At 44.2% G+C, this 72,089-nt stretch overlaps 3 protein-coding genes across 5 annotated transcripts; 1 reads left to right on the forward strand and 2 right to left on the reverse strand.

The window, feature by feature from the left end:
• The first annotated feature begins 487 nt into the window (after positions 1–487).
• OVOL2 (ovo like zinc finger 2) lies at positions 488–10,245 on the forward strand. The gene is made up of 4 exons (XM_075596272.1): positions 488–920; positions 2,490–2,749; positions 6,484–6,670; positions 9,458–10,245. Exons 1-4 carry the CDS (start codon positions 821–823, stop codon positions 9,781–9,783), a joined length of 873 nt encoding a protein of 290 aa, XP_075452387.1. The 5' UTR covers positions 488–820; the 3' UTR covers positions 9,784–10,245.
• A 12,081-nt stretch (positions 10,246–22,326) lies between these two features.
• Positions 22,327–39,012, reverse strand: MGME1 (mitochondrial genome maintenance exonuclease 1). Of its 3 annotated transcripts, none has more exons than XM_075596273.1 (5): positions 38,880–39,012; positions 34,978–35,589; positions 33,106–33,328; positions 30,252–30,384; positions 22,327–22,609 (listed from the first exon to the last, which is right to left on the reverse strand). In XM_075596273.1, exons 2-5 carry the CDS (start codon positions 35,525–35,527, stop codon positions 22,463–22,465), a joined length of 1,053 nt encoding a protein of 350 aa, XP_075452388.1. In that variant the 5' UTR covers positions 35,528–35,589; positions 38,880–39,012; the 3' UTR covers positions 22,327–22,462. The 3 variants fall into 3 exon arrangements, with proteins under 3 accessions (XP_075452388.1, XP_075452389.1, XP_075452390.1); XM_075596274.1 differs by lacking the exon at positions 38,880–39,012 and adding an exon at positions 38,793–38,814; XM_075596275.1 differs by lacking the exon at positions 38,880–39,012 and adding an exon at positions 38,291–38,363.
• A 10,166-nt stretch (positions 39,013–49,178) lies between these two features.
• On the reverse strand, positions 49,179–55,219 carry LOC142491972 (uncharacterized). The gene is made up of 4 exons (XM_075594750.1): positions 55,143–55,219; positions 52,975–53,133; positions 52,820–52,873; positions 49,179–49,998 (listed from the first exon to the last, which is right to left on the reverse strand). Exons 2-4 carry the CDS (start codon positions 53,055–53,057, stop codon positions 49,512–49,514), a joined length of 624 nt encoding a protein of 207 aa, XP_075450865.1. The 5' UTR covers positions 53,058–53,133; positions 55,143–55,219; the 3' UTR covers positions 49,179–49,511.
• Positions 55,220–72,089: the final 16,870 nt, after the last annotated feature.

Raw genomic sequence — 72,089 nt, forward strand, 5'->3', positions numbered from 1 at the left:
AGGAGCAGCACAAATAACTGACTGACTGCAAAAGTGCCCAGCATCCTTCCCCCATACAGCATGTCTTTCAAGGTTTCAGTGACACTTAACAGTGCGTTATGAAGACTTCACATGCTTTTGGATTTCCTTGAGTGAACTTATTTGATCTATATGGGCACTGGCGTTTTAAAATCTGACATTGGACGAACTGAAAAGCCCAAAACATCCCCAGCGTCCCGCTTTGTGTGAGGGTTGGGTGGGCTCAGCCAGGTAGCTGCACTCTGGCGGGCCATGCATGGGCTAGCAGTGGCGGTGCTTTGTCTCCAGCTCTGAAGCGCTGCATTCTTCTGCAAACACTCAGCAGCCTGAGGAAGGGCTGGGACTGGGCTGAGCTGCTCTAACCGGTCAGACAGGTAAGGAGGGCTTGTTGACACCGTTATATTTGCAGCACGCATGCTCACTGCTCCAGTTCCTGGTGCATTTTTCTATTCCACCTTCTTGTAACTTTTTTTTTTTTTTTTTGGTGTGTAAGGTTACTTCTCTGATAATATCCTAGCGGAGGAGAAAGAAAAACACCTTGGACTTGCTAAGTTATTTCCTACATGTTCTCTTTTTTTTTTTTTTTTAATGCTGGATGTGTGGCTCACCGGAGGATCTGTGACTTGTGTGACAAGAAGAGAAAGAGGGGGAGAGCAAGAAACGGAAAACTAAAAAAGTTTGGAGGGAAGTGGTAGGGAAACCGCAAGGTGCCGGGAGACCGGGAGACCGGGAGACCGGGAGCTCAGCCCCCCCCCCCCCCCCCTCTCACCCTCCTGGCAGTGTGTGTGTGTGAGGGAGCATCATGCCCAGAGCTTTCCTGGTGAAGAGGAGGAACCCCCTGCCCGCAGCGCGCAGCTGGGATGCACTTCCAGACGCGGAGAGAGCGGACACCTACATCCCAGGTGAGCAGAGGGGGCCCTGCACCGGGGGGCGAGGGAGGGGAGCAGCACCGGGGGGTGAGGGAGGGGAGCAGCACGGGTGGGCGAGGGAGGGGAGCAGCACCGGCGGCGAGGGAGGGGGCACTGCACCGGGAGGGGGCACCGCACCGGAGGGCGAGGGAGGGGAGCAGCACCAGGGGAGTGGGCACTGCACCGGGGGGCGAGGGGGGGGGGAGCAGCACGGCCAGCGGGACATTAGTTACACCGCTCTCTCTCTCTCTCTCTCAGGCTTCATTTTCTGATTTATCGAACATACAAGAGGTTTATACAAATACTGCTGATCTAGCTATTGTATTTATATATAATGTTATTCATCAAGAGTAATAAATAAAATGTGTGTGTCTGTGTGTATATATATATATATATATATATATATATATATATATATATATATATATAAATATATACACACACACTTTAACATTTACACTAACAGATTATGATCACTATATATTATATATATATATATATATATATATATATATATATATATATAGTGATCTCGTGTATGATCACGATATATATATATATATTAATGTGTGTGTGTATTAATATATTGATCATAATCTGTTACAGTGTAAATGTTAAAGTATATATATACTTAAAAATAAAAAATATATATTACACCCACACACTTTGTTTCCAGGAGTTTACAGGTACACGTTGGTGCAGGTGCCTTGCTGTTCGTGTCCTTTGTGTGTTTACTTTTCAGTGTGTCCTTCCAAGAGTGTCACACCCCATGTAAGAAATAGAGAGAGAGCCCACAATGCGTGCGGCTGATTTTCTAGAAACCCCCCTAGGGCAGGGCAACAACTTCTGCATTACTTTTATTACCACACCTAACTGTAACTGCTCCCACAAGCCAACTGCTCATAATCCAGGCGGGGATCCCAGCAGATCTGTGCGGGGCGGGGGGGGGGGGGGGGGGTGTGTGTGTGTGTGTGTGTGTGTGTGTGTGTGTGTGTGTGTGTGTGTGTGTGTGTGTGTGTGTGTGTGTGTGTGTGTGTGTGTGTGTGTGTGTGTGTGTGTGTGTGTGTGTGTGTGTGTGTGTGTGTGTGTGTGTGTGTGTGTGTGTGTGTGTGTGTGTGTGTGTGTTATATCTGTGTTACATGTACACAACTAGGGTTTATTTTCTCTCAATCTAACGGAAAGCTCCACGCCATCACTCCCCAGCCAGCGTCAAACCAAGCCCCAATTGTTTGCTTTGTGCCATTGACTTGTTAATGAGAGCCTTGCACTAAAGCTACACCCTCAGTTCAAATACTGCAAGTGAAAAAAAAAACCTCTCCTCACCTGCCTCCTCCCCCCAATCCACCTCTCTCCCTCCCTTCTCCCCCAATCTACCTCCACCCCTTTCCCTCCCTTGTGATTGTTGCTCTTGGGGGGGGGGGGGGGGAAGGGCTCAGCACTACATATTTACCCATTAAAGGAAGAGAAAAAAAAGAATACCGCTTTGCCTAACTGTTCCCCGCAGGTGATGCTATGTCTTTGTGTCCCTTATCTGCTCACCTCCTCCCCTCTGTTTGCCTCCAGTCAGCATAGACTGTATCTTGAAGTATGTAAATGAAGATAGCTGCAGCAACAGCAGCAGCGGCGGTGATCCTGCAGGGGAGAGTCCTGAGAGGAGCAGCAGTGCTGCCAGCAGCTGCAATGGCAGCGACACTACCCCCGGCAGCAGTCACCCAGGTGTGGATGTGCTACCACCTACAGCAGAAGGCAACAGCCAGGAGAATGCAGATGGGCAAGTTGGGGCACTCCAAGAAAAGCGACCACCTGTCAGATCCAAAATTAAGGTATTCCTCCATCGCTTTATTTTATTTTTGTTCTCAAATGACATTGTGCAAGTCTGTAAATTGTCACTCATTTTGAATGGAAAGTCCTTACTTAAAGTAATCAAAGGTTTAACAGGCACACAATTAATTCTTCCTTAGGCAATTAAGAGCAATTGATGGGATTCCCTGAATCTCACATATCTAGGTATTTGAATCGTATCACTTAACACCTAAATATTTTCAGTTTGGGTGCGGAGACTCGAATCTCAGTCTTTATATTAACCTATAATTCGAGACAATACCTTGTGCATTTATACTCTGTAGTTTGAATATCTGCGATAACAGTGCGAGAGAATCAGAATTGTTTGGGTTAGCTAAACCCCTCTTGCTGCCTTTTCATACTGGAGAAAAAAATTCCTTTTATACGTAAATCAGTACTTCTCTAAATGTAATAAGTGTATTTGTATGTTTACTAAATGTGCATTGATCTACAGTTCTGCCTCTAATACTACATGAATATGCTCTGTAATTGTTGCTTTGATTAGAAAATTACTAATAAGACGCTTATGTTTACAAGAACACAGCTGCAAATATACCTAAATTTGAATTAAACTTAAACAGGGAATACACCAATAAAAATGTCTTAATTCATTTATATGATTTGTTTGTCCACATTGTCAATTAATCCAGTATTTACTATGTATGCAGTGACACTCAATTGTTATTGTTCTTAAAAATGGATACATTTAATAGTTCTATAGAGAACAATTAAAACATGCTGGCTAGTCAATCTACAATCAATCTTCCCAAATATGTTTTTTAAATTGAGACTTTTAAGGTTGAAAATAGGTAATACATAAGAGTATGCATATTGTAGGAATGCATAAGGGAAAGCACACAGCTATATCCTTTGGCAAGGTTGCCTTTGTACAGTATTGAATAAAAGTTATACCTAGGTGCCTCTGCTTATTCATTCCTCTGATATTGTATTGGGACTCAGACCTGGAACACTGAGTCAGATCTGGATTTGAGCACCAGGATTATTCAGAGTAAATGCACATAAAAAATAATGAAAGAAAATGTCAGTGATAAAAAGCGGTAAGGACCAAATGAAACTAATATATAATATATATATACACACACACACACACACACACACACACACACACACACACACACATATACACACACACACACACACACACCTGATGAAGGTCCTCTCGGGGACCGAAATGTCGGGCTCCTGTGTGTTATGGGTCAATAAACACCCTTTATTTTGCATATATTTTGTCTGGTGCTGATAATTAGACCATTCTGGTCCTTTCTTTAAATAAATATATACATACATATTCCCATTTTGTTTGTCAGTGCATTTCACTTCTGTTACATTTTATCTACATACCAGTAAAGACTATCTTCACTATGGTATGCGCCTCTGCTTGTTTTATTATCCAGATTAACTACCTTTTAAGCATTGCAGTCCCACTATAACCCTACTATGAAGTAATGTATCCTACATGACTAATAACATTGATAGATTTCATGTTGCTCCTTATCCTATGCAGAAGTAGAATGCCAGTTATGACAATCTCCTACGAGTGATTAGTCAATAGCACAAGTCTCAACCACCTGGGAGCGCATTGAAATCCATTCAAGTATATCTATTTTTATCCGGGCAGGAAATGTGCTCTTTGACCTGCTTTATCACTTCTTCCAATATACTTCTCGGGAATTACTGCACACCCGGTAACATTACATGGGCTACAGATCTCGTGAACAGACAGATTCCCCCCCCCCCCCCCTTCTGTTTAATTACAAATGAAAGATTAGGTCAATTAACCAGAGAGGAGACATGGTAACATGGTTGCAGCAATGGCCAGAGTAATTGATGGTGCATGCCATGCCCCAAAGCATCAATATCTGGTGAGAACAGAGGGACAGAGAAGAAACTGTCAACACAATTCAATTAATGCAAAACAAGGGGCTAATTCAAATCTGTTAGAAATAGGACAACGTTATTATGAATTGATCGGAATGTACACATTTCTTTTTTATTTTACATACTGTAACTAAATGTTTTAATTTCTTTCGGTGTAAGTCAAGTTGCTTGCTAAAGACATTTCTTTGCAGTAGATAACAATTAACCAGCTGTTAAAGCAGCATCACTGATTATAAAGGAGACTGACAACTATTTTTTATTGTTTATTGTGAGATTAAGGATTTCCATCTTTTTGCTACTGATGAATTATGCTGATGTAATTTGAAATTAAAACAATAGGGTGTCATAATCAATCCTCCGTTGATTGCAATAATTCATTCCAAATTTTTATTTTTAAAACGCAGCTACTACAGGCAATACTTTAATATTGACCCTCAATTTTACAGTACAAGTAGGGTATTTAAACACTTTGAAACAGCCCTCCTGGCAAATATTTAGGTTATAATATAACATTGTATTATATTTTGATTCACTCCACATTTTTTTAAAGCATATACCTATACATACTAAATTGTATAATATTAATATATATATATCAAATAAAAATATTACTTGTGAGCACATTCACATGTCTTACAGGTCTGCAACCCTGCTTTTCACCATTATCATCTAGCATACATTGCTTCCACTGCAGCAAGGATACACACACACACACACACACACACACACACACACACACACACACACACACACACACACACACACACACACACACACACACACACACACACACCTTCAACTCTTCAAATAGCGGCTTTCCTTAATCCACTGGTGCAAATGTTCTAGGCTAATACAAATATAGAGAGACAAAGGGTGATGAATACAATCCCAAAAGTTTCACCTAGAGGTGCAGAATTTTCACCTAGAGGTGCAGAATGAGCTCTAAAAACCTGACTTATAATTGGTTGGTGCCTCTTGCATATATATTGCATTGTAACAAATCACTCACAATTGATTTTTCCCATTTTAATGTAAGGGTGACAATATCTTAATTTTCCATAGTATACTTGTAAAAGTATATGTGGTTTTTAAATCTGAAATTATTAAAACTGGACACAAGTAGAATTTCTTTCAGAATTTACACAAATTAAAAAGTGCAGTCACAGCAGTAACATGGAAAAGACAAGCTACATGTTGTTTTTATTTGTATCAACCCATTCACTTAAACACAGTAGACAGACTTCAGTGCGTGTAAAATGAACAATCACATTTCTAGACCACAAAACAATATGTAATGGTAAAATATATACATGATATCGCTTTTTGTTTGATTTTTCCCCCCCATCATGATCACACACTTCATCTTGAAATGCTCTTGTACTTTTGGAGACATGTGGAGAAATATTGATGTAAATTAATAGTACACTTTCTAAGAACCCCCCTTATTATTTAGCAATATGTATTAATATATTGTATTTGCAGTGGTAGTTATCATTGTGCTGTGTGCATTGTTTCAGCTTTTAAGCCCAAATCGGAAAAGCTATTGAACATATTTTTTTTATTATGTATCACATGATAATAAGGATGTTACATAGATGAGTACTTTCACGTTATTGCAGCTTCTATGTATATAGTTCAGTGGGAAATGGTCCAGCACAGTCTTATATCTAAGACCTAAAAAGAAATGGTTAAAACCACTTTAGTTGTGTACATTGATGATCCCGAGGCTCCTTGTGATAACCGTGCCTGTTCTGTATAACAATACAAAGAGTGTATTCGTCCTCACGGTGAGTCACGTTATTCATTTTATTCTTAGTTCACAACTGGAACCTGCAATGAGGAGATTTACAGCTGTGACATCTGTGGCAAAGGCTTCCGCTTACAGCGCATGCTCAATCGTCACCTCAAGTGCCATAACCAGGTGAAAAGGCACCTGTGCACCTTCTGCGGGAAAGGATTTAATGACACCTTTGATCTGAAGAGACATGTGAGGACTCACACAGGTAACAATGTTAATGCAGTGTAATTGTTTCTCTATCGCCCTCTACAGGTTGCACAGCAAAGTTGGTAGAGATTGTGTTATGTAGCTCAGTGGTTTTCAACATCTTACTCCCAGATCCACAAAAGAAAGGGTAACACACACACACACACACACACACACACACACACACACACACACACACACACACACACACACACACACACACACACACACACACACACACACACACACACACACACACACACACACACACACACACACACACACACACACACACACACACACACACACACACACACACAAAATAAATATATTAGACTTCACTAAGCCTGTTCCCCAACTAATTGCAATATTAAGCTCTTGGCTAAAGACGAGGCCCACAACACCGAAAAACAATATCTGGCAGCAAACCATTTAACCCGTTCTGTTCCTCTGACAGTGATGGAGATAATGTAGCTGTTTTTTTTATCATTTAAGATTTTATTGACCTTTTTTCAAGAATAAGGGGAGGGACTACATAAAAGAAACAGGGGGAGGGGGGGACATTGGTACATATAATCTGGAAGTATCACATTTGGGGAGGGATTAGGAAAGAGGGGGGGGGAACAGCATTTGTACATTTATAATATTGTTAGCATCAGTTTAGATACAGCATAAATCACAAGGTTCATAGTATTTTAATCCAGGTATGGGGATATACCTGCAAATGCAGCCGTTTTTAAATGAAAGATCTGTATTTAAGTTTAACAGTAACCTTGGCTGCTTTAAAATGAGCAGTCAATAGAGCGTTAACGGTGCCTTGGAAAGTACAAATGCCTTTGCCCTTTGTTATCTGCTATTTTTTGCAGTTGACGGTGTGTATTATATGCTTAAAGACTGCAAGACCTAAGTAAACTAGAGACTAAACTGATAGGCTTATTACTTTCCAAACACAACGCTACAAAGGGCAGAACTGATTTTTTGCATTCCAAAAGTTATTATTAGGTTTTGAACCCCTTGGTTGCCAAAGGGTTTAAATGCAAAATAACATTTTCGTTCATGCCTGGATACTGGGACCACTATTGTGTGCAAAAATATTCTGGGTGCTCGGGATGAAATGGTGATTAATATAAACGAACACATTGTGATTAGGGGCAGTTCCTAACAACCGATTTCTGCCAGAAAACCCCCAACTCTAAAATGAAATATAAAATACAAAATGTTTTTTTGTACGCACTCAGACCAGATAGGGGAAAGAATGCTACAGTAATTAATTTACAAAGGATCGTTTACAAAAGTGACAATTGAGTTAAAGAAATGTTTTTTTTTTAAATGTTTATTTTTGGGCAATTATAATGCAAATGTGTTGCATGTTACTAATTGTTATTGTTCAAGATTTTACCCTCAAAATCACATTTAACACAGCTGCAGTAATGGTTTTATCTGTGCTTGCAAGTGACGTCTTCATTTATTGGAATGCTTGGTTTTATTGGAATAGTATATTAATAAATAACACCGCAGATGTGAAATTCACAAGCTTAGAAACTGTTTTAGCACCTAGATCAGAGACTCCCAGAGCTGTATCTGCAATGTTATTGGTGGCCAAATGATAATGGTCAAAAGGAGACTTCATTCTGGTTGAGAAATCCATAACCATGTGTCTCCAAGACTTACCAATGCCTTATTAATGTAGATTTTTTTTTATGATATAACCTTCCTTGCTGTGCTGACCTTCACTAAATTGCATTATTTTCAGATTATGACACCACTTATTTGTTAAGAATAAATATAATACATAGGTGTTGTTTTACTCTCTTCATTAAAGAGGGATTCCTGTTTTGGGGATGTAAATATAACTAATTAGCTCTCCAACTGCCTTACATGGAGCAAATATGAGCTAATATTGTAAACCTGCCTTGCTGAAAATTTTGGGACCATTTAGAAGTTTTACTCAAGTTTGGCACCATATATTAAAGTTGGCAGAAAGGGTAAAGATGGCACATCAATGAATAGATTTTATTGGTGAGAGTTGCTTGTGCTGGGCTAATGATGTCAGAATTATACTTTATCAATTGAAGTTTGTCTGTCAAACTCTTAAACTTCGCTCATCCAATCATTGGAACCTGAGGAAAAGGAGAATCGATTAACAAGGCAGGAACATAAAAAAAATGTTGCTTTTTTTTTTTTTTAAATCTCAACATTTAATTTATGGAGAGAGATTGGTAAAATAATTGGTGACATGCCATATTGGTGAAAGGCCTCTCAAAGTCGTCCGACTTGGTGTCTCCAAACTGCAAAGACTGCCATGAATTTCTGGATTTATCCATGTTGGATGGACCTTCCAATGCTCTTCCGGGTCCTCTGGCATTGGAAAATAAACAAGTAAAGCCAGCCATCACTTGAAAGCTTTTTAGGCTTTTCATGATCACCAATGAAGCCATAGAAATCTGGTATCTACATGCTCCATCATTTACACGATTCAAAAATAAGTAACACAAATAAGGGCAATTAATTAAACTGCCCCAACCGGCACTATCTTAGGTGTCGGCTCCTTGTGACCTTGGGCATGTTACGTTATGTCCCTGTGCCTCAGGCACCAAAAACATAGATTGTAAGCTCCACGGGGCAGGGACTGTGTCTGCAAAATGTCTCTGAAAAGCGCTACGTAAACCTGGCGGTGCTATACAAGAACAAATAATTATTAATAAATAACCCTATATTTGTCTGAAATCATAACAATGTGAAATCCTCTCCGTTGACAGGAAGGTATAAAATGGGATTTTGACTCCCTGGTTCTGTTTGTTTGCAGGAATCCGCCCGTACAAGTGTGAGATCTGCAACAAAGCATTCACTCAGCGCTGTTCCCTGGAATCTCACCTCAAAAAAATCCATGGGGTGCAGCAAGGCTACGCCTACAAACAACGGAGGGACAAGCTCTTTGTCTGCGAGGATTGTGGCTACACGGGCCCCTCCCAAGAGGATTTGTACCTGCACGTGTACGACGGCCACCCTGGGAGTGCTTTCCTCAAGAAGACCACCAAAAAACTGGCGGCTATTTTGCAAACCAAAATCACCTCTGTTCTTCAGATGAGTCCCAAACCAGACGAGGAGGAGGAGGAGGAGGAGGTGGAGTGAGGGAGCAGGGCAACCCTGCCCCCTGTGGAGAAGTTTACATAGTATATGAACTTGCTTTTTTTTTTTTATTATTACTTTTAAAGGCAGAGGGCTTTTTAAATTAATACAATGAACTTAATGTAGTTAGATATTACTTTTTTTTGGTATACATAAAACTACTGATTTTGCTGAAAGACTGAAAGCACAATTATTATTTTTTAGGATAGAGTGAGCTAATTCATGTATATTGAAGTAGACTGTTCCCAAGGAATGTACAGCTGTTTGGATGGATGTATATAATATATGGTATAAATCAGCCAAATGTTAATATCGATGTGACTTGCTAACAATTATTGTAAAAAGAGAAAAACATTTTGCATTGGTATAAAGATTTTTTTTTTTTTTTTTTAAACAGAGACACACTTTACATTTTTATATATAGAATGGGTGCTGGTGCCTAATATTAAACTAATGTTTACATTTTCTGAGTCCTTTCTTACTACGTTTCTGAGCGAGGATAAGTCATTCCTGAATAAATGTTGCATAGCAGTTAAGTGTTCTATTAACACAAAGGGTTCTGTGTCCATCAGACAATGATAATTCTGTTACTGCTATTACTCAAAAAGCTGCATCCTGATTGGTCAGTTACTGACGGGCCATGGCCCTCAGAATGTTCATTTAAGTCAATTCTATGAAACAATGCAGGTTACAAGACTCCGCTTAATTACATGAATTAAACCAGGATTTAAATAGCAACAATGACCTGTTTGTTGGTCTTTACAAGTCAGGTAAGGACCTGTTCCACCTTGAAAGATAAACTGCCCCTACTTATAGAGACCTTTAAAACAGGTCACTGTTGCATAACTAGCGAGTTTATTACTTAACAATCCTTCCTGTATCAGCTGCTTGAAATGGAACTTTGTCAAATACTCAAACAATCTGACTGTCAAAACTTTCTGTCACTGTGACCACTTCAGTACCTGTGTACCTGACATCAGAGAGAAAGTCACTAGCAAAAAAGTTCACTGACTGTTATAAGAGCCTAGTTGGCCTTTGTGACTTCCAGTGAACAGAATAAAGGCACTTTTAGTTTTAAGATTGTACGTGCTTCAGATTTTAACTGTTTGATGCTTGTTGTTGATATCCCTATTGCAGCAGTATTTAACACATTTTGTCAATTTTTACTGCTTCTAACATACTTTAAGCTTTAGGGTCAAGTTAAAGTTGCATTTCATTTCCACTGCAGAAGGTACTGCCTTCAGTTCTTCTTGGGAAGATTTCTGGCCTCATAAAGATGTTATGTGACTTATGCGGTCTTAACTATAGCTAAATAAACAATGTATTTATTTCTATATTTAAAGGAGCTTTGTGGACTTTTATACCCAAGAAAGAGAGAACACTGGCGGAGTAAAGGCACTGCCTGCCGGATAAGTCCCTATAGCATGCACTCAATGTCTGTGTGGGGGGAAGTACCTGCATACAATTAGAGACAACGGAAGAGAGTAGTGATACTGGTCCGTTATGTATTGTATAGTTGTAATGTTAAAACACTATTTATTATACTGCATTAGAATAATAGGACCAGATTAGATGAGTGAGAACAATAAAATCGTATTAAATAATAGCCGTAAATGCTAATAGATGATCAAGGCAGTGGGTGACCAGTACAAGTAAGTTAGGTCAGTAGGTACCACATTTTGCCTCTAGTGAGGTCACGCAAACCACACTTGGCTAAGGGTATGGTGACCCTATATGCCAAAGAATCTGGCTGAGGTGTAATGCCCTAAAGTATAGAGGCAGCGACCACTTGCAAACAATCAGTGACAGTGTAGTGCCAACTAAACAAAGAAAAACAATTTCACCTAAATCACAGCAAGCCCTGTGATTATTAAATCACATACATACATGATCGACTATATCAACATATAATGTAGGAGGTGGATGTCTGTAAAGAGACCCCGCTTATAACTGACCATTGTAGCAATTTAACTACACACAGGGGAGGGAAAGAAAGGTACAAATCCCTACACACCAATCTAGACTGACCCTGCGGGGATATGGCATATTAACCATAGCTACCTGTTAAATGAAATGCAAATACCCGCTTACCTTGTCCCTCAAAAACATACCCCTGCGTCACTGGGGGGGGGGGGGGAAAGGGTGGGGAGAGGACAGAAGGAGGGAGAGAAGACCCCCAAAACGTATCTGTGCTGGCCCTGCGGGGATGCATTCCAAGAAGGCTGCGTTATGATCAGTGTTTGCTGCGTGGCTGCACTGCGCAATGCTCAAGCACGCTGGCATTCACTCGGTAGGCAGTCGCGTGATGCGTGACGTCATGGTGCTCCCCTCTGACGCACGTTTCGCATAGGCTTCTTCCTGAGAGGGATAGGGGAGTTATTTAAAGTACCCAGGCTGTGCTGAAAAGATGTGTTATACAGCAGGCATCAGCTTATAGGGCTCCATGTTAAAATGGACAAGAAACAAAAAGGTGTCACACTGAGGGCTCATTTGCATGTCATTACCCAGAATACCTGGCTGCAGTGGAAGCAGTGCATGCTAAGAGATAATGGGCAAAGACAGGGTTGCAGACCTATTTGAGACATATGAATGTGCTCACAAGTGGTATATTTATATGATCTATTAAAGGAGCAATCCAAGCCATCCCACGTGTTTTTTTTTTTAAATCAATTAGTTCTGTAGTACTAGTACTTACTGAGTTTTTTTAAATTCAACTCTTAATGCCATTATTAATGAGGTATAATAAATATGTTGAGTATCCTCTGATTTCTATAGCAGGTTTTAGCACACTCCCCCAGCAGTGCAAAATATTTGTAACACTTTCCTGTTTGTGATAATTTGTTGCCAATATTCCCAGCAGTTTGAGCTGCAAGCTCTAACCATAGATAATGTTACCTTAGTAATATAAGTATACATTGTAGCTGCTGAGTTACACTGACTGAAGGATTGATTTGAAACTGAAAGGTGGCCATTAAGTGAAGCTGGGGATACAGGATCTTTGCTGATCGATCACATTGATCGGCAGCTTAGGTAATTAGTTTTCAATAAAAGTAACACAAAAAAAGTTGTTTTTTTACATTGCCACTTGGATTGCCTCTTTATGCCATGATATTTCTGCAAGTTCTTTTTTTTATGAGTGCGTCAATACAGCTAAATTATTATTTTTTTCATCTGATATTACATGCACACAAACTTTACTGTACTGTACTCTGAAAACTATTGGGCAAGAATTCATAAGTACTTGAATGAGTATGATTTTGTAAAGATGTACGATGGATAATGCTCATACGGAAGAATTCATATGTGAATATTTATATTTTGTAAACGCACCACAGAAATGTTTGTGTAGATGACTTACTTTGCAAGAAGTACCAGGCAAAAGCTCTTATTCATATGAAGTTTATATTTTCTATTTGAAAGGAGCTCAATCTTCCAAGATATGGGGAAGTTGCTTCATAGCATTTGTAGAGGGGTCTGAATAGGAAGAGAGAGAGTAGCATCTTTGGAAAGTCTATAAGCACATCACTTAAAAGCTGATTACATCTTTACATATTTGGATAGAATGAGAGGCAAAGCTATAACTCAAAGCAGTTCTTAAATATTTCAGACCCATCGGGGAAGCTTTTTTACTTGGAGAAAATCACACTTTTTTTTTTTTAATGAAGCTTTCACAATAGTAAATTTCTTCAGGTTACTGTTGAATGAACCTAAAATCTAAAATATGTATTTATCAATAAAGAAAAAGGACAGCTTGCACTGTTCCTATAAATGAAAATAGAGAGGAGATCCAAACTTGGAGAATAAAGTGGAGCACTGTGGTGCTCTGCTTTTTTCTCCAAGTTTGGATCTCCTCTCTGCACCATTTCCTGGCTGGTTGCACCCACCTGAAGACACTATTTCACCAAACTGTGAGAAAATTTGGCATTACATAGCCATTTATGGATGAAGATTGAACAGCACTAGGGAGATTTGCCTGCTAAAATAGGAACTGATTGAGTCATTGCTGTTTCATAGACAGTTTGTGGCTCTTATGGCTCCAGACTCAGGCCTTTCTGCTATAGCACACTAATGAGCTCTACAAGCAAGTCTCTATTTCCACTCCCTGGTGATATAATTAACTGTCTTCCAACTCAACAACATTAAGAATGACAATATATGTTGTTACATGATTAATATTATACACTGCTTCACTGATTACAGAGATTCACATCTCTACTGCTTTGTATAAATGCAAATATTTAACACTAGCTGATATACCCGGCGTTGCCCGGGAAGTAATTTTTTTTTGGGGGGGGGGGGGGCGGGCGACAGGGTTGGGCTGCTTGGTGGGTGACTGAGTTGACTGAGTGTGTGGGGGACTGAGTAGGTGTGTGAGTGTGTGGGTGACTGAGTGGGTGTGTGAGTGTGTGGGTGACTGAGTGGGTGGGTGACACTTGACTGAGTGGGTGGGTGACACTTGACGGAGTTGGTGATACTTGACTGAGTGGGTGGGTGACATTTAACTGAGTGGGTGGGTGGGTGGGTCGGTGACTGGGTGACTTTTTTTGGGTGGGTGGGTGGGTCGTGACTGGGTGACTTTTTTTTGGTCGGTGACTGGGTCGGTGACTGGGTCGGTGACTGGGTGACTTTTTCTGGTTCGGTGACTGGGTTGGGTGGGTCGGTGAGTGGGTGGGTGACTGAGTGGGTTTTGGTCAGTTGGTGAGTGGGTCGGTGAGTGGGTCGGTGAGTGGGTCGGTGAGTGGGTGGGTGGGGTCGGTGAGTGGGTGGGTGGGGTCGGTGACTGACTGAATGGGTGGGTGGTTTTGGGTTACTGACTGTGTGGGTGAGTGGGTGACTGACTGGGTGGGTGACAGAATGGGTTGGTGTGTGGGTGACCTTGACTGACTGTGGGTGAGTAGGTTGACTGAGTGGGGGGGTTGACTGAGTGGGTGGGTTGACTGACTGAGTGGGTGACTGAGTGAGTGGGTGACTGAGTGAGTGGGTGAGTGAGTGGGTGACTGAGTGGGTGGGTGACTGCATGGGTGACTGAGTGACTGGGTGGGTGACTGAGTGACTGGGTGGGTGATTGAGTGACTGGGTGGGTGATTGAATGACTGGGTGGGTGAGTGAGTGACTGGGTGAGTGACTGGGTGGGTGAGTGACTGGGTGGGTGAGTGAGTGACTGGGTGGGTGAGTGACTGGGTGGGTGAGTGACTGGGTGAGTGAGTGACTGGGTGGGTGTGTGGGTGACTGGGTGGGTGTGTGGGTGGTTGACTTTGACTGGGTGACAGTGGGTGGGTGGGAGATGGTGGGTAACAGTGCGTGGGTGGGAGACGGTGGGTGACTTACCTTGACAGGGTGGTGGTTCCTGGCGGCAGACGGTTCCCCTCCTGGCACTGATATCCCCGTGGCATCTGGCTGGGGCAGGAGGTGGTTCAGGAAGTTGGCGGGGGGGGGGGGGGGCAAGAGTGGCAGGCTGGGGCAGGAGACCCGCGCCGTACTTCCCCTCCGTCCGGGAGTGTTATGGTGCGGCTGGGGATGTTGCAGAGCGTCCGGGTTTGGGTGAGGCAAGGCGGGGGGGGGAGTGGTATTTGTGCCTGAGGGGGGAGAGTGACGGCCACCAGCAGGGGGGGAAGGTGAGCTGCGGTCCGGCTGAGGGGGGAGAGTGAGGCCACCAGGAGGGTGTGTGTGTGTGTGTGTGTGTGTGGAAGGTGAGCTGCGGTCCGGCTGACGGGAGAGAGTGACGGGCACCGGGAGAGGGGTGTGTGTGTGTGTGTTGGTCAGAGGCGCAAGTGGTCACGGTGTGAGGAGAGTGTGCATGTGTGTCTCTTCTCCCTGCCTGGCTCCTCCCTGCCTGGCCCGCAGGCCAATGAGCTGTCTAGCAGACATACACACACAAACATTATTTGAGACTTATATATATAGATGAGATGCATAGGAAAGTATACAACACAAAAAGAAATAGCAAGTTTAAAAATAAAAAATGAAAATATAGACAAATGTTGTGACGCAATCCAGAATGAGCCTAAGGCAAAAACCTTTGTCATATATTTTATTTCCTCGATTCTAAGACGCACCATTAATTTAATAAAACATTTGGGGGGGGGGGGGCTGTGTCACGGGCATTGTAAAATCACAGAAACAGAACATATTACATAAACATAACATAAACAGTGTGTGTGGCTGGAGCAGGGAGCTGCCGAGTTTCTGGTCAATTTCAGCAGCCAATGCATTGATTGGCTGCTGCAACTGACGTCACGCTGCTGCAGCCTGAGATCACAGATTGAAAAGACTCCCGCGACTGCAGCAGCGTCGACACCGCACTTTGCAGCCAAATGTAGATTCAAGACTGAACACTACCATAGGCCGCCAGGGGTCGGTGACGAACGCACGTCACGAAGTGCGCAGCGTAAACGGGGCATTGGAAGCATCCCCGCTGCGGCTGCTCCAGCAGCACCCCCTTGCAGCCTCGTTTTGTTTTTAAAACATCGTTTCTATGACGCATCCCAATTTCACACGTCTGAAAATGATTAAAAAAAGTGCGTCTTCGAATCGAGGAAATACGGTAGTTTATAGGAATGTGCAGAATTTCTTAAAATATCTGTATGCAATTACGTTTTTGAATCATTGAGGCGACTGTTCTGTGTTCTCCCAAATATGCAAATGCAGCACAAGTGGTATTTTTTGTCTCAGACACGTCTGCTAACCTGGTCGTTTCCCATTATCTCTTAGTATTCAGTGCTTCCTCTGCAGCCAGGGATTCTGGGTAATGGCATGCAAAAGTGCACACAGGATTCCCCGAAAGGTTTGTACACATTCTTTAAAAAGGGCAGTCCATCCTAGGCCAAACGTGTTCTTATGGCTGTGACATTTTTAAATATTACCAAATGTGACACTGATTAGCACATTGTAAACATGGCGAGTTGAGATTTGGGATGGATTTTATTTTCTCTGGCTAATCCCTTTGTGAATTTGCACAGAAAGAGGCCCCTTTTCCGACTTATCTTATTGGTTATCTGATAAGGATATGGTGGGCTACAGATTTACAAATACTCCCAATTCAGAGGCCCCTGAGCATTGCAATTTGTAATAAACTTCTACAAGGGAAAAAAAAAAGTAAAATCTTTGCTTTTAGAATGGTCAGATTCGTTTTAGAAGCCAATTAGAAATAATGGTTTATAAAAGTTTTTTGACCAACAACGTGTTTTTCCACTTAATCGTGAAATTTTCTAGGGTGGGGAGGGGGGAAATGCACACCCCTGTACTAGCTCTGCAAAATTCTGTAGCTGATATGCAACATTATATTACTAAGTGTAACACTTTATTGTTGTAATAGCCAATAATACAATTTGGAACACAGCAACAGATCTGTTTGTAATACTTTGTTGCTAAATGGCAGAGCTCAAAAAGGTGCGTCACATTCTGTTTCAAAAGAGGAAGTGGATGTGACGTTCTAAATGGTTGCTGTAGCAACCAAAAGGATGATCAGGACAATATATACATATATATATATATATATTTTTTTTATTTTTAGAAAAGAGCATTAAAAGGCATTGAGTTTTAAAAAGACATGCAGACAGACCATATTATCTAATACAAAACTGATTTCTAAAAAAAATAAATTATATATATACAGGCAGTCCTAGTTTTACAACGAATGGCTTATCCAACCTTATGCAATGCATACCCATGTTCATTTTTACAATGCCAAAACGGCTTATCCAACACTCTTACGACGCTTTGCAAAGTTGTTTGTGTATATAATATATATATATTATACTATATATTATATATATATAATACAGTATATACACTATATAATTTATGTGAGTGCTGCATATCTTATTGTCTGCGTAAAATATTTTGTGTATTTTAGAATTAAAAATGCCTTCAGGAACGGAACCTTTTATTTAAACAGTGTTCCTATGGGAAAACGTGTTTCGCTTTACAACGTTTCGCTATCCAACGCCATTTTGAGTAACGCATTGTGTCGAATAACCGAGGACTGCCTGTATATATAGGATTTTTCATGTTATGCTGCTTTAAGATATGAACTGAGATAAAACATGCATAGATCAGACAGCAAAAGGAAAGCTTTTATGGAAAAAAGTAAGGGTATAAGTGGTGTGTTTGTGTTGAAGGATAAATATGTAGAAAATATTTGTTCACAATTTTTAATATTGCTTTTGCATCCATCACCTGTAAACATTGAGAACTATAACACCTACAGTAAATGTACTTTTTTTAAATTTTTATGGAGAAGCAAAAAGGAGAGTAAAGGCATGAGAAGAATAATCAGACATCTCACTTCCTTGCCATGCCTCTGCTCTTACTGCTTATTTAAATTGTAGAAAGAAGGCATCCTAAGAACTTGTTTCCTGCTAGTCATAAGAAGCAGGTGCTGGTTTCCAGCTTGTCCCATCCAACTACCATGTCCTTATCAGCTGGTCCTTAGAGCCATGTGCTTGTTATCAGCTGGTCCTTAGAGCCATGTGCGTGTTATCGGCTGGTCCTTAGAGCCATGTGCTTGTTATCGGCTGGTCCTTAGAGGCATGTGCTTGTTTTTTGCTATTCATGTTCCTCATCTCCCAACCAAAGTCATGCCAGTTCTTCTCCATCTCCAACCTCTAGTAAGCCCCCAAAATATGAACAGATCCTGCTGACACTTGTTTTTTCATTTTCCCCACTGGGCACATTTCCTTCTGAATCAACAATCAATGTGCCTTCTGCCTCACACACTGTATTCTAGGTTTTACGTGTTCTGTTCAGGTTACACAACTTTCAGCTGTTACTACCTCTACCTCTTATATTTGCCACTTCTAATTAGGTCTACATCTTGCCCCATAGACTCTCATGTACATCTTCTTGACACCGTTCCTAGTCACATCACTTTACTGTGCTGCAATGAAGTAAATACAAAGAATAGAGATATTGGGAATAGTCTACTTCTCCACCAGGGCAATTGTATTTAACCCATTTACGCAGTGACTTGGATGGTGGCAGTTAGTGCAGCATTGCGGTGCAGTAACTGTATTGGAAGTTGGTGATTCTCGCCCTTAGTTTCTTGTTACTACAGATGCAATTTGATTTGATAGGTAAGATGTCGGTAAGTGAAGACTGTAGAAAGGGGGTTGGCCCGGTATTAAAGGGGTTGCATATGGCCACCCCCTGACCTCACCAGGGAGGCAAGGGGTTAACTGGACTGCGGTCCAGGAAGGTGGTTTACAACTTGTCATGTCATGAAAATGTATGTTCCCCTGTTCCCATGTTTCATTATAATCCTGTATTTTAAAGATGTTTTAAAGTGCATTTCTGTATCTTCAGTTCTGGAGGTCGCAGAGAGTTGATATTTGGCCAATATGTGGAGTCACTGTAGGCATTAAAAACTGGCAAATTTCGACCCACTGAGCCCACCAGAATGGAACTTATTAATATGTGTAGATATTAAAGTGTATATGTATGGTATTTTGGATCTGTTCTGAAAATGCAGACGCCATCTGCTATGCTAATAGTGTGTAGTTATGGGGCATGAGTCCCAAATACAGTGCTCAATCTAAGTCAGAACTATAACATATAATAAAGTCCATGAACTTATGGGAAGTCAGCCTTTTTGCATAGTAAGATATTGGACCCAGTGCTTGATAAATACATCCACAATGGCGTTATCATTGGAACAAATAAGTAAGGGTTAACATACCGTTAGTTTGTAGGATTGCGCCATACATGACCCTTTTGCTGCTTGCACTGTTACCGGTCATCAAGTCTCAAAGAGACATGCAATACTCACATAGGACTGCTTCCCTGGGTGCGTGCATCCACGCTCAGTGTACAAATGGTAGTAGAGGAGATCCAAGGATTCCAGCGGTGCACAGCTCGTAGAAATGGGAGACCAGCAGGGTGTTGTTTAAAAATAAATTTTTATTAGGACAACATGGTATGGGGGACACGCTCTGATGCGTTTCGGACTAGCATAGTCCTTAATCATAGAGCTGACTCGCGTCTTCACTTCCCCCTGTTTTATGCATTATACTCCTCCCACTTGCGTCATCGCCGTGTGTTTTTTGGCGCCAAAATCGCAGCAAATAAACCCCATTGGTTGCTGTGCCCGTTGGAGGATGCATCAGCTGTGCGCACACCCCTCAGGCGGCCCGTGCCGCGCCGTTGCTAGGCAACCGCCATACACAATAGCATAGCTCTTCCCAGTAGCGCTGGTTGAGTGTAGGCCCCTCCCCCTTACGTCATCGCGCTATGTACTGCAGCGCGTGAGTCGCCGGTATGGAACCTCACTGGCTGTTGGTCTAGCCTATCAGATGTCTAATCGCGTGGGTTGGCGACGTTGCTAAGCAACCGCCACAAACCATAACATTGGTCTTCCCTGCATGACAATGTTTATGCTATTAGTGCTCATATATTGGCCACGCGAACGGATCGGGAGGGGGGGGGGGGAAGGAGGGGGGGGGGGGAAACAGGAGGTGGAGCCATAGAACAAGGGGGAAGGAGAAACAACATACAATAAATATGGTAAAACATGTCCAGTGACATCAATGACATACATAACAAAACAAGAACAATAAACATTAAGTATTGAAGATTAAATACATACCGGCGACTCACGCGCTGCAGTACATAGCGCGATGACGTAAGGGGGAGGGGCCTACACTCAACCAGCGCTACTGGGAAGAGCTATGCTATTGTGTATGGCGGTTGCCTAGCAACGGCGCGGCACGGGCCGCCTGAGGGGTGTGCGCACAGCTGATGCATCCTCCAACGGGCACAGCAACCAATGGGGTTTATTTGCGGCGATTTTGGCGCCAAAAAACACACGGCGATGACGCAAGTGGGAGGAGTATAATGCATAAAACAGGGGGAAGTGAAGACGCGAGTCAGCTCTATGATTAAGGACTATGCTATGCTAACAGGTCATGAAGGGCAGCCGGGTGATTGAGCCTAAGCACTGTGATCAAAAGGTAACTGCCCTGATTGTTTACACTAAGTACAAATCAACAGATCAAGAACTAATCAACAGACTCTGCCACTCTAATTGTTACCTGAGGGCGGAGAATCATCAAACTGGAGTGGTTTGTAAGTGTTATGTCTACACCTACAAACAATGAAGATCCTATCAGATACTTCATTTGGTAGACTGGTCGTTGCCCCTGATTTAATTATGGGGCTACAGAAATAAGACCCTCAGAGTCCCAGTACACATGGGCTAACTAGCTGGGGGGGCATGGGTTAATCTGTGTCTCCACGTTAGGGATTGGATACAGATAATTGTTCACCAATAGTCTGTATTCAATGTTAAGAATAGGGTTACACAGGTATATAAACTGTGTCAACCCTACAGTTTTGAGTTGTGCTTCCGATTCCACCTGGAATGTCACCGGATTGCTGGAGAATTGCTAGCTGATACTTCTCCATTCCCCAACCCTAAGTAAGTGTTACCTTCTTGTCTGTTAATTGTACTATATTGCTGTGTTCACCTTATTTAAGGAATAAATTATATTTTATTATATCTAAGCCTCGTTCAGTTCAACCCAGATATTTGGTGTTCATTATATCTTGTCATAAGCTACCGTGACAAAGACAACATAGGAGGATTGGGCCATAATAAAGAGGACACACAAAAGGAGGTATAAAATGAAGTGTATGAAAAAGAGGCTAAGATTAGGTGAAAACATTTATTAATTGTAAAACTGAAAAGGGGCAATGCATATTGGTGGGTGTCCAGGTAATTACATACATATTACATCAGTTTTACAGGTAGGTATCCTAGCAAAAAGACATTCATAATCCACTTTTGGAATATTTGTGTATTAGTTTGCCATTTTGCTGTAACCAATGGAAAATATCAACACTCATAGTCGGATACAAAAGTAGGGTTTTAGACAAAGGGAGGGGGATTTAAAAATATCAACCTTCAGTTGGAAGCCAAATTTGATACAAAATGTAAGACAATATATTACCAACTACCAGTTGTCGTTATGTTTAATTATTACGTGCATCAGATCTTATATTTACTGTGATAGGTTTGATGTGATTCCTTGCTAACTGTAGGTAAGGGCATAGACCAAAATATATTCTTTCATTTTGGTTCTGACTCAGACTGCCCCTTTCCGAAGTACAGTATTTACCTCAATATTCATATTCTTGCTTCTTTTAATAAAAAACCGCTCCCCTTGCAATGGTAGAATTACCTGACATTAATATTAAGCACACAGTGTCTGCTCACTTATTAGAACCCGGTTCTGAATGTGGGGTAAGGAAACGATGATGCAACATTTGCTCCTATAAATAAGAAGTAGCCAGACAAGCTCTTTTACCATCATATTTTCTTTTATAAGGGGGGGATGCTGCTCCTTATTGGAATTAACTTCTGTGTAAATATCTGACCAGAATGCCTCAATGATAACTACAACCATTTTGAGGTCTAGGACTTATACATTATATATTATTTATAGACCATGAAAAATCCCTTTGGGTCAATTAGTATTTTTTGCAATTATAATTGATGTCTCTTAGAAGATGCACAATTAACATCTACTACTGCATTCCTCATGCATATGTAAATTGGCACAATTGTGTTTGTGCACACAGTGCCCGCACTGCAGTAGAATCAGGCTCTGAATGTGGTGTGAGTGTTGGCGATGCTTTGCAAAACCCACACCAGCACAAAGGGACCATTGCAGCCTAGCACTCATTGCTATTGCTTTTCCTCCTTCTTCTCTATGTATTCCTCCAGGCGCAGCTGCCACTTCTTCCAGTAGTGCAAGCAGAGATCGGGGTCCATAAAGTGTGGGTGGGCAGGGGAGCCATCTTTGTAAGCCACCACGATCAGGCCGCAATCAACCTGAAAAATAAATGAGAGGTAATGTCAATTAAACAATATCAAAATAGGTTATTTTAGTATTCTTTCCACTGTATGATATTTACACATATTACATGCAAATACCTTTAGGCAGAGCCTCCACTAAAAAGTACCATTGCCAGCAAAATGGTTTCAGTAGATTGTGGGATTTCCTTGTCTGTAACCTTCAAAGTATGCTATAAAATGAACTTGTACATGGAAAACTGCACAAGCATTTCCTTACCATCATGTTCTTCTCATGTAGTCTTCTGTGGCAATACATACGCTGTGGGAAGATGCCAATTTCCCCACATAGTGGGGATTATTCAGAAGCTTTTCCAGCAAAGGGTATATCCCGACTCCAGACCCCTTGTCTTTAGTTAAAGTTTATTCTAAAGCATACGAGAAGAAATACAATCCATACTCTAAGCATTCCACTCCACGAGATCCAAAATTGAACAAATATAAATATTCCAATTGGGAGAGATATACTCTATGTGCTCTCATGGAAGACTACATGAAAATAAAATGACTAAGGAACTTTACGTTTCATGGGACGTCTTCCATGGCAGTACATACATTTTTTATTATTATTATTATGTTCGGTCCAATAGTTATCTGTAGGACAATTCTCCCAAAGACAGTTTCTGAAGATACTTTAATTCTACAGTGCTTCAAGATGATGTTTGATTAATCCAAATGTGCTCTGCAAATCTGTTTAATTTAAATCTGTGCTTCTACTGCCCATTAGGTCCCCAATTCTTATAGCCGAAGGGATCACCACTAGCAGCATCGTTTTCATTGACCTGCAGTAGTGCCGATCAAGGCACCATCGCATGAAAAAAATTATACGGACTTCAATGTGAATTTCCGTGTGCTAGTGCCCCAAATCAGCAATGATGCAGTTCAATGAATAATCCCCATTAATTAGATAGCTCACTTTTAAGAGCCTGCAGGACCAAAAGACAGTTCACATGGCCGGATCATATTGCTTTTACAAAAAAACACTTGATGGGCTAGTAATTGCTGTTTATGCTCACAGTAGTTAGAGCTGAGATTTGCAACTTTATGAAACTTGCATTGAGACCCTTGTCCAGACCCGATTGTAGAAACTCTAAAAACAATGCTTGCTCTAGCCTCATGTGGTTGCCTCTGTACCAGATTTTATAGTAGACCACCACATCTTTCCTGGTCTTGAGCAGGGTTGTTACTACTGGGGGAGAATATCCACATCTTAGACTCCTTAGTGATCAGTAGCCATGCTGCAAGTAAAAATCTGTTAGGGTCAAGATGAAGCAGCAGACTTTGCTTTAGTAGGTCCAGCCTGTTTGAAAGCTTTCAGGGTGGAGCACAAGCCATGTTCACCACATGCCTCTATAGCTGCTGACACTACCAACAACAATCTCATATACACTTTTGCTAGCAACTAGGGGGCTTTGCCAACCTGCCACACAAAACCAGCCATCTGCCTGATTCTGTTGCCTGGTTGGTGTCCACCAAGGCCTCTAAAAAAGAGCAATCTACTGCAAAGGAGTCGACGCTTTTCTCCCAATTTATAATCCAGGCATTCTTCTGCAGCTGTTAAAACCAAAGAAATGTCAATATGCAATGTCGTAATCTGCTGCTCTTACCAGTCATCATCACACGGCCGACACTACCACCTGTCTCAGTTTTGCTGCCACTGCCTCAATTCACTTTGAAAAAGTTATTGACTATGTGGGTAGGCCAAATGGCAGGGCTCAATACTAATAATGGTATGGGACCTCACGTAAGAACAGTTTCCAGCATTGGTACATATCCCTCACTCTCCCCCTCAAAACATCCTCCCACCTTTAATGTACAACATCTTGACACATTACATGCAGACTCAACACAGAGTTGGCCGAATAGGTTAGGAGATTATATTGAAGAACTCCTGGTGTTGACAGAATTGTTCATGAAGAGATACGCAAATTATACACACGCATCCTTATTAATAGCTCAAATATTACTAAATCAGAAAGACTAGCCATTTGCGTTTAGCTATTAATAAACAGATTATCATTCAGGTAGCCGATAAAGGGGAAGCAAATTGTTGTAGGATTATAGAGCAGAGATCATCAGACAATTGAATGACTCCACATATTACCACACCATTAACCTGTGACCCCACGATAGCATATAAGAAAGATATTCACTGTACTCCAGCTGGGTTTCACTAATGGGTGGTTGGATGAGAATACATACAAATTGAGGACACAGGAGCATCCAGTCAGGCCCATCATTTATATCCTACCCAAGATCCACAAAAGCCTTAACAACCTGCCTGGCAGATCAACCGTCTCTGCTAGAGGCTCTCTGCGTCAACCCATCTCACAATACATTGACGTATACCCATGTAATGATATAATGCAGGGTTGCAGGTATCTTAGGGACACCACTTCTTTCCTGAACTTGTTACACAATCTGGGTCCTTTCCCTACTGGAGGCCTATTGGTCACTATCGATGTCTACAGTCTTTATACATGCATACCTCATGATAGTGGCAGGGATGCAGTGCGTAGACTGATCGCCAACAACTCACATTACACGGGTCCCCCTGTAGATTACGTACTTTACACAATAATTATTTCAAATTCTAAACAGACTTCTTTCTACAGATATCAGGCACCGCAATGGGATCGAATATGGCACCAGCCTATGCCAATGCTTTCATGTACGCACATGAAAGTGTGCATATTTTGAACGTAGATTCTCATATTATATGCCCGTGCAAACTTTACTACATAGACAAGAATAAGAGGCAATTAAAAAAAAAGATAAAGATTACGATGCACAGATCGAGAATCGGGGCTGCCCTTCTGACAGGGAGGTTCGACCAACCCGTGGCCCAACATTTCCTTATGCAGGGCTACCAACTTTCCACCCTAAGGTGCATTGCCATTGATCGGGTCAACTGACCACCCAGGGGTTGCAATCAAGAACTTTTACTCCTCTAACGCAAATGTTATTGGATTCTCAAACTGAAAACAGCGATTCTCAAAGGCTTTAATACCAGATTATCTTTATCATGTTTTCTTAATTTCTCTTCTTAACTATGTACTTATACATTTCACCAATGATGATGGACACTCTCATATGCGATTAGGTGCTGCTAGGTCCTGAGACAGGACCGATGCACTGTGTTTTCACCTACAGGTGGCCTGCGTGCTGGGATCAAATACAGTGACCCTTACATTGGACTACAAATCTCAACCTAGGCCATGATGGCCTTTTCTTTACATGAGGATCCCAAGCACTTGGACAGAGTTTACTTTGCTGAAGCTGAACACCACTGGCCATGCACCTGACCATTGACACAATTGTGATGACTTCTCTAAGCATCATGGATGTGACACGGCTGGAGACCCTCATAACGAGACCCCACTTAGCCTGGGGCCATAGAAGGGGAAGCAGGGCTGGACCGCGCTGACGCTGAGGCTCGCCTGCTGAAATCTGCGCGATTTCATGCCCATGCAGGCGAGCCAGCGGGCGCGATCGGAGGTGGGGGGAGACTGAGGGAGGCGGGGCAGTGACGTCGCTGGGCCAATCGCCCGCGACACACCGACGTCAACGTCACGGCGCCGACATCACGGCGCCGTGACGTCGACGCTGCTCCGCACTGATTGGATGTTTTCAGCCGACAGTGCTCTGAAAAACAGCTTGGCTGTCAGCTGAAAAATCCAGCGCCTCAGCACGCCTGCGGACGCTCGCGTGAGCCCCCTCTCAAGGTATCCTCATTGAGGATGCAGGGGCTCAGCACGGAGCGTCCGCACGGCTCAGCGCGGCCCGTCCTTCTATGGACTCGGCCTTAGGCTGCGTCCCCGCTAGCGCTGAGCGGGCGGCATGTATGTATGTATACACACACACACGTCCCCGCTCACGCGATGCGCACATGCACACACACTCACCGGCGCTCAAGTAAACAAATTATTTAAACTTTCTAGCGCGCTCAGCTTCCCCTGCAGCGTCCCCCCACGAGCGCTTGCGAAAATTTAAGGACACCCGGCGCTCATGCTTGGAGAGCTCTCCAAGCATGAGCACGCTCAGCGCCAGCGGGGACAAAGCCTAAGGCCTGGGACATAGTGCCCCAAACAGTGCGGAGGCGCGCTGAGGCTCAGGGAAAGCGGTGCTTTCCCTGGCCTTACACAGTGTGCCGTCAGGGGGCAGGACGGGGGCGGGCCAGTGACGTCACGGAGCTGGTTGGCCCTCATTGGGCGAACCGCTCACGTGACCGGCCCGCTGCTCCGGCGAGCTCCAAAATGTCAAAACTGTGTCAGACACATGCTTCCACAAACCCCTGCTAAAGCCGCTCTCATTGCGGCTGCAGGGGCTCAGTTTCGAGCAGCAGCACGCCTCAGTGCATAAGCGCGGACCATGCCCGAGGCCTAAGGCTAAGGTCCCGTTGCACGCGTCCGCACAGCTGGCTTGCTTGCCGGCGGCGCGTGCAACTCGCTGTACCGCGATCTGTGGTCTACAGGAAGCTTTTGTCAGAGCGGGGGGGGGGGGGGGGGGCGTGGCCAAACGGGTCGGGGCTCCACTTGTAGCATTACCCTGCCAGGACGGTCCTAAACACCGGATCCGCTCCGGTCAAACATCCGCTGCCCCTCCGCTCATGGGCTGCACTTGGGGCTTTTTTTGTTCATTGTCTTTTGTTTAATTCCCTCCCTCCCCTCTCTCATCCCCCCCCCCACCCCACAATGTTGCTGGACACAGCCGCCCTTGAAAAAAACCCCAAACAAAAGCAGCTCCTGGGTGTGTGCGGCGGGGGGAACGGCTCCCGCTGCCGTTGGATGGATCGGGGGTTGCTATGGAATTAGATTAAAGGATGAATAGACACTTTGGCGTGTCAGAACTGCAGCTACTGATTGTGTTACAGGGCTGTGAGCTGCACAGTCAGGGACTGAGCCGAAGGGACAGGCGGCCGGGGCTGTGGGACTCAGAAGGCTGGCTTGCCATTGGTTGAAGGGAGCCAGTCTATGATTGGCCCCTTCGCGTACCATGTGACGCGTTGCCGCAAGAGAACACCATTCTCTCGTGTCTCCTGCTGGCTGCCGCGTCACAGTATGTCGCAAGTTGCAAGTGAGGAGGGACTGGGACCGGATCGTGAGTTCAAACCGCAATGGTAAGTTGAGCTCACGCCGCCTCCCGCGCCAACGGGCGCAGCGGGTCCCAGCCCTAAGGCTGAACAGCCTCTGCAAATATTACTTATGTGGATTATATACTTTCAGGGCTTTTGTATAAATAAGACTCAAGCCCACTATTGACCCTGGCAGTATGACTGTCTAGCTGTTGATGCGAACAGCTTTTTTCTGCGATCATCGCACCATTTGTGAAACTCCCTAATCAGCGCAACATTGGATTCGGCGAGGCTTCCCTGTCCATCTGCTATTGGTGACTTTTTGATCAATCATTAGCGGTCGGAGACATGGTAAAGGAATTTTACAGAGGCCTTGCGCAGTCCCCCGGCATTTAGTCTGAATGCTTTGGGGGAAGAGCGCGGGGCCTCTGTAAGTGCTACACTTCCCCCCTAGAAAATCTTGCACCTGTATGCGCACCCCTGGTCTAACGAATACAATGCAGGCAGAAATGTATAGGGTCTGCCATTAGAGGCAGAGAACACCTCCATTACGCTTTTCCCACAGTATGCTCTGGTATAGATTAGTATAAAACACGGACAATACCCTAGAACAGGGGTGCAAAAACTGCGGAGGAGGGAGGGATGGGCACCACGCTTACAGAGGTATCACGCTCTTCCCAAAGGCATTTAAATTAAATGCCGGGGGAGCGGCGAAGGCCTCTAAGTTCCCTTACCTTGGCACAGACAGCTTCTGGCGACGCTCCGTCAAATGACGCTGTGGGGTCTCGTGAAGCCACGTTTCCCTGGCAACGTGACATTAGAGCCATGGTAAGGAGGGGAGGGGGGCACGCAGGGGAAAAAGTTTGCACACCCCTTGTGATGGTGAAGGAATAACCAGGTTCAACAATAAAGGTCTGGTTACCTCTGATCCATGTATTGGGATTTGCGAGAACAGAAGTGGCAAATTTGAATGTACCAAAAGATGCTCACGGAGAAATAGCAGCGAGCCGGCTTCAGAAATTTCAGGTCGAGAAATTTTCTAAGTCCCACTTTTTGCGGCTAAGTTGTGAGAATTGAAGGTAGCGGTCGTGGCTGAGATTTCAAGCCGAAAATAGTTCCAGGATGTTTGGAGCTAAGTCGCGGTCAAGTTATTTAAACTCCGCCGGAGCAGATACAGTGGTGGCGCCAGGAACTTCATGCAGATTTGTGTTCCAGGACGTTTGGCACCAAGCCCTAGTCAACCAAACACTTTGTTTTATGTTCTATTTGAGCTAGGAAAGTCACGTTTTCAACCCCAGACACCCAGTGTGTGGTGTTCTTATGTATTTTGTGTTTCATTGTGCTTAGCCTATTTTAAGTGAATAAATGACAATTTATTTTACCAACTTGTTTTGCTCAGTGTTATGAAAGGTGTAAATGCCTGGTCTCCCGCAACACCCTTGCTCTACAACCGTCTTCTATCCCCAGCATGCTGCCTGACCTCAATCAATGCTCTGCCCTGTATTCTTGAGGAGCTTTGCTGCTTTCCTGCCGCCTTACACCTACACTATTCACTCCCCGTGGGCCCTGTACTTCCAGCACTGTGATTGGTGCCCTGTCTACCTGAAGCATTTCCCGGAAGTAACTTCATTGGATCTGCCCTGGTTGCGCCACACCAAAAGCCACAGCTGTTACTCTTCCAAACTCCCGAGCTCCCCTACCTTCTGGAGGAACAGATTAACTGAAGGGGGGTCTGGAGTCCAGATATATCTTCTTCTTCTTCCAGGAAAGCTTACGACTTATGCTGCCATGGAAAAATGCCCCAGGAAAAACAGTTTACACTAACAAATACATGATTTCCGTGGAAGTCTTTGAAGTCGCTTTACCCGAGCATTGTTTTTAGTAACACACACGCAAACACACACACACACACTGGAAGAGGGGCCAGCAATGCAGTGTAAAGCAATATATTGCTCTCCCCTCGGGCACTGAAGATGTTAACTTTATGCCATTACCATTCCCTGAAAAACAAGATGGCAAAGAGGGAATACAATGGCTATCATGGGTTGCTATAGAAATAATTGATGCCACATCAAAAAGAGAAAATACCAATAACTTTTTCAGGTTTTGAAGAACAACACTGCCACATAATATAAATGCAGCTTGAAGTTCTTTTTTGGAGAAAATAACTACATTCAGTGGTAAGGTTACATTTATCCTATTCACACCTTCGCTGTTGGAGGCTTCAGAAATTTCAACAAGATGCAACGTAACAACAGTTTTATATTTCAAAGCAATATTTTTATTTTCTTTGATAAATATGATGTTGATTTCTTTTTCCCCACCAATTTTGCATCTGGAAGAGTTTGATGGATAGCTCAATAGAATACAGCCGATGTACAATTTAATGTAAAATCATGTTTTTGGTCCAAAGTCAAATTTCTTAAACACAGGATAATAATCCACATTATGAAATGTTGTACACTGTAGTCACACTCTTGTCACTTTTTCCTAGCTACATGCGCCTAAATAAATATTCATGCATTTCTAATGAGTTCTTGTACTGACCTGAAAGTTATAATTATCGTCATGATTTATTGCTCCTACATACGCGGCAACCTGTAGTGGATTGTCAAATGTGTCCCGTAAATTTGGCTTTGGTTTCTCCGAGGTTTTCCAGTCTATCACGCACAGCTTCTCCCTGCATGGAAAGCAGACACAACACTTTGCCTGGGCATTGAGCATACGTATAAAACAGTAAGTATAAAACAACAAAGGAGTTTACATTTTTCCTCTCTCCTCACCCCAAAAGAACACAACCATTATCAAAATTAGATCGCACTTTTCTGTTTAACACACCTGTGATTATATCTGTATTCTCAGTGTACTTGTGAGATCAGCATATAAAAACCATTACACGTGACTAAGTACTTTTTAAATACCCATAAAATCTCTTATGTTCAAGGTATTTAAAGTCTCAGAAAGGTAAAAGGCAACTTTTCTATTTACCTTCCACCGCCCAACCCCTTATAATATCCACTAGAATTATCTGTATAAACCAAAAATGTAAAAAATAAATAAATGTTCAGTTAAACAATATTTGTTGTTTGTTGGTTATGAGACTAATGCAGGTTAGGTTATCAGTGCAGATTGTTCTCATCACTGGAACAACCTACCAGAAACTCTCAAACTCGCCTCCAGTCTAAGTAATTTCAAGATTTCAGCGGTCGCTCATTTTAATCTGATCTGTAATTGTTAAATATGCCCATAACCATATGTCATCTCTAACTGTCCATGAAATGTCTGTAAATTTAATAACTCGGTGACCAGGACATACATGAAAACGAGCGGTAGCGCACAACTTATCACTTCCTGGTAAAACATTGTATGAACAAAGACAAATAACGCCACAGTTTATTATTATGCTACTACTTTGAAATCATAATAAAATGGTTCAACAATAAAATATTTGTTGTTTGGTTACTCTTACACGGAGGCTTTTTTTTTTTAAATGCAGGTTAAGTTGTTAATGTTAAGCTTTATTATTTCTCTTAAAAAAAGTGTAATTACATAATTAGCTGATAAAATAAAAAGCAAAGATTTTTTAATTCATGTGGGTCACTTAAAATATCACCCACCACAGGGTTTTCATATGACCTAGCAAATCCACCCTATTTCCTGCTGTAAAATACCAATCCTGAGTGACAGATTTAACCTTTAGAGAGCTCGAATTCTGTACCTGGTATGTGCTCTGCACATGTCACAGGTCCTACTGATGTACCAGATATGTCATCAAATTCTAGAGTGGCAACATGTACCCTAAACATGCCCTGCTTTTATGACTAATTCTTCTTGTACGTGCAATCATTTACACTTTAATATTGTCACAATATAATTACTTTTTTACACTATGAGAGTCGTGTGCTTTGTTTTTCTTTTAAAAAAGGTGAATGCGTGTTTTCCCATTAATTAGCCTATTGTCACACACTGGGCCAGATGCACTAAGTTTGGTTAGCCTATTTAATGACATTAACGTTAGGCTAATTATAACACCTATGCACTAAAGCAGGGGTGGCCAACTCCAGTCCTCAAGGGCCACAAATAGGCCAGGTTTTCACGATATCCTTGCTTCAGCACAGGTGGCTCAGTCTGATTGGCGCACCTGTGCTGAAGCAGGGATATCCCCAATACCTGACCTGTTGGTGGCCCTTGAGGACTGAAGTTGGCCACCCATAGCACTAAAGCAAATAACCCAACGTTAACCCAGTGCTACTCCTGAAATAACGTATGGTTATTTTGTTTCCGTCCGTTAGTGTTAATGGTACGCAGAAGAGGTGTTCCCCATAACACAGTTCCTCTTGACATCGCATATCCACAAAAGGTCATTTATTTTAACGCAGGAATTTAACCTGATGTTATTTAAGTTATACCCAAAGGGGCTTTAGCTCCGGCCAGACCCTGAAATATGGGAGAGGGGTGGAGATGAGAGAGGGGGGAGGAGAAGAGGAGGGAGAGGCAGAGAGAATAGGGAGAGAGGGGGGAGGAAAAGAGGAGGGAGAAAGGGAGCAGGAGAATACTACAATCACGTGCTGTATATATCCCCTCAAACACACCTTAAAACAACCCATCCACAAAAATAAATAAAAATAAAGCACACCTGAGCAAGTAAAATAGGTCGGTCAAATATATTTAGCCTAGGGGATACCCGTTAAACTCAGGGGAAAAACAACGTATGTTACCTATTTAGGTAACCTGACATTATTTGCCCATATTTATCAGACCCACAATTTTTCTGACTTAACCCTTTGAGTGCCTTATGATGTACTTATAATCAGGGCTCGACAAATTGTAAAAAATGTTGCTCGCTGCCAATAAAAAAGCACCCCCCCCCCAAAAAAATATATGTAACGCCCCTCCCACTGTCGAGTGCTTACCAGCGGCGTGGTGCAGCGTCTCCCGGCATTCTCCTGCAACTTCCGTGTCTCCCCCTCCATCTCCCGTGAAAATGGCAGTGCGGTGTCAAATTACGCAGAGGTGCCATGACAACGGGACGCTACGTGTCACACAGCGTCCCGTTGTCCTGGCAACGTGGCGTTATTTGACGGCACGCAACCATTTTCACGGGAGTTGGAGGGGCAGACACAGGACTTGCAGGAGAATGCCGGGAGACGCTGCACCACCCCACCGCTGGTAAGCACTCAGCAGCAGACAAAATGCACTCGCCCCAGGCAAAGGAGTGAGTGCATTTGTCTAGCCCTGCTCATAATGTCATCATTCCATAGGGAGTATCCTTCATGTCCTAGTGGTCCTGCCCGTAACCATGTGATTGCTTAACCAAGCGATAACATAGCACACACATGGCTAAGCCCAGACAACACCTCTGTCCTCTTATCTGCTATGCAAGATCAGGCATATTACTCACCGGTATTGAGCCACACAGTCTACAAGGCCCAAGTAGTGAAGCGCTGAGTGATGAACCGCACTTTCAAGTGTCTTTACACCAACAATGTCTGCCAGGACATGTTGAATACTGGCCAGGTACCCGGACATCGCCTCGCTTTCCTGCTGTTTTTTGCCAAAGTCCTCCTCAAACAACAGCAGAGCTTCCAACGAGGCGTGGAACAGCTTTCCTTGTGAAAAGAGAGCTTGGAAACAATCACACAGATATTATTATACGTACAGTACTAGGATTCCTTTTCAATAGATTCTCAGATCATACCTAAAAACACACACGGACACGCACACACGGTGCTTAGTTGATACATATAGATCTATGTTACTGCTTTCTGTCTTGCATCAACGGTTTGGATTTTCAATGTAATCAGCTACATTATGAACAGATACAGATGCTATTTGCTCGCATGTAACCTTTACAACTCGAAGAGGACATGTTGCCTGATATGCTTGTTACACATCATGCATTTATTTTAATTCTCCTGGGTTTATTGCGTACCTTTCCATGGCCCTCACTTAAGGGTCACTTCCGGTTTATTTGTTGGTTGCTAAGCAACTCACCAGAGATTAATAGCGGAGTGCGCTTTTACGGTGCCATATAAATTGGTGTTGTTAATGTTATCACACTGCTGTCTTGATAAAGGTCCCATATTGGACCACAACATTGATAATGCTACAATAAAATAGAAAGTTGTTTTGAAGCTCAGTATAAAAAGGGGAGAGGGGGAGAGAAGGAGAGAAAAAAAAATGAGAGCGAGAGAGAAAGAGCGAGCGAGAGAGAGAAAGAAAACGTACACACACACACGTACTTGCTAATTACAGGTACATAGTGTGTTAATGATTCAGACTTTTTGACCAATGTTGCTAAAAGACCAGCAAATGAAAAAAAAAAAAAACAAAATTAGGTTTATAGTGTGCTGTTTTGTAACTGCTAATACATGTCTTTTTGCTTTATCTGAGTGTTGCTGCTTTTGTGCCTTTTCTTATGGGAAGACAGGGTATATATATATATATATATATATATATATATATATATATATATATATATATATATATATATATATATACAGTGCAAAAGTACAATACTAGAACTCAGATGTCATTATAGGAGATGCTGTCAAATACAGTCCCACTTTATTAAAAAAACAGAAGTGTCACAAATATTTTCATTACACTTTTACCCTTTATAAAATTCTCTTTTTTTCAATGTGTAATATCTTATAAAATCACACACAGTACCACTATTATCTTAAAACAATTCCACCCATTAAGGGTACTGTGTCACCCAGAGGTGAACCATGCTTTAGTTCCTGAGATACTTACCCGTTCAGTGTTACTTCTCAGACATTAAAACGAGCATCTAATGGGACCCCACAACGTCATCCCCTCAATGATGTTGTGGCTTCCTTCTGGCTCATGGGAACCACAAACTGTGGTGGCCATTTTGATTTCCCTTAAGGGGAGAACAACGACAATTAAAACGGGCAAGTATCTTAGGAACAGTGCAGTCCTTCGAAGCACGCTAAATATAGCATGGTACTACTCCCCATTCAGAGATTATATCTATATAGACACACACACTCCAAAAGGTGAAGTTTATTCCTCTATGTTTCGGCTCACAACAGAGCCTTTGTCAAGAGCCGAAACGTAGAGGAATAAACTTCACCTTTTGAGACTTTTGTGTGCCTGTCCTGTTTACCCTATACCTGTGTGCTGTTCTGCAGGCACCCGGACGGTATGCACCCTGGATAAGTCAGACAAATTACATGAGTGCCCTGTCTCTGGACTGTATGTATGTATGTATGTATGTATGTATCTATGTATGTATGTATGTCTCAACCTGCGGTATACTCTATGAAGCCTTCTTCTCCCAGCTCCATGATCATACGCTGCTTCCACCTCTCCAGGTAAAACGCCTGCTCCATGGGCATGGTCTGCTGAAGGATTCGAGTGACACTGGGCACTTTGTCTGTCAATTGGTTCCTTGCTGGCAAACTGATTTTCAGCGGGATGCTGGGGTCAGTCTTCTCTGCCGCTAAAATCACTTTGCACGGGTTCGTCAGAGGGACCCAGTTCTTGGGGACCTCTGGTTCAGACTCTTGCGCTTGCAGCTTTGATTTCACCACTTTGCCATACAGGAAGCTGTCTTCTTGAAATATCCTCTCTGGTGTCCGGTGGCTGACCTTGGAAGTTCTTACTGACCTCACCAAGCTTGCGTATTTCTCCTGGTTAACGTCTTCATAGCCGTTCACTTTTTTCTTCCCACTTAAGAAGCTGCAGGATGTAGACAGAAAGGCAGCAAAGTAAAGTTTCTCTGGGAAAATTCTACTTTTTACCCTCCTACAGTTTATGTTTAATAGCTGAAGCGGCTTCATTGCTGCCGCCTGCATTAATTAGGAAGCTATTCCACAGTCGTCCTTCAGTTGAATAAAATGGTCAGAGCTTCAAGCACCTGGTGGAAAAGATGAACATGAACACCGTTAGTAGGCTATTCATTAAACTGCGATATGTTTCTTCATGTTTATAAAGATGCAATACATATTTAATAAGATACTGTTTTTTGTGGATACCATTTACAGCTGCAGACCAAGCAATATCCTACATGTGTTTTTTTTTTTAATAAATCAGTTCTGTACTATGAGAAAATTCTTGTAGCATTTTTTTCCTCAAAACAACTCAATGACCTTATAATGTAACAAGCATTTTTTGTTTCTATAGTAACGATTTACAAAGTCACATCCCCTTCCTCTTCTGAAACAGACTCTGGCACATGCCTTTTTGAGCCCTGTCCTCCCTGTAGCAGTTCAAAGCTCAATTATATCTAGTGAATGCCTGGTCACATGATCTTCCCCACAGAACTTTGCATCTTTGGTCCTCTTCTGCTGCACTGACAGCTATTTAGTGAACCCCCAAGTCACATCTTTGCCAATCGATCGACAACTTAGCTAATTAAGTATCATTGTGTGGATTGTATTAATGCACATATTAAAGGGATTTTTTTTTTTTAAACGGCAGCTTGGACTGCTGCCACCATTTAAATTCCTGCACCAGGGGTGCTTTCATCAGAGCAAAACCGATCAAATCTGCTCACCAGCAATAATCATTCAGACGCAATTGAGCATGTATTTCTTAGGCTTGGTCCACACTGGCTACTGCAGCGAGGACAAGAACCACCCCTCAATGGGGCCAGGCCAGCTGCGAGAAGGGGGGCGCCACTCTGCGCGGTGCGTTTTTCAGGCTCGCATTAAAATTGTGATTAGACCTAGCGGCGGAGCGCTAGACCACGCCCCCTGGCGGTTCAGCCAATGAGGGCGAACCTGCCGGGTGACATCATGGTTGCGCCCCCATCACGTCCCCCTGTTTTTTCCCCTGCAGCTCACTGCAGACTGGGGAATTCGGCTGCACGCGCCGCCAGCCTCGCAGGCGCGCATGCAGCGCAGGCACTGGGGCAGTAGCCTCAGTGAAAATAAAAATGTCTAACAGCAGCGTTGCTGCTGGTGCGCGAGTGAGGGGAAGATGCTGTGTTGCTGAGCGTTATCCCCTTTTAACACTTGGACTATTTCTTAAAAATAAAGTTTCTTGCATATAGACACCTTATAAAGAAACTATAAAAATATGACTCAGGAATTATTCATTGAACTCTGTGGTCTTGATAAGGATTTTAAAAAAATGCACTGGAGTAGGGATTTTGTTGTTGTTCATAGTATGATAAATGACAACGAGATTTCACTATGACTCAAGAATATGTGGATAAAATCAAATCATTATTACCATAGTATTCTTTTCCACTTAAATGCAGAGTTCTTCTATTTATAATTGAGTATGCCATGTAAAATATTAGTACATCAATAAGACATAGGAGGTCATGTAGGCCTATTAATATTTTTTGAAGCAAACCTGGAGCAATTACGGCAAAAGAAATATTAATACAATAACCAACTGCTTCCAAATGGACATTTTTGAATCATGAATCCCATAGTGGCTACTATTGTAAAGTTGTAGTATTTACAGTCTAACCCTACGCAAATTTCACCCTTAAAACTTCCAGAGACTGAACATGTGGCTGTGCTCATTACTAGACTTTATTATTATTTTTTTAATTTACGTAAAAATAAATTTTACTAATAAAACAGAAAAATTTAATTTAAAAATACTTATGATAGAAAGCATCACTCCTCGTGCAATATGAATATATATTCCATAACCTTCCTTTGCTCACATTTAGCCGGTCCTGTGTAACCTATTAAAACCAGCTATACTTTCAGCGTAAAGAAAGTGCACATCCAAGTTTGTTTTGATGCATTGCTCCATTTTCTGTTTGCGTCCAACTCAGACACAGTGCAGGCGCGCGAGGGTGCGACTGAAAGCGTGACGTCACGCGCGCCTGTACTTGCTTCATGTCTGGGTGGAGGGGGCTGTGATGTCACAGAGCTGGTTTGCACTCATTGGGTGAACCGGTCAGGTGGCCCGGCTGTCGCGCGAAGCACCGGTAGCCCTTTTGCACGTGCGCACTCTACACATTGGCATCATAGTGTTTGTTTTTGTCGCTCATGCCGTGTCCTGCACTACGGACGCAGCCTTACATTAGACGCAAATGGTTAGCATGAAAAGTTTACGCCACCTCAGATCTGGCAGCTTTTATTATTATTATTTTCTTTTTTAAATCAAATACAAGATACAAAAGTGACGCAGTTTGCTACATATAGTACTAACAAAGGAGAAGGATCAGACGCCAGCAATTTGGGATGACCAGCAAAAGGGTCAGATAACGAAAAGCAGATACAACACTAAAAAGGGTGTGAAGACTGACAATACCCCGGTCGGGATAGGCAAGTATACTAAAAAAAACAAAGTGAACCGCATCAAAAGAACTACTTAATTCAAAAAGTCTTCAGTCATTTTAATGACAAAGTCATAGCTGCATTTTCATTAAAATGACTGACTTGAGTAGTTATTTTGGTGCGCTCGGCTTTTGTTTTGCAGTTTGCTACATCCCGTTATAATCTTTGCATCATGTAATCCCTCCCTAACACCCTATTGTCGCTTCCCAGAGCGCAGGGTGACGCAACACAGTGCAAAACGTTAAGCAGAGACGCGAGATTAAAATGACACGTTAGCGTCAATTTTGCACCACATCTACTTTGATACATCACCTCTGAAGAGCGCTGAATTGACTGTCTCCCATTGGTTGAAGCTCAAAACCTTCAGGTTAATTATAGCACCTTAAAGATCAATGACTGGTTTGACAAATGATCAGCAGGTTATGGGGGATTTTATTTTTACCTTACGTAGATGCAAATGATCTTATATATTATATTATTATATATTATATTATATAATGATATTATAAAAAACATTTGTCAGTGTGCCTCCATTGTAAGAGCTCACTCCTTAGAAAGTAATTCATTGCACAATGACAGCACTAATGTGTACTTTGCCCAATGTTGGAGGGTCTTATTTTCACTCCTAAGCATCTCATGACTGCTTTTGCATGCACAAACTCCCTCTTTTAATGCACTTTCGCCAAAATATGTATTGCCTCATCCCTTACATTAAAAAAATAAAGACAAACACATTGCAGCGTGTGTGTGTGTGTGTATATATACACACACACAAAACGATGCTGTTTTTTTCCCACTAGAAAACTTTTGACACCTGCGAGACAAACGGTAGGGCTTGTCACGTGACCAGAGGCGACCACCGCCGCTATATACAACGGTCACACTCCAATCAGCCACTCACCCCCTCAGCTGTCCGATGACTGGATCCTTCAACCAAAGCGCGCGGCGCGCATGCGCATTCAACCCGAACCCCCTTCCTTCCACTCCGTTTCTCGCAGCACCATGGGAATTGTAGTCCTTTTTTATCACGCGGTTTATCTGCGTATACAGTAGTAGTCCTTGGGTGACAACATCCACCCCACAATGCACAGCGAAGGGCCGGCTGCGCTGGCCGCTGAGCATGTTCATGTTTCTTGTTCAGAGCAGGGGACTGTTAGAGGCGGGTAACGGTTACATATACAGCAACGAACTCACGGCTCTTATGCAACATGTTGTCTGGGACCGATTTGGTCCCTGGGAAACTGAAGACACCTTCAGTTTTTTTTATGAAGATGGCGAAAATGCACAAAAAATGCTGGTGTCCTTGCCAGGAGTAACAACACCTCCCATAATATGCGTTGCGAGCCTCTCTAGCAGCAAAAGGGTTTCGTGTGGCCCATGTTCAATAGACTATGAAGCTGCTTACCTGTGCTGGACAAGGTTTTAGTCCATAGTGTCTGATTGAAGTTAAAACACATTTTTGCTCAGGAAAGTGACATCATAGCATATTGAATAAAGGCCTACGTGCCAAGGTAAAAGTGCTGCAATTTGGGGCTAAAAACAAACAAATAAAAAAACATTTTTTTTCAATCCAAAATCCTGTTTGCTTTAAATGTTTCTATTTTTAGTTCCGAAAGCAAGTTGTTGTTTTTTTAATCAAGAAAACAGATGTAACCCCCCCATCATGTCGTTAATAATTTTGTGATAAATCAGTAATTTGCTACTAGTGCCTTGGGAACACAATCTACAAGAAATTGGCATTAATCAAGTGTATATCTAAACAAAACAGGTTAGCAACACTGCTTTACAGGAGCGGGCGTATGCAAGACAGGTGAATTGCAGTAAGGGGCAAATACATAATTGTACGTCTTTTGGGCATTCCTTGTGCCAAACACTTGGCGGGATTTATAGGAAAGATTCCTGGGTTACAAAACTGGATGAGAAATGGGTTGAAGAAAAACACTGGAAAGAAAAATGTGCTAAACTTTGGATTTTTTTCTTGATTCGCAACACGGCATCTTTAATATATATCATCCTAAAAAAACTGTAATCCCCTCCAGAAGGCTATATGAGTTAACCCGTATAATGTTAATATCTTGCCCCCTGAGCTCTTTAAAAATAAATAAATATTGCACATTGGGCCTGTGACAGGGTGAAGTCAACCCCTATCAGTTATGCCTGGGAAACATATGTCTGAGTGCTTCATCCAGCACTCATAAGGGTTAACTCAGGTGGAAGCTAGCTAATCATGATGTAAGCTGACACCTGAGAGCCAGCAAGGTAGATAAGGATCTTGTTACCAGCAGTAGCTGGCTGTCTCAGATGAGAGCACATGGATAGATGTGCTGCTAGTCAGAAGGATACAGCACACTACTTACTGCAGCCAAAGTAAGATTTCTTTCATTTGTTTGCATGACTGCTTAAAAAGACTCTTACGGTTTGGGTATGGTTTAGCCAGCCAGCATGCTAGCTAGGACTGCTGTGTTAGTCAGTTTTCTACCAACGTGGAGCAGGCTTTATTTGCTTAAAGGGACAGTGTACCCGCATGTTATGTTGCTGTGGAGAAATAAAGCCACTGAACGTTTTCATTTATCCTGAAACTACACGTGTGGACTGTTCCCTGACCTCGGCTACAGGCCGTCCTGCCACAGGTGGTGTCAGAAGTGGGATGTTGGACGGGCCCTGTATCTGAAGGGCCACACACACACACACAGACGGGGGAAAAAAAAAATGGAGTCAATTTTTTCTCAGTTTCTTGAGCAACAGCTCCAGCTAGCAGATAAACAAGCTGAGCAACAGGCCCAGCAATCTGAGCGACAGGCCCAGCAAGATGAGCGACAGGCCCGGCGAGAGGAAAAGCTACTCCAATTGCTGGCCGAAGGCCCAGCCCCAGGCAGACCAGGGATTCCAAATAACCCACCGGTGATGCTGCATAAAATGAAGCCAAACGAAGACCCAGAGGCATTTCTCCTCACTTTTGAAAGGGTAGCCACGGCCCACGGCTGGACAGTTGATCGCTGGGCAACGACTCTGGCTCCACTCCTCATAGGGAAAGCTCAGGCAGCCTACCAGGCTCTTCCAGCAGACGAGGCCATGGACTATCAGCAACTAAAGGCTGCTATTCTGGATCGCCTAGGCCTCACTCCAGAGACCTACCGACGGCGGTTCCGGACAGTCAAATATACAAACAGAGACAGACCCCGGGTCGTAGCCCACCGCTTAGTAGACTTATGTACCAGGTGGATACAACCGGAAAAACATGACAAGGCAGAGATCCTTGAACAGTTTGTGCTCGAGCAGTTCATACAGATACTGCCCCCCTCCTCCCGATCCTGGGTAAAAAGACACGCTGCATTTTCCCTGAATTCAGCGGTCCGCTTGGTGGAAAACTTCCTGGGCGACGACACCCAACAGGATAGCTGGGAACGGCCGGTGCAAACACCAGTTGCTTCCGGTGATGCTAGAGGCAGGAGAGCAGACAATCGAGGGGTCTACAACCCGCCAGCTCGGGATATCCAGTCAACCCGATCGGAAGACCCTTTCCCATCTCGGAGGGTTCCTGGTACAAACTCCCGCAGAGACGCCCATCCTGGGTCCGAGGCCACTGGATCACTCAAGGGAGGCCGCCATCCACAGTATTCCCCGAGAACCTGGACTCCTGTCACCCACCCGGTGGAGAGGATAACCCCACCAACCAGAAGGGAGGACCCCATCCAACAGCGGAGAGGTCCAAACACCGAGCCCCGTCGAGAGCTTCCGCTGAAGACCGAGGTTGCGGATTCAGGAGATGATGAGATGGACTGTTCATATGGCAGAACCACTGCCACAGCTTGTCTCCGAGGGGACCAAAATCCGTGGTTAGTCCCAGCATCTCTGGAGGGGACAAAAGTAAACGCCATGCTGGACTCGGGCTCTGGAAAAACCCTGATCCTAGAGGGCCTAATTCCAAGCAATAGACTATCTTATGACTCTCCTTGGAATATCGAGTGTATCCATGGGGATACAAAGAGATACCTGACGGCGAATGTTCTACTGCGTATCCAGGATCAAGAGGCTAGCCTACTAGTGGGAGTTGCTCCCTGGCTACCTGCTCCTGTTCTACTTGGCCGAGACTGGCCCTACCTCGAAACATTGTTGGCCCCTACTCCTACGGTGCCTACTTCTCTGGTCCCGGAGAATCCCGGAGACTTGTTCCCTTTTTCCCCAGAGATTTTCCCCCATAGACACCATGCCCCAAAGACACGTAAACAGAGACGTGCAGAAAAAGAGGACTGGTTAAGAAAGGCTGGGACTCTTGGTAACATCAGTCAGCCCAAAGGACTGCAAGTCATGGCCGGGGATGACCAGGGTGGGGAACAGATAGATACGGGAATTTTGCCAGACCTGGATCTTCCTGACTTCCGTCAGAGGCAGAGGGAGGACCCAGCTCTGGCTAGACAATATGAGAAGGTGGTACAGGTCAACAACAAGATAATGGATGAACAGGGTGTAAAAGTGTTTCCACATTTTGAACTGTTGAATGACATTCTATATCGTGTGAATAAGGTTACACAAACAGGGGAGGTCATTCGACAGATGCTAGTCCCTAAATGGTTGATTAAAACGGTGTTCACCCTAGCCCATACTCTCCCATGGGGTGGTCATTTGGGCAGAGATAAAACCATGGACCGCATCTCGTCCCGGTTTTACTGGCCAGGCATACATGGTGACATCATGAAACTATGTGAGACATGTCCTGAATGCCAGTTAACTAGCCAAAAAGGACAGAAGCCGGCTCCCTTGGTTCCTCTGCCCTTGGTAGCCGTCCCATTCGAGAGAATTGGGGTAGATCTGGTTGGACCTTTAGAACCCTCTGCGAAGGGACATAAATTTATACTCGTTGTGGTAGATTATGCCACCAGATATCCTGAGGCCTTCCCTCTGAGATCAGCCACTGCTAAACAGGTTGCTCACAGGCTGTTAGAACTGTTCTCTAGGGTAGGACTTCCCCAAGTAATGTTAACTGACCAGGGAACAAATTTCATGGCAAAGTTAATGCAGGATGTCCTAAAGTTATTGGAGGTAAAATCCGTCCGGACCTCAGTCTACCATCCTCAGACTGATGGATTGGTAGAGAGGTTTAACCGTACTTTAAAAACCATGCTTAGGAAGTTTGTGGACACTGAAAAGCGAGCTTGGGATGAACTTCTCCCTTTCCTGTTGTTTGCGGTACGAGAAGTTCCCCAATCATCCACAGGCTTCTCCCCGTTTGAGCTCCTATATGGACGCCAACCTCGGGGTATTCTCGACCTACTGAAGGAATCCTGGGAGGAGGAGCCTTCCCCCTCCAAGAATACCCTTCAGTATGTCATAGACCTTAGAAACCGCCTAGACATGATAGGTCGGTTTGCTAAGGAAAACCTCAAATCTGCCCAAGAACGTCAATAGAGGCAGTACAACCAAAATGCTCGCTTGAGGGTCTTCCAACCTGGGGACCAAGTGATGCTACTACTACCGACATCAGAGAGTAAACTCCTTGCAAAGTGGCAGGGTCCTTTCCAAGTTCTCCGCCGCACCGGGGAGGTGAACTATGAGTTCTCTCAACCAGGGTCCAGGAAGGGTAAACAAATCTACCATGTGAACCTCCTGAAACCCTGGAAAACGATGAGATCGCTGTTCATCCACCCTCGGGAAGGAGAGACAGATTTGGGTCCGCAGCTTCCAAAGGGTAGTACGTACAATGACCATCAGGTTCCCATGGGAGGGCAGTTAACAACGGAACAAAGGTCAGACCTACTAGAATTATGTGACCAGTTCCCAGATGTTTTTTCGGAGCTGCCAGGGCAGACTAATTTAGTGTCCCATAGGATTGAGACAGAACCTGGCGTAAAAGTACGGTCCCGTCCCTATAGATTGCCAGAGGGCCGAAAAGACCTGGTAGAGAGGGAGATAATAGACATGTTGGAATTGGGCGTGATCGAGGAGTCCCACAGCGAATGGTGTAGCCCTATCGTGTTGGTCCCTAAACCAGATGGGAAGGTGAGGTTTTGCGTGGATCTGCGAAAGGTAAATGCTGTATCCAGATTTGATGCATATCCAATGCCTAGGGTGGATGAATTGCTTGACTCGCTTGGGAAAGCAGAGTATATCTCTACCCTAGATCTCACGAAAGGATATTGGCAGATACCTTTAGCGGAAGAATCCAAATGCAAAACTGCCTTCGCCACCCCTCTCGGGTTATACCAATTCGTCACTATGCCATTTCGGTTACATGGGGCTCCAGCCACATTCCAAAGTTTAATGGACAAGGTACTACGACCCCCTAGGGCATATGCCGCGGCCTACTTGGATGACATTGTCATCTATAGCAGACACTGGCAGTCTCATAAAAAAAGGTTAAGGGCAGTCCTAACGTCCTTAAGAGAAGCAGGGCTCACTGCAAATCCAAATAAATGTGCCCTGGGTAAATCCACCTCAAAGTACTTGGGCTATGCCGTTGGAGGAGGGATAGTAAGGCCACTAGCTAGCAAGGTGGCCGCCATAAAGGAAGTCCCCACCCCACAGACAAAGACACAGGTCCGCTCCCTTTTGGGGTTAGCAGGGTATTACCGGCGGTTTATCCCCAATTTTTCAGAAATATCTGCACCCCTAACAGATCTGACAAAAAAGAGTGCCCCGACCCAAGTTAAATGGTCTTGGGAGTGTCAAGACGCCTTTGACATGCTAAAAAAGTGCCTGTCAGAGGGCCCCGCTCTTCGGAGCCCAGATTTTAAAGAGCCCTTCATCATCCAGACGGATGCCTCAGAGGTAGGACTGGGAGCAGTGCTGTCTCAGCAATTTGATGGTGTTGAACACCCCATACTGTTCATCAGCCGGAAGCTGTTCCCAAGGGAAGTGAGGTATTCCGTTATTGAGAAGGAGTGCCTCGCTGTAAAATGGGCAATTGAGGCCTTGAGACATTATGTCGCCGGAGTTCACTTCACCCGGGTCACTGACCATGCGCCCTTGAAGTGGTTAAACACCATGAAGGACACAAATCCAAGGTTGACCAGGTGGTATATGGCCCTCCAACCCTTCTCTTTTGATATTCAGCATAGACCTGGAAAAGACAATGGAAATGCTGATTTTTTGTCAAGAGAAGGAGTGGAGGGTTGGGCTTCAGCCGTGTGGGACACTAGCCACACACAAACAGGGGAGGTATGTGACAGGGTGAAGTCAGCCCCTATCAGTTATGCCTGGGAAACATATGTCTGAGTGCTTCATCCAGCACTCATAAGGGTTAACTCAGGTGGAAGCTAGCTAATCATGATGTAAGCTGACACCTGAGAGCCAGCAAGGTAGATAAGGATCTTGTTACCAGCAGTAGCTGGCTGTCTCAGATGAGAGCACATGGATAGATGTGCTGCTAGCCAGAAGGATACAGCACACTACTTACTGCAGCCAAAGTAAGATTTCTTTCATTTGTTTGCATGACTGCTTAAAAAGACTCTTACGGTTTGGGTATGGTTTAGCCAGCCAGCCTGCTAGCTAGGACTGCTGTGTTAGTCAGTTTTCTCCCAACGTGGAGCAGGATTTATTTGCTTAAAGGGACAGTGTACCCGCATGTTATGTTGCTGTGGAGAAATAAAGCCACTGAACGTTTTCATTTATCCTGAAACTACACGTGTGGACTGTTCCCTGACCTCGGCTACAGGCCGTCCTGCCACAGGGCTGCTGCTTTCAGTGATTGAGGCTAGCTCGAGACCGCTATACAAGAACATGCTACAGGCAGTCCTCGGTTATCCGACACAATGCGTTACTCAAAATGGCGTTGAATAGCGAAACGTCTTAAAGCGAAACACGTTTTTCCATAGGCACACTGTTTAAATGAAAGGTTCCGTTCCTGAAGGCATTTTTAACACTAAAATACACCAAATATTTTATGCAGGTAATAAGATACGTAGCACACACATACATTATATAGTGTATATACTGTATTATATATATATATATATATATATATATATACATATATATATATATACATATATAGCTGTATGCTCATCTGCATGTCTTAGGCAGGTCTGCAACCCCGCCTTTCCCCATTATCACCCAGCATACAGCACTTCCACTGCAGCAAGGGATTCTGGGAAATGACATGCAAATGAGCACACAGTGTCACTTTTTGCCTAAATAACCATTTTTAACATGGTTCCCTATAGGCTTAAGCTTGCTGCATGGTCACAGCTTTGAGCACAGCCAGGGTTAAGGTGCATACCCAGAAAACCACCCACAGACAGCCGTTTAGACCTTGATGGGTCTCATCAGTGTGGGGTTGATTTTACTGGGAATGCAAGAGAGGCTATGGGATAGGCTAAACCATAATACTGAGTTAAGTTATGGTGAGTAAAAAAAGTGACAAAAACCCTCCACAGGAAAGCAAATATGCAAATATAGCTGTATGCTCATCTGCATGTCTTAGGCAAATATAGCTGTATGCTCATCTGCATGTCTACAACCCCGCCTTTCCCCATTATCACCCAGCATACAGCACTTCCACTGCAGCAAGGGATTCTGGGAAATGACATGCAAATGAGCACACAGTGTCACTTTTTGCCTCAATAACCATTTTTAACATGGTTCCCTATAGGCTTAAGCTTGCTGCATGGTCACAGCTTTGAGCACAGCCAGGGTTAAGGTGCATACCCAGAAAACCACCCGTTTCGACCTTGATGGGTCTCATCAGTGTGGGGTTGATTTTACTGGGAATGCAAGAGAGGCTATGGGATAGGCTAAACCATAATACTGAGTTAAGTTATGGTGAGTAAAAAAAGTGACAAAAACCCTCCACAGGAAAGCTGTCCTGTGGAGGGTTTTTGTCACTTTTTTTACTCACCATAACTTAACTCAGTATTATGTTTTATATATATATATATATATATATATATAACATAAAATATAATATATTATATAGTATAATATTATATAATATATATATTATATACACATAAACAACTTTGTAAGAGCGTTGGATAAGCCGTTTTGGCGTTGTAAAAATGAACATAGGTATGCATTGCATAGCATTGGATAAGCCATTCGTTGTAAAGCGAAGCGTTGTAAAACGAGGACTGCCTGTATTTTTATTATTACTACTGAGAACAAGCACAATATTTCTAAAAACAGACCTTGTGTGCACTCTGTGGGCTGTCCTAAAACATTGTCACCTGCCATGGCTCTGATTGGTCCATCTCAGGCAAGCCCTCACTCGATTGGCTGATTGGTCTTCCATGGTTTGTGATGGAGGCCAGGAAAATATGTAAACCAATGCCGATCAGATCTCCACAGATTATTCTTGGTTCATAGCTAGTCTTGGTGTCAGAGACTAGCGGTAGATTTGAACCTGTAAACGAGTGGCTATCATCCCATGGTGCTGGTATACTCTGAGGCGGACAAATCATGGAAGACCACCCATGTAAGATAGCTATGGTTAGAGCACAGCACTGAGTGAGCTATGATTTCCCCCTTAACCCTCTGTTTTGGTGAGTTAAGCCTGTTTTGTGCATTTGTGTTGCTCCTGTTGGTCCTGGACGAAATAAACTCTGTTTATTGAACTCCTTTGTTATGTCTGGTGCTTGTGATCCCGATGTAATTGTCTGGTCTTTCGTGACAGACCCAAACAAGTTTTATTTGGAATTCTCTATAGGGGCAGAATTTCAATTTCGGAACTGCTTAAAATGTATTGTGACTGCTTTATCGGGTGTTTTCTTTAATAAATAATTACATTATGTTAAAATATAGTAAAATATGTCATTTCAATTTTTTGGGAAAGAGCCCCACGTTAAAAAAAACAGCTATAGATGAAATCTAAAGTCTTAACATTTGAAGGGTGTTCAAAAGGTGATGAAAAGCTGGATGACACAAGATAATGGTTAGTCATTCAGAATCAAGTGACAAGAAGCTCTCTGCCGAACAGCTCCAGTTGGAAAGTTAAATGTCCAATGGTTAAGTTGATGCATCTAAGTGTGCAATGAATGAACTGAGGCAACTTGTTCTTGATGGATAAGTGTGTATAGCTGTGTTCATGCATAGGCAGCTCGGTCTGCAGCGAATGTGTAGAGGCAGCTGTGTGTGCGATGAATGTGCACAGGCAGCTGGTAGTAAAATAAATGCGCAGAGGAGGCTGTACTGTGTATTCATTGGTTTGCAGATGCAGCCACGTGCAATGAATATGGAGAGGTTGCTGGGCGAAGAACTTGTGGAAACGTCCAGATGTTTGATTAATGTGCAGCTGTGGATGGGTGTTGGGTAAGGGTGCATAGGAAGCAAACTATTTAGAAAGATATGTGAGACAGGTTAGGGGCTTCTTTGTGCCAATGGGTTGTATTGGCATATGGTGGGTCACTGATCAAGTAAAGGCAGTTGTGTATTCGCTGCATTGATTGTGCAAGAGAGTCTGGATGTCCATTTAATCAACATGCGGCTGGGTGTCTGATAAACGTGCAGAGAGCGGTTTGTGTGATGAAACAATAAAGGTGGAAGTGCAAGTGGTGTCCGTAAAAGCCATATGTAGTGACTGTCTGCGAGTTGATTGCGTTTCTGGTTGCTGACTCTCCATTTTTTGTTTGGCAGAAGAGTGTAATGAATACACAGAATCAGCTGTATTAGAGGAATAAATGTGGATATTAAGAGAATGCTCATATGTGACTAGGTGTCCAATGGATGTGCAGTAGTGAACCCAAGTGACTAAGAACGGCGCTGAACAACAGTGATAAGTGAAAAAATATATAAATAGTGGATTGTATGGTGAAACGGAATTGATTCTCAACCTTCACAGGGAATGTGTACAGATTCCCTTATAGACAGTAGGGTATCCAGGGTAGGAAGGGAGCGAAGGTTTCAGGAACACCCCAAAAGAGAAGATAATTACAACTCATTCTCAAGTTTATCAATTTTTCTTTTTAAGTCACGATCTTTTACTCTGAATTCAGAGGTATCTTCTAGATGGGCTAGTTTCTCTTCTATAATAGTAACCTCTTCATCAATTATCTTAATATGTTTTTTATGTTGGTTAATTAAGGATGCCATTAAATCAAAAGAGCATTTATCCATTGTCTCATTCCAATTCTTAACGAAGTCCTCATCATCTAAATTTGATGAGGGATTCTTTGAGAATCTTAGACCTCTGGGAATTCTATTACATTCAATATATTTATTTAAAAAACTTAAATCCAGCCATTTTCTGGTATCTTTAATTAATAAATTATCTTCTCTTTTGGGGTGTTCCTGAAACCATCGCTCCCTTCCTACCCTGGATACCCTACAATGGATGTGCAGTGGCAGCTGGTGGCCAACGGAATTTGTGTGGGTAGGTGAGTGCTCGCATGTTACCAATTTCCCATACTGTACATAACCAGAGGTTAAAACTGAGTGGGGGATCAGGTTTCCATTGATTTTAAGTGAACAACTACTGTAGGTGCTTCTACTCCTTACTTTATTCCTCTTTTCTTCTCCCACACTCCTAGTAAATGTCATCATCTATCATCATTTCCACAACCATCTCTTCCTCCTCATGTGTCCCTCTCCCTTGCCGCGCATCTTATTCCATGACTTCATTATTTCCAATTTTGCCCATCTCATCCTCCAATTCCACCTCTTCCCACTCCATGTGGCTGGTCATAGCTCCATCACAAACTTCTTCTGCCTGCTGTCTATTATTAAAGGCAAAGGAGCTCGCTGTGGGAGTTAAAACGTGACTTCCCAGGCTGCATGATGGTAAAGCAGAAAGAGGCAGGGAAAGCCATGGATGCATTTCATCAACAGTGCAGACCTTGGAGTTCGCTTGCACACACTCCAGTTTTTGCCCATTGACTATCTGCAGTACCTTGTAAATGGGAACAGGGGACAGTCTTCGATTTAGTGCCTTATACTGTGATGGAATGTAAGGGCCAAAAGTATTCTCATCACACAAAATGGCATTAAATTGATATGTTGTTGTATCCTGGGAGCTGGAGGTTGTTTGGGTGGGAACCTTGGGACTTCTAGTGTAAGCTTCATAATCACATGTGAACGTTTTTCTCTGACAGCTGAAAGGGAATAAAAACAATGGAGGCAGTACAAAAGGAAGAGATTTGTGAGAGTGGGTAGAAAGATACGGTATAAAATAAGTGGAAGGTAAAGGGGAAAAGGAATGTGATCAGAAAAGAAAGGAAGCACTGAAAAAGGGAAAACAATGAGGAAACGTATATAAAGTTACAATAAAGAGGGAAAATTAAAAAAGAGAAAATGAAGAGATTGAAATATAATCTCATGCATACAAAGGGTAGGGGAAGATGTATTGATAGAAATTGTGATAGAAAAATATGGATGAAGAGACTGCTATAGTTTCCTTCCTATCTACAGGGAAAGTGCCGGTCGGGTCCTATTATAGGAAGGATGTGTACGTACATCATTATAATGAGTATATGATATCTGGGTCTTGCAGGCCAATATTACAGGAAACATTTGATTGACAGCAAGTTGGCTTATCAGAGACCCCCAGTGAAAAGAAAAACATTTTCAAAGATACCCAAAAAAGTGTAATTGTAAGGAAGCCAATCACATTGGTTATATATATATATATATATATATATATATATATATATATATATATATATATATATATATATATATATATATATATATATATATATATATATATATATATATATATATATATATATATATATATATATATATATATAATACTGAGTTAAGTTATGGTGAGTAAAAAAAGTGACAAAAACCCTCCACAGGAAAGCAAATATGCAAATATAACTGTATGCTCATCTGCATGTCTTAGGCAGGTCTGTAACCCCGCCTTTCCCCATTATCACCCAGCATACAGCACTTCCACTGCAGCAAGGGATTCTGGGAAATGACATGCAAATGAGCACACAGTGTCACTTTTTGCCTCAATAACCATTTTTAACATGGTTCCCTATAGGCTTAAGCTTGCTGCATGGTCACAGCTTTGAGCACAGCCAGGGTTAAGGTGCATACCCAGAAAACTACCCACAGACAGCTTTTTTTTTTTTTTTTTTCCTCCTGAGAGGGTACACCCTCTCGCTCATCGGATCCCAGTCCACTTCAGTGGATAGGGAGCTTGCCTTTGGACTGTCCAACCGAAGTCAGACCCGCCCTCAGTGCACAGTTTCCCTGAAGGTTTCAGCCCGAAAGCCTAGGTCTCCAGGGACATTGATGCCTTCCTCCGTTAGGATTCAGGACATCCGTCTCTTCCTCCCTCTGGCCCGAGGCCCGCAAGATCTCCCCTCTTTCGAGGGTTGTGCGGGTGCACCCCAGCCCCGAAGGGCTAGTTGTTCGAATGCCATCCCCCCTTAGCCCGAAGGCTCAGGGGTTCTGTGGTCCGGGGTCTGGACACCACCTCTCAACGAGCTAGAGGGCCAAATGCTTGCCACAGACCTTTCCTACTGAAACCCCAGATAGGATAGTACTGCATTTGGTCATAGCTGTGCAGGTCGAGAGGAGCACTCATATCGCCTTGATCTAAGCCAAAGGGCCAAGGCACCCACAGACAGCTGTTTCGACCTTGATGGGTCTCATCAGTGTGGGGTTGATTTTACTGGGAATGCAAGAGAGGCTATGGGATAGGCTAAACCATAATACTGAGTTAAATTATGGTGAGTAAAAAAAGTGACAAAAACCCTCCACAGGAAAGCAAATATGCAAATATAACTGTATGCTCATCTGCATGTCTTAGGCAGGTCTGCAACCCCGCCTTTCCCCATTATCACCCAGCATACAGCACTTCCACTGCAGCAAGGGATTCTGGGAAATGACATGCAAATGAGCACACAGTGTCACTTTTTGCCTCAATAACCATTTTTAACATGGTTCCCTATAGGCTTAAGCTTGCTGCATATATATATATATATATATATTTGGAGAGAGAGAGAAGCGCTGGGTGATAATGGTGAAAGGCAGGGTTGCAGACCTGCCATGCAAATGAGCATACAGTAATATTTCCATTTGCTATATGCTTTACTGTGGAGGGGTTTTGTCACTTTTTTTTACCCACCATAACATAACTAAGTGTGGTGAAACCTATCCCATGCTTCATTTTTCAAAGCCAGTATAACCAACCTCACACTGATGAGACCCATTAAGGTTGAAACAGCGGTCTGTGGGTGGGTTTACTGGCTATGCATCTTAGCCAAAGCTGTGAAATGCTGTACGCATAAGCTTGTAGGGGATCATGCCACATGGTTTTGAAGCAAAAGGTGGCACTGTGTGCTTATTTGCATGTCATTTCCCAGAATCCCTTCCTGCAGTGGAAGTGCTGGGTGATAACGGTGAAAGGCGGGGTTCCAGACCTGTCTAAGACATGCAAACGAGCACACAGTAATATTTCCATTTGCTATATGCTTTACTATGGAGGGTTTTTGTCACTTTTTTACCCACCATAACTTAACTAAGTGTAAATGTTATATTTATTTCCACGAGAAAGCAAGAGGCTAATAACAGGTGCTTAGTCCCCTTTTCTTTATGAGCTTTGAGAGCTTTAGCTATAATGACTCATTGCTTGCTACAGTCTCAGATACCAACATGTACTTGTTAAAACCATGCAACACCTTCCAATAAACATTTTAAATGTCAGTTGTATACTAAAATGTGCTTCTTTCCCCCCCCCCCCTTCAAATTAAGGTTTTTAAGACTAACTTCTTAAAGAAGAGAATAAAATAACCAAGTGAAACTACACCTTTAACTTCTAAATAGTTATACGAGTAGCAGTTCCACTCAGTCCGTGTCTTAGTTGCATATCTGATTTTACCCATTAGGAAGAAAGTGTGATCTAGTGATAATGTCTCTCTTTGAAGTGGGTGAACCTGAGTCAAATGCCATTCTCACCTCCTTGTTTCACTTGATCTCCTAGTGCCTCGTCTTCCAGAAACACACGCAATACTATATGAGAAATACATATTCCCATTATATTAATTTGTAGATGGAGACTGAAACCCACCCCTGTGCAGAGGCCTCAGATGTTGTTAAAACTGAATTCTTACCATCTCCAGTTCAGGTCAAAATTAATACAGGAAACGTCTGACTCCATCTCAGGTTTCCCGATTGTGTCAAGGCCATTTCCCATGGGTAGGTCGCTATATAATCTTGCTTTACTGCTACATCAGTGCCACAGCTCAGTTCTGAAGCAACTGCTCCCAATTCTGGAATGATCAGAGCATGGTAACTATGGTTCCTGCATTTTCTCATGTTCACAACGCTGTGATGTCAGTATATCTATGCCTCACCAGGCTCGGGAGTGATGTCAGACAGATTCTCCATCAACAAATGGAACTTGTATAAAAAGAAGAAATTTGCAATAATGCATCTTTTTACTTATATGTAGATAAGGAAAAGAAGCAGTGGTGTAGCTAGACGTGCATGGGCTTCCGGGCAAATTTTCAGGGCTCCATTAATATTAACTGCAATTGTTTTCTCCCTGATCCTCACTCTCATCATAATCTATCCTCATCTCTCTCCCTCATCATCTCTTCCCCCTCCCCCTCATCATCTCTCCCCCACCATCATCTCTTTCTTCCCCCACCATCATCCCCACTCTCTCTCTCCCCACCATCCTCCCCCTCTCCTCCCCCACCATCATCACTCTCCTCTCCCCCACCATCACTCTCTCCTCTCCCCCACCATCACTCTCTCCTCTCCCCCACCATCACTCTCTCCTCTCCCCCACCATCACTCTCTCCTCCCCCCCACCATCACTCTCTCCTCCCCCCACCATCACTCTCTCCTCCCCCCCACGATCATCACTCTCTCCTCCCCCCACCATCATCCTCTCCTCCCTCCACCATCATCATTACCTCTTTCTCCTCCCCCCACCATCATAACATCTCTCTCCTCCCCCCCATCGTCACCTCTCCCTCCTCCCCCCCATCATAATCACCTCTCTCCCCCCTCCACCCCCAGCGGTGGTCTGGCGTTAAACAGAGGATAAGCCGGCAGAGGAATCAGCAGCTGTTACACAGCCAGAGCAGGACAGCAGGGGAGGAGCACGCTCTAGTGGTTTGACCCGGAAGTCTTTCTTGCTTCCGGTGTCTGCTGCTAGAGTGCGCTCCTCCCCTGCTGTCCTGCTCTGCTGGTGTAACAGCTGCTGATTCCTCTGCCGGCTTATCCTCGGTATGCGGCGACAGGCCCCCGGCGTTAAACAATCTCCCCCACCTGTCTGAAGAGAACAATGGGCTGCTGACTGGGGGGAGGGGTAGGAGAGAGCGCACCCCACAACAGAGCGGGACCCCAGGCTGCACGGGCTATAGCTACGCCCAGGAAAAGAAGTATACTACATTTGGTCCGTTCATCTTCAAGCAACATGTACCGAAAGATCCTTTATCAAGCGATCTAGAAAACAATACTTCTTTTTAAAAGTAGTAAACATGATCACCAACACTACCTCATGAAATGCTAATTGTACAGCGTAGTTTGACCTGTGTCAGAAATCACTCCTGGGATAGGGATACATACTATGCCTTTGGTGTTCTCAATCAGGTAACTCAGACATCTGTAAACCGCGATCTCTGGTCTGTGGCAGAGCTGCAGGACATTGCAATGGGGGGGGGGGAGGGAGCATGGCAGGGGGGCCATGATGTCACGCAGCTGGTTTGCCCTCCATGGCTGAACAACCGGGGGGGCATGGCAGGGGAACAGCCATGACGTCGCGGCTGGTTTGCCTTAATTGGTTGAACTGCCGGGGGGGGAGGGAGGGGGCAATGGCCAGCACTCCGTTGCCAGTTGTAAAGACAAAATTATTGTTTTTTTTTAAATCTGGTCATGCATTGCGGCTGCAAATTGCGCGCGAAGGCAGCTAGTGGGGCTGGCTCTTGTTCCTGCAGCGCACGCCATAGAGCGCTCTGCAGCTGGCACTGGGGACCTAGCATTAGTGTCACATATGAAGTGTCTGTGGAGTTCAAATTGGAGGTGAAGAATATAATAACTGGATTCTGCACTTCATCAACCCAACAACTGTGAGAACTTGGTTTCTAAATGCTCTGACAATTTTTTTCACATCTAAAGACAAACTTTCTAAGCTGCTCTGTAACCTTCAGTGCTATGCTGCCCTCCCAGCCATATACACACCGGCTCTTGCCCATGCCTCCCTGCCAAGTCTTCCCCTGCTAATGGTGTTAACCCATCTAATTTAATATTAACCAACCTTAAAACTCACCTCTCAAAAGAAACATCCCTATAGCCTGCACTCATGGCTACTGTCCCACACTCACAGTCGCTACCTAGCAACCATTGTGGCCAAGCACTGCCATCTTCTGCACTTAGTTTCCCAACATACCCCATAGATTGTAATCTCTACGGGGCAGAGATTTACTTTCTTATTGTCTGACTTTTGCTGCACTTATTGTATTATTATAATTCCCTGTACTGTCTTGTCTTTGTAAAGCGCCGAGTACCCTGTCAGCGCTATATAAATAAAATACATACATACCCCTCTGTGATAGACTGAACAGCCTATCACTCACCCAGGAAACTAGGGGAGGAGATTTTAATGGCAGTGTAGACAGCAAGGAGAGGAGGGGGTGTAGTATGCACAGAGGTGCAAAAAAAGAAAAATGTGCTTAATAGCGCTAATGCTTAAAATATAATTAAGTGCTTACAAAAGGAATACTTTCAAATGTGAAAGATAGGCAGCCTGAAAAAAAGATTGATACAAATCTAACCAATGACATATAAAAAAAGAGAAAATTCGACGCCTAATAATACTATGTGAACATAGAAAAACTATGTGAACTAAGTGTCCAGAAAATAAATAAAAGGAACTACAACCATAAATAGTCCAATGAGGTGGGTGAGGGATGATCCCTAATTGGGTGCTTTAATACTGGTAATGCTGTGGAAAATCAAGTCCTTAAAGTATATAATGTGAGCAGGATCCAAATCCCCTTCTTAATACTGACACAATCTTATGTCACACAGTGACTGTGACCCATTTTGGCACGTAACAGGTATAGCCCAAAAATCAATAATAATGATAATATGCGGTAGGGAGCTCCAAAGTATCAGGAAACTAAGATAAAGTCCCTCTGTGGACGAAACGCGTCAGAGGATTCTCCTCATGTGATTTTAACCTTTTGGCTTACATACCGCAATAAAGTTTTTTCGCGATGCACCTGCCCCCAGCCTGATTTCTACTGCTGTGCTCACTCCCACATCCCTGCCTTATAAATAGTCCAATGGCAAGATGTAGCAAACCTCCAATGGGTCTCTTGAAAGTGGTCTCACAGCACATGAAAATTAAAAATTAAGAATATCATAGTGCAACACCAGACAACAAGAACAACACATAAATACACCAATAATAACAGAAAATAGATATAAAATAAATATGAATGAATATTAATACTAAAAAATAACCAATGAATAATAAACCACAATTAATACCAATATATAAACAAACACACGTGGCTAGTGAATAGCTAGAAAGACTAATACATTTAATATAAATAAAATTAATAAAACAGACAAATGCCTTCATAAAGGGAAATACTGACATGGTGATTCACTTCCAGAGGGTTAAAATTAGAATCCTATTCACGACAGGGAAAAGTTGTACAAGCGTCCTGAACATGTGGAGGATCCAATCGCACCAACTCTGGATCAATACTGACAATACGAGCCTTTGCCTCGTGGACACACATCTCAGGAACCGAAAACCAGTCCAGCTGTTCCGGCGCCTCCTGGTGATGTCACAAGACTGCGACTGGAGACTGCAAGTGTCCTTATCGTTGAGTGAAACAACTGATGAAAAGTATGACTGCTTGCGTATTCACCCACTCAGTCTCTTCAACAGAGCAGCTAATAAAATCAGCTTGGGCAAAATATCAACATGCAGTGTACAAAACACTACCACCCAACATGTTTCGTGAGACTGCGCTCACTTCATCAGGGATATGACCAATTAATTGTGGTTTATTATTCATTGGTTATTTTTTAGTATTAATATACATTCATATTTATTTTATATCTATTTTATGTTATTATGGGTGTATTTATGTGTTGTTCTTGCTGTATGGTGTTGCACTATGATATTCTTTATTTTTAATTTTCATGTGCTGTGAGAACACTTTCAAGAAACCCATTGGAGGTTTGCTACATCTTGCCATTGGACTATTTATGGTTGGAGTTCCTTTTATTTATTTTCTGGACACTTAGTTCACATAGTTTTTCTATGTTCACATAGTATTATTAGGCGCCGAATGTTCTCTTTTTTTTATATGCACAGAGAGGAGCAGACACAGTAAGGCCTCGGCCAGGCGATTCGTGGCCGGCTAGGCGCGCGCTCGCCTGGGGGCGGCCATTAGGGCATAGGTTTAATGCCATGTTAAATTGGCACTGTCAGGTACAACTAATATTAAATAACATGGCATTAAGCCTGTCTAACCTAAATGTGGCGTTACTCCCATCCAGACCCTGAGAGAGAGAGAGACAAAACTAAACACACCTATAATACCGGGGAAATATGCTAATTTATGTTGTAACTTAATTTTAATACAAATTAGCGTATTATTAGCAGTAATTTTGCTCCACTTTTGCCTTGATACTTATGCCCCATTATATTAGACAACAAATCATTAATATGATTCACATAATCTAATTTCTTTTTTACCTCATATCTTATTTGTGTTATGGAGTAAAATTCCCCCATCACATTTAAAAAATAAACACTCATACAAAATGAGTTAACATCGTAAAACCAGGTTGACGTAGGTATATTTATATAACATGTAAGCTGTGCTTCCTAAAACAGTCTTATATAATAATGAGATATTATATAATTAGTGCATTAGAGCTGGGGTGCGCAATTTTTCCCTGCTGCGCCCTTCTGCCTGCTTCCCTCCCTGCTCGCGCCCCCCCCATCCCTTACCTTCTCTTTGGCGTAAAATGCCGCCGCGGGGTCACGTTGCCATGCCAACGTGACATCACATGACCCCGCAGCGTCATTTGATGCCGCGTTGTTGTGGCGACGCCGAAGACAAGGTAATTGAAGTTAGAAGCCTCACGCGATCCCCCGGCATTAATTTAAATGCCTTGGGGGAAGAGCGCAGGGCCTCTGCAACCGCCGCGCCCCCTGAACAATCTTGCGCCCCGCAGTTTGCGCACCCTTGCATTAGACATAAAGGACACATCTTTTGCAAAGTGCTTTTGTGCGACATTACTTGACCCAAGCTACGCAGAGTTGTATTCTGTTTTTTTTTTTTATTCTTCTAAAAAAGTGTCCAGCACTAAAAACATTAGGGCATTAAGACCCCGCAACTTGACAATGAATGGGATGAATAATGCGAAGAGTGCATGTGAACTTTCTACACTATAAAATGTTCCCTCGGTTTCTAGTATGGTTAATGACCAGTGGCTGTTATTACCTGTGAAAGCAGAATAGCAACCTCAAAATGGTGGTACACAGACCAAAGGCCAAATGGGTATCTGAAATACACATTATTTTCCTATGGAATACTTAATATCTGGAAATGTTATGTCTATATCTCACTATATACCCTTCCTGCAATAATTCTGCATGGTATCCCCATGTCTAAAAGCATGGTTTCTACTTCACAGTCAACTCTGGCCTCTTCTTTTGGACTGACATTTTATAAAATGAAATGAAGTATCCCAGCACTTTGATTTGTCATCGGATAGTGAGTCCATAACTCCTTCACTGTCTAAACCTGATGACGGAGTATTTGTACACGCCCCACAACTTGCAAAACGTTGGAGTTTTAATTTGTCTCTTAATCCGGGACACACACCTGTTACATTCATTTCACCCAGCATAGTAATAAAATTAGACTCCCGACTACTACTGCTATTCAGTAAGTCTATGGGGCATATGTATGTAGCCATGTGTAAAATTGGTGTACAGATCTCTCTCATACTGAGCAGTAACTCCTGGTAAGAAGGCAGGATTGCCAGTAGTTATCATGGAGGTTTGCCCGCAAGCCCCTGTGATGTGTCATATGTAGCAAAAGAAGTGACAGCATGTTTTGTGTTCACTGTTAGTGACACAGAGGTGGGTCTTTCTGGAGCCTATAGATGGCACAGCACTCCCAAAAGTTAGTGTGTGTCATCCAGTGGTTGATCTCTGGAGTTCAAGGTCTGCAGCAGTTCAAGTCTGTCTGTCAGAGAGGCACGTGGCAAGTGACAAGCTGATTATACACTGTGTCCAGGGCTCTGGCACAGCTGGTGGTATCCCTTAGGGGAGAGGTGGAAGGACAACTTGATTAGAGAGCAAAGGGAACATTCCAGGAGATGGGCAACATGATAATGTGCGGCTAAGTGTCGGCCGCTGTGATGGGCAGTCTGCCACAAGACATGCTAATAAAGATGCCCATGAAAAGACCCTTCTTGCCTGTGAGTGGAGTTACTCAGGGAGAAGGTGCACCCAGGAGTTCCCTTTCAGACACTCCTCCCTGCTATTGTGGGGATCTGGATGGGGTGGAGGCGCTGTACCAAATGTGAGTAGGACTCAGCACACTACCTCAGACGCCTGTCATGATGAAATCCCCAACAACATCACGCGGGAGACTCAGGAGTCCTGTGAGCCAGCAGGTGCACCACACTACACAGACATGTAATTTGACAGTTTCTCACATATGGGGTCAGGATCTGAAGGGCCCAGGGAAAACACTGTTACATGTATCAATGCAAAATAGGTGCAACTCTGGGGCAAAACCATTGTTTAATATTTATCAAAGGAATAAATTGCATTGCAAGCAATGGGATGTTATTCTTTGATACATATAGTGTAATGGTTTTGCCCCATAATTTCTCCACTTTTGCCTTGATACAGATGTCCCTTTGACTTATTTTACTTGCTCTCATTCCAGGCAAGGAGGAAAATTGGACTATATATGTGTAGCGGTCAAACCCCCACCCAATCTCATATTGGTCCCGTGGGTTTAATCTGCTCACAATTACATGTATGTGTGTTGTGGTGCACCTGCTGGCAACAGGACACCTGAGTCTCCCGCTGGTTGGTAATGGGGAATATCACCATGACAGGCATCTGAGGTAGTGTTCTGAGTCCTACTCACATTTGGTACAGCGCCTCCACCCCATCAGGATCCCTATGGCGGCAGGGAAGAGTATCTGATAGGGAACTCCTTGGTGCATCTTCCTGGGGAATAACTCCAGACTCACTCAGGAAGGATTTCTTCAACCAGGGCATCTTTAATTGCATGTTACGTGGCAGACTGCCCATCATAGCGGCCGACACTTAGCCGCTCATTTCGTTGCATGCAGAAAGTTCCTCCTCTCTCTTAATTGAGTTGTTCTTCCACCTCTCCCCTAAGGGAGATCACCAGCTGTGCCAGGTCCCCGGACACAGTGTGTATCAGCTTGCACTTGACTCTCTGACAGACATACTTGAACTGCTGCAGACACTTCACTCAGGAACATAAGACATAAGACAGCCCCTAACTTTAGGCAGTGCTATGTAATATATAGACTCCAGAAAGACCCACCTCTGTGTCACTAACAGTGGACACAAAGCATGTTGTCACTTCCTTTGCTACATATGACACTTCACCAGGGTTTGAGGGCAAACCTCCGTGATAGTTACTGGCAACCCTGCCTTCTTACCAGGATTACTGCCAGCATGAGAGAGATATCTACACCATTTTTAGACATGGCTACAATCTCCCCCTGGTGGAACCCAACGTCCCGGCTGGGATCTAAATTTGCGGAACCTTCCTTCAGGTAGCACTGCAACACATAACAAGATACGTTAGAATAGAAATACATTATCACAGAACACATTTTTACATCAGAAACATAATCACATCCTGACCTGCAAGACTGTACTGCTCCTAAGGAGAATCTAACTTAGTAATAATGCCTAGGGTCTGGTTTCTGCACCTCCCTCCCATTGACATCCTTCACTGTAATGCTGTAAGATCTGGGCGGCCCATTCTCTGGCCTATACTCCATCTTATGCATGAAGATGTTGCGCCCAACACTCCATACCCTCATAAGGTAAGATATCCTCTCCTCAGTCTTGTACGGTGTGTGACCACCCGATTTAGACATAATGTAATCCTCAACAGTCTCCCTCAGCCACGTATCCCTGTTATCCTCTATCTCCTGCATGAGAGGTTCAGGTACATACGGATATTCCAGACCATGAGACCTTTTGTATCTGGCAACTATTGCTCTCTCAGCCCTGCTGATGCGGATAAGCTTCTTATTACCTGCCCTGCCTGGCAGCACCCACGACAATGGTTCTTCAGGAGCAACCACGTCATATAGTATGGACGCCCCTCAGGGAGTAACTAGGCCCTTTTGAATATCGTACCATCTTTTCCTTAATTCCTCTAGGCGCTCCTCACCTGAGTACTCACCCTCACCCCACCAGTGGTCAACTATATCACTCATTATTAATATGAATCGCGTACAATCCAACCAGGCCTCATACCCCTGAAACATAGGAGCCCACCATCTGGTTTCTTTCTCCACAAGTGTGAAACGAAAAATGTGAGGTCCTTCCAATAAAGGAACAATAAACTGTGAATAATAATGTCAACAATTATTTTAAAGTGCTCATATGTGATAAAGAATAAAAATGGTGAACTTCGCTGCTCGACCCTCTGTGGAGGAGATCCAGTTCCTCCTGTCATAGAATGGTGGGGAGAACCTTGTGGGGAGCGCAGGTATCACCACATGTGGGGAAAAAAAAAATATATATATATATATTGTGTAGTGTGTTTAAACAGATTCAGCAATCAAAAACAATAAATCACGATTGGGGACTCACTCTCCCAGTGAAAGATAGGCGGTGGATACAACAATGCAGACCCAGTCAGTGGATGATAACAGGAATCAGCAGCATATTCCCTCGATGTGAAAAGATAACACACTTAGTGCAACATTGCATGTACCAGTTAAATGTTTATCCAGGCAATAATTATTGCACTTACATTAGGCACTATGTGCTTAGACACATAACAAAATCGATGCGCAGCTCGTTCATGCCACCAGCCCTGCTCCCGGAGTTGCGTCACTTCCGGTCGGTCCGTGACGTCACTTCCGGTTGCGATCTATCGCAATGATGAAATCACCGGGTTGAGGGGGAGATGATGGATAACGTCTCTAGCTGCTGCAAGTTCAAATATACGCGTTTCGCTGGCGTAGCAGCGAAACGCGTAGAGTCCTTTATCAAGGTGAATTCTCTCCTGGTGGTTCTTTTGCTGATGGATATAGTGCTCCGTTTTTCTTTCCTTCACCTTCTATAATACTGAGAATAGGATGCAGACTATGGAATTTTCTCTGTATAAGAAGACTAGAATATCAGATACGAGTCAGAGACAGGATAACCGCAAGATCACAGGAGGGCATGGGAAAAGGGATTCCACCCAGGAAAGGAATAAGGAACAACAAAATAACATATGTCTTGGAAAAGCATATGACATATTTTATGTGAACTACCATATATCTGTGATATGTAAGTAACTTCAGCCAAATAAACAGGATTTTTGTGTGGTAAACCGAATGTGGAATTATTATATCTAGCTAAGATATAATGTATTGAAGGCGATTTAACATTTGGCGAACCAGCCACCATTCCGTTTTTTTTTCTCTTCGTATTGGATTGAGAGGGGAGATTGTAGAGATTCCAAATCAAAGGCTTTAGAAGAAAGAAAAGGATGAAATTCGGACGTCGGAATAATTGTCTTTGTCAAAACAGTTCACGTGGGTGGACGGACAGGAGAAGCTGTGAGAAAGATATGGAGCATTGTGCGAAGCAGTGTCAGGCATTTGTGGTACACTGTGTGACGCAGTGTGGTATATCTCCAAGAAACGTCGGAAAAAATGGTGGGAGAGGTTATTTTTGTTGCTAGTCTTAGAACAGCACATATTTTCGGGAACAAAAATGGTGAAACGTGAGTATGGAATGTATTAAGACATTTGCAAATGACAGCAATATGGTGTTTAATTTCTTACCTCTGTAACGGCTGGACCCCCCTTGTCTGACCCACCCAATCTCACATTGGCCCGTGTGGTCTAACCGGTCCCCATTACAAGGTCGTGTGTGGTGGTGCACCTGCAAGTAACAGGACTCCTGAGTCTCCCGCTTGATGGTATTAGGGGATGTCATCAGGACAGGTAGCTGAGGTAGTGGGTGCGAGTCCAACTTACTTCATGTGCAGCGCCTCCACCTCATCAGGATCTCTGCTTCCGCAGGGAGATGGTCCTGGCGAGGAACTCCTTCTTGGTGGTGCCATCCACTGCTGAGTAACTTCACACTCACCCAGTGGAGGTATCTTTAACAAGGGCATCTTTATTTGCATGGTGGTATGGGCAAGCTGCCCCTCACAGATAACAGCTCAGCCACTCATCTCTTTGTAGCACTCTCTTAGGAAGGTCCCTTCTCCCTAATAGAGCTGCTTTCCACCTTTACTCTCAGAGAGATTCCCCAGCTTCTCTGGCTGCTGTAATCTCCTCTCCTGAGCTGCGTTGTCTCTGTCAGCTCCTCTCTTGAGCTGCTCTGTCTGTCAGCTCCTCTAACTCTGCTCAATGTCTGCGTATGCTCACTGACTCACAGCTAGCAGGAGACACTGCAACATTGTTGCAGACCTTCACGTGCCTCTCAGTGAACAGAGCAGCACAACAACAGGAAACTGAACTTCTAACTTTAGGCAGTGCTGTGTCTTATATCACCCCCCAGAGAACAAACCTGCTCTGTACCACTAAGTGTGGGCACAATGCATGTTGTCACTTCCTTTGGGGACATATGACACCTCACCAGGGTTTGAGGGCAAACCTCCATTGATGCTGGCAATCCTGCATACTTACCAGGTTTACTGCCAGCATGAGAAAGAGATATGTACACCAATCTTACACATGGCTACATTCTCCCCCTGGTGGAACCCCAACGTCCCGGCTGGGATCTAAATTTGCGGAACCTTCCTTCAGGTAGCACTGCAAAACATAACAACACATTACAGTACATATCTTTTCATCATAACATATAACATATACATCTTAACTTTAGATGATAACAACCAGGATTACTCCCTGATGGAGTACCCATTAGTGGTACTACCATACCCTCTTACGGTGGCTTGCGCACAGCATGGTCCACTGGGCTTAGAGCATCAATGCTGTAACACTCTGGGTGACATACTGGACACCCACAATCAGCCCAAAATTCTGGCATGGATGCTAATGAACCAAAAGGATCATGCCCATACACCTCCCTAAGGCATCTCCTGGAGATGTAGCATATCCCCTCTTGACTACACCACTTCTCATCTAACCCGCCAGGATCCCAATTTTCTTCTCCTGATCCTTCCTCTTCATCAGTGGAACCCATTTCGAACTTACTTTCTCCCTCCCATGGATGGTGAAAATAAAGTAACCACTTTTGGTGATCCCTAATAACTCTTCCTGACAGTGAGGGCACATAGGGGGCTCTCCGGGCAATAGGCACCATATGAGCAACATTACCCAAATCCCCAGATGAAACTCCCAATGTTCCTGGAGACCCAAAATTTGACCCAAGGCTCTTAGGATCACACCCCACACTAACAGTACGATTGTCATCATTAGTGCAGTATAACATTCGTTGCATAGACATTTCTCTCCCCGATCCCTCATCGGAGGCAAAACAGTCACCCCAGTCCAGATTTTCCCCAGTCCATTCTTCAAAAGTGGCTCGGGACTCCCCAGACAACCCTTGGCTAGACTGGGACCCATAGGAAAAAGTGACAGGGGCAGGGGTTTTAACTATGGCCTGGGGTTGGACATAGGGAAACACCGCCGGCATACGCGGGGCTATGACCCGCAACTTCTCGCTACCTTGCCCGGTACCATCGGACTGGCACTCCGGTTCACTCGCCTCCTTACTCCCAGGCTTCCGCAGGGCCTGCTGGCTCTTCTCGGACCCAGGCAACCGGGTACAGCTGCTTGGCCGAGAGGACACGGCCATCTCGCTGGACTCGCCGCCATCTTGCGTTGGGTTCCCAACCGGAACCTTTTCCTCCAGAACGACCTCTGCCGCTGGAAGTGATGGTTCTGCTCTCTGCTCCGTCTGGGCCTGGGCTAGGCCTTTCTCCGCCATTGCCACCACCGGCGCCTGTGGGGGGTTAGGAGGTTCCTCACCACTCCGCTGGCTGGCGATGTGTTCCTCTGTGGTAGGCCGGACTGGCCGTTGTAGGGCACACGGGCCTACATCAAGGTCCGCAGCCGATGGGATAAATGTCTCTTTATCTTCAGCTTCACTTGTGTGGTCCGCCGGCTGGCGCATCACCACAGCTGGTTGACTACTGTCTTCAGTAGTACAGGATGGGGGTAGGGACATCTCCGCAGGGGAACAGCGTCGGGGCGCTTCGCATTCGCTGGTGGCCATCGGCCTGAAGCGGTCCTGCTCCGGCGGTACCAGTGGTAGCGATCCCCCTTCTCCCTGGGCAGTCACCTTACCCTTCGTTGATTCCGTCAGGAATGGTTCCATCATCTGGGGTTCCGGTATTGGAACCGGATCTGGAGCCATCTCTGTCATCGGAGCTTGGAACTCCTCACGCTTAGGCAGATAAGGGCTAGACACAAGCTGGTTTGCTCCTTTTGCAAAGAAAGTAGCTCCCCAAACAAGTTCCTTTCCCAGAGATACACAATCAGAGTCCTCACACCTCAAGCTGGTGATTCCGTCATTGGATACTTCCCGGAATCCTTTAGGCAATGAATAACAGGCAAAGATCCTATCACCCCTCCTCACTTTATGTATACACGGGCACAAAAGAAAGGGGTAAGTCACTCCTTTGGCCCGCCATGCCCTTTGTAGCTGAGGTTGTGCTTTGCTGCATTCTGTTTCTTTCTTACGGGGAACAGAAGTTGCTACTGGCATTTCAATGTGCTCACTACCCCTGGTGGACTCTAGAGGAGGGTCTCGTAGACTTGTAGGCTGACCCAGCACAGGGGCAGAGTCAGTCATAGTCCATGAGGGCGCGGCTCCAGCTTTCGCGCCAAACTCCCCAACGGGGTGGAGTTTTCTCGTTGGCGCCAATCCTGGCCAACAATTAGCAAACTGCAAAGTTGCAAGACTTTCTGCAGCTGGCCCACGCGGTGTCCCGGGAACGCGGGAACCGCCACTTTGGTTAGTACTGTCTTTCTTCATCACATTTGAGGTAGCGTTTGGCTGTTTGTATATTGAATGATAACAAAGTCCATTTCGTTCCTCCCATCTAGCAACACTGTCGTCCTCACTAGTCTCGAGGGTACTTTCCCGAGAGCATAGACAGGACAAACCCGGCGCAGCCACGGCTGTCACGCCAGTCTCCAACAGGCTCACAAAAGTCTCTTCTGTAGCTTGTTCTTCTTCCGCGCACAGGTCATATGCGTGTTCCTCGTTTGCCCGCCATCCTGGACCTTCTGCGCTCTGCAGATCCTCCATTTTGACGGTTCTCTCTAGAGGAGGGGCACTTTCTACCAAGGAGTGGTTCTGACTCTGTGCTGAACTACTCACAGTGCAGGGGCGGGGCTCTGGTTTTCGCACCCAACCCGGACAATACTCTGCAACAATTTCTTGCACAGTCCTGGTGCTCTCCCGACTTGGGGGGAGCCGCCATCTTAGGTGTGACTCACTGCTTGAGAGAGCCTCCATTCTTGCGGTCGCCATTCTTTTTTCTGTTATAATTTCTGTTATCGCACATGGAGCTCCTCTCTGCGGGGCAGCTGCCACACCGATGCAATAAAATGCCTTGTGCACCACCTTATGTACCTAATGTAGATCTGACTCGTGTTTGCACTACCTCAGGCTAGGTTCACTCTTTCTGTGTCTACTGTAACGCTTTCCTCCAGTCTGTGCTCCTTGGTAAGTGGTCTGGAATGGAGACTAGAGTACTCTGGCTCTTCCATGCAGTACTTTGGGCGTTGACCTACTGTTGGCTAGCCTAGTGCGGAACCTTCCAGAATTCCTGCCCTAAGTTACCAGTTTACCCCTTCAGGCGTCCTCCGCTAGCGCTACCTCAAGGCGACTAGAACAGCAATAGCCCCCTGCTCCAGACTCACTAACCCCTAACGGATCCCAAGGCGCCTGTGCGGCCTGCAGCTCCAGCAGCTCCCCGACTACCCCTGGCTCCGTCCCACGCAGCACAAAGTGGCAGCAGACACTCTCCCTGTTTCCTAGCGTGTGCCTAGCAAAAGCCTGTCCTGTTAACAGGTATCTCAGCAGCGCCTCCAAATGTAACGCCTGGACCCCCCTTGTCTGACCCACCCAATCTCACATTGGCCCGTGTGGTCTAACTGGTCCCCATTACAAGGTCGTGTGTGGTGGTGCACCTGCAAGTAACAGGACTCCTGAGTCTCCCGCTTGATGGTATTAGGGGATGTCATCAGGACAGGTAGCTGAGGTAGTGGGTGCGAGTCCAACTTACTTCATGTGCAGCGCCTCCACCTCATCAGGATCTCTGCTTCCGCAGGGAGATGGTCCTGGCGAGGAACTCCTTCTTGGTGGTGCCATCCACTGCTGAGTAACTTCACACTCACCCAGTGGAGGTATCTTTAACAAGGGCATCTTTATTTGCATGGTGGTATGGGCAAGCTGCCCCTCACAGATAACAGCTCAGCCACTCATCTCTTTGTAGCACTCTCTTAGGAAGGTCCCTTCTCCCTAATAGAGCTGCTTTCCACCTTCTCTCTCAGAGAGATTCCCCAGCTTCTCTGGCTGCTGTAATCTCCTCTCCTGAGCTGCTTTGTCTCTGTCAGCTCCTCTCTTGAGCTGCTCTGTCTGTCAGTTCCTCTAACTCTGCTCAATGTCTGCGTATGCTCACTGACTCACAGCTAGCAGGAGACACTGCAACATTGTTGCAGACCTTCACGTGCCTCTCAGTGAACAGAGCAGCACAACAACAGGAAACTGAACTTCTAACTTTAGGCAGTGCTGTGTCTTATATCACCCCCCAGAGAACAAACCTGCTCTGTACCACTAAGTGTGGGCACAATGCATGTTGTCACTTCCTTTGGGGACATATGACACCTCACCAGGGTTTGAGGGCAAACTTCCATTGATTGTTGCTGGCAATCCTGCATACTTACCAGGTTTACTGCCAGCATGAGAAAGAGATATGTACACCAATCTTACACATGGCTACACCTCATAACGTCTTCAGACGCAGAGTTATGTTCTTTATGGAACCAAGTACACATGAAAAACCAGTCTATTGATAAAAAATTAGTAACCATAGGTAAAGAAAAAACTAAGAAATGTCATGAAAATTGAACAAATAAGTTTTATGGTTTTTAAAGACGAGAAGTTGCATGTTGTTTCTTCTAAGACAGAGAAATGTTTAAACTGTGACATTTTAAATAGATATATACATGATTTAGATAAGCAAATTAAAACATGTAATCTCCCGAATTTGTGTCCCCTGCCAGAAAGGAAAAAAGATACAAAAAGTGCGTCATACATCCCCAGTACTAGCGCAGATTTGAATGTGACTGAAATAGACCGTACAGAATTAACAAGAAAAAAGTTTTTCAATAAAGCAGCGTCACTGAATTTAAAAATACATGACCAGCTAATGAAATTGCTCAAAGGCATAGCAGTCTATAACACTAACATGGGCGCATTCCATAACGCAGATATTTTTTTAATCTTATTCTGACCGATTTAACTTGACAGTAGAACAGAAAAATAAGATATTACAAATTTGGTTGTCAACTTGCATGGGTGGAAGATTTAAAATCGCTTATCACCACCCCAGAAGAGGATCGGAGAGGTGATTTGATATAAGGGACTGACACAGATAGGCTTAATCAATTGATACAGATAACTGCTGAGGAACAAACCATAACAGTTGATATCTTAGAGAATCTTAGACTCAAAATTACACAGGATACCTTTCAATTCATGTTAAAATTCCAAACTGCATATAAATGACTGTCTTCAGGCAAACATTCTGAAGGAAACATGAGTCGTGTTTCCTTCAGAAAGTTTGTAAAAAAAAAATCAAATTTTTAGATGCAGTTACATTAGCACTTGCTTCTGAGAGTCATTAGAAGTTGCTGCACTTTTTATTGATAATATTAGACGCCAGCTTTTGCAGAATATTCTCGGACTTAAAATTTCAGAAGTTGTTAGAGACACAGATTTCTCTTATGGCACTCAAAGGGTTAATAGTCCCTGGCATAGTCAAATTACACACACACCTCAAAATAACAAGAATAATTACAACACATGGAGAAGTGATAGACCTCCAGGGGGAGATATTTTGAAATGTTTTCATTGCAAAAAAGCAGGACATTTTAAAAAGAATTGTGTACAATTTTTAAATCAACAGAAACATTTGGGGGAAAAGAATATATTTGTTTAGCCCACAGTTCTTCGTATGCAAACACAAAATTCTCTATATGAATCACTTGTTAAACAGATTAGAGAAATTGTGGTCAGTTACACAGACATTAATAATATGACACAAAAGCAGGGTTCAGTTTGTAACACTACTCACAAAGACAGATGACTTAATTCAACATGAGTAGAAAATCTGAAACCACGTCCTCTTGAAGTATTAACCCCAGTAAGTTTGGAGAGAAGGAAGACCTTTTATAAAGGGAATTTTAGGAGGTCACGATACAGAGTTTCTGATTGATACCGGAGCACAGTTAAGTGTGACAAGACAAAAAATACCATTATAGCCAGGGACACCTCTCTGTACTCTTGTAGTATTTCATGGTAAGGCTGCGGTCGCGCGCCACCAGACCCTTAATCGAATGGTCCTTGCCCCCGCTGCCTCTGTCCAGCAGGGCTGATTACGTACTGTGACGCGTCAGCCTGCTGGAGCTACAACCGGATTGTATATTTCAGCGATGACGCGTCACGTGGTACGCGAGTTAGCCAATGGGGAGGAGGGGAGGAGAGCTGCTTGTGTGTCTGTTTTGTGCGTTCGGCTGTGTGTGAGCCCGAGTGTGTGAGTGCCTGTCAGTTTTGTGCGTTCGGCTGTGTGTGTGCCTGAGTGCGTGATTGCCTATCTGTGTGTGAGGAGTTGAGGGGCTCAGCGGCTGAACGGCTGAACGGTTGAGGGGCTGAACGGCTGACGGGCGGTGCCGCCCCATCACGTCATGGCCGCGCCCCCTCACGTCATGGCCGCGCCCACCCACCCGTTTTGGCCACACCCCCCCCCCCACGCCGGAAAACGTTTCCTGCAGACCGCAAATCGCGGTGCAGGGAGTTGCACGCTCCGCCGGCAAGCAAGACAGCCATGCGGACGCGTGCAACGGGGCCTTAGCTTTAGGGACGGTCCACTTCTACATTGGTATCTGATGTGTCTCTAGAAATACCAGGACATTTACAGACTAAAATTGATATTTAGCACAGCAAAGGTGTTTATAATATTACTAGCTGATATACCCGGCGTTGCCCGGAGGCAGGGAGGGGGGGTGTGAAAGGCAGGGGGGGCGTGAAAGGCAGGGGGGGGGCGTGAAAGGCAGGGGGGGCGTGAAAGGCAGGGGGGGCCTGAAAGGCAGGGGGGGCATGAAAGGCAGGGGGGGCGGGGGCGTGAAAGGCAGGGGGGCGGGGGCGTGAAAGGCAGGGGGGGGGAGGGGGCGTGAAAGGCAGGGGGGTGTGAAAGGCAGGGGGGGCGACACACACACACAGTGTCACACACACACAGACACAGTGTCACACACACACACAGTGACACACACACACACAGTGACACACACACACACACACACACACACACACACAGTGACACACACACGTCACCTAGAGCGACACACACGCGACACCTACTTCTACTTCCGGGTGCCGCCATCTTCTCACTCTGCGCCGCGAGGGCGGAAGGGGGTCCTTCCGGGCGCCGCCATCTTAGGTGCCGCGAGGGAGAAAGGGGGTCCTTCCGGGCGCCGCCATCTTAGGCGCCGCGAGGCAGCTGCAGCCTGCCTGGCCACTGCCTGTTCCCCCGCTGGGGAGGGAGATGAGCGGAGCGCCGGGAGGGAGAGATGAGCGGAGCACCGGGAGGGAGAGGTGTCTGGAGCGCCGGGAGGGAGAGGTGAGTGGAGCGCCGGGAGGGAGAGGCGAGCAAAGCGCCGGGAGGGAGAGATGAGCGGAGCGCCGGGAGGGAGAGATGAGCGGAGCGCCGGGAGGGAGGGAGAGATGAGCGCCGGGAGGGAGGGAGAGATGAGCGGAGCGCCGGGAGGGAGAGATGAGCACCGGGAGTGAGAGATGAGCGCCGGGAGGGAGAGATGAGCGACGGGAGGGGAGAGATGAGCGGAGCGCCGGGAGGGAGAGATGAGCGGAGTGCCGGGAGGGAGAGATGAGTGGAGCGCCGGGAGAGATGAGCGCCGGGAGGGAGAGATGAGCGCTGGGAGGGGAGAGATGAGCGCCGGGAGGGAGAGATGAGCGGAGCGCCGGGAGGGAGAGATGAGCGGAGCGCCGGCAGGGAGAGATGAGCGCCGGGAGGGGAGAGATGAGCGCCGGGAGGGGAGAGATGAGCGCTGGGAGGGGAGAGATGAGCGCCAGGAGAGAGGTGTGTGTGTGTGTGTGTCGCTGAGGGGAAAGAGAGTGGCAGTTGGGTGACGTCAGACCCACCAATCTGATTGGCCAGAGGCTGAGGACCAATCAGATTCACCGCAGATAGCACTAACCATTTGATTTTATATATTAAGATTGGTACAGATGTCATGCAAAAACGAGGAGGAATTTAGGAAATAAAGTAATCAGTGAGCCGAAGTTATTAGATTCTTCTGAATATGGTCATAAAGGAAGTGTTTGTACAGTTGAATTGATGGCTAGTGATTATCAATGGCCTGATGTTAGTGATAATTCCTGACTTAAACAGATTTGCAAACAGAGTGCTACAATTTCCAACATTGTGGGCACAAAGTAAACATTGATTATTTGGTGTAGAATTGGTACAAAGTTGTCAGTATAAGTTTGCTTTTACCTTTCAGAATCCGCAGTATGTATTCAATGTTTTGCCTCCGGTATTTCACAGTTCACCTACTTACTTTTACAAGGTTTTAGCTAAAGTCTTGTCAAAGGTTTCAAAATCAGAGTGTCTGTCTCAAATGAAAGATAACTATTTTTTTCTCTTTCAAAGAGAAGCAGTAAGAGGTTTACTGAAAGCTGGTGAATGACAGGTTTTTGTTAATGAAGGAAATTATAGAGTTGAGTTTA

The sequence above is a fragment of the Ascaphus truei genome, chromosome 4 (assembly GCF_040206685.1).
Source record: "Ascaphus truei isolate aAscTru1 chromosome 4, aAscTru1.hap1, whole genome shotgun sequence".
Classification (NCBI taxonomy): Eukaryota; Metazoa; Chordata; class Amphibia; order Anura; family Ascaphidae; genus Ascaphus; species Ascaphus truei.

Excerpts from the sequence above, each read along its gene's own strand:
- LOC142491972 (XM_075594750.1), bottom strand. The coding sequence starts at position 53,057 with ATGGGAAATGGCCTTGACACAATCGGGAAACCTGAGATGGAGTCAGAC. Across the intron at positions 52,874-52,974 it reads TTTGACCTGAACTGGAGATG|TATTGCGTGTGTTTCTGGAA; the intron begins GTAAGAATTCAG and ends TTTCTCATATAG. Across the intron at positions 49,999-52,819 it reads AGATCAAGTGAAACAAGGAG|CTGTCAGAGAAAAACGTTCA; the intron begins GTGAGAATGGCA and ends ATTCCCTTTCAG.
- MGME1 (XM_075596273.1), bottom strand. The coding sequence starts at position 35,527 with ATGCAGGCGGCAGCAATGAAGCCGCTTCAGCTATTAAACATAAACTGT. Across the intron at positions 30,385-33,105 it reads GACTGTGTGGCTCAATACCG|GGAGAAGCTGTGCGTGATAG; the intron begins GTGAGTAATATG and ends CTTTCCATGCAG. Across the intron at positions 22,610-30,251 it reads ACGATAATTATAACTTTCAG|GTTGATTGCGGCCTGATCGT; the intron begins GTCAGTACAAGA and ends TTTATTTTTCAG.
- OVOL2 (XM_075596272.1), top strand. The coding sequence starts at position 821 with ATGCCCAGAGCTTTCCTGGTGAAGAGGAGGAACCCCCTGCCCGCAGCG. Across the intron at positions 921-2,489 it reads AGCGGACACCTACATCCCAG|TCAGCATAGACTGTATCTTG; the intron begins GTGAGCAGAGGG and ends GTTTGCCTCCAG. Across the intron at positions 2,750-6,483 it reads CTGTCAGATCCAAAATTAAG|TTCACAACTGGAACCTGCAA; the intron begins GTATTCCTCCAT and ends TTTTATTCTTAG.